Source organism: Myxocyprinus asiaticus, chromosome 11 (assembly GCF_019703515.2).
Source record: "Myxocyprinus asiaticus isolate MX2 ecotype Aquarium Trade chromosome 11, UBuf_Myxa_2, whole genome shotgun sequence".
In the NCBI taxonomy this organism is placed as follows: domain Eukaryota; kingdom Metazoa; phylum Chordata; class Actinopteri; order Cypriniformes; family Catostomidae; genus Myxocyprinus; species Myxocyprinus asiaticus.
In genome coordinates this window covers 23,125,526-23,193,548 of record NC_059354.1, presented here as the reverse complement: position 1 = coordinate 23,193,548, position 68,023 = coordinate 23,125,526, and the positions used below count along the sequence as shown (strand labels likewise).

At 41.1% G+C, this 68,023-nt stretch overlaps 5 protein-coding genes and 1 pseudogene across 5 annotated transcripts; 4 read left to right on the top strand and 2 right to left on the bottom strand.

The window, feature by feature from the left end:
* Positions 1–19,800: 19,800 nt before the first annotated feature.
* Positions 19,801–28,135, bottom strand: crygs3 (crystallin, gamma S3). The gene is given in 3 exon segments (XM_051710784.1): positions 19,801–20,073; positions 27,735–27,977; positions 28,088–28,135. Coding segments are annotated over 3 exon segments (564 nt in total).
* Positions 28,136–30,027: 1,892 nt separating this feature from the next.
* Positions 30,028–42,006, bottom strand: LOC127447994 (gamma-crystallin S-1-like; annotated as a pseudogene).
* A 3,487-nt stretch (positions 42,007–45,493) lies between these two features.
* Positions 45,494–46,529, top strand: LOC127448331 (gamma-crystallin M3-like). Its single transcript, XM_051710779.1, has 3 exons — positions 45,494–45,566; positions 45,868–46,107; positions 46,209–46,529. The coding sequence occupies exons 1-3, from the start codon at positions 45,558–45,560 to the stop codon at positions 46,482–46,484; spliced, it is 525 nt and encodes a 174-aa protein (XP_051566739.1). The 5' UTR covers positions 45,494–45,557; the 3' UTR covers positions 46,485–46,529.
* A 2,135-nt stretch (positions 46,530–48,664) lies between these two features.
* On the top strand, positions 48,665–49,710 carry LOC127448326 (gamma-crystallin M3-like). Its single transcript, XM_051710773.1, has 3 exons — positions 48,665–48,685; positions 48,963–49,205; positions 49,325–49,710. Exons 1-3 carry the CDS (start codon positions 48,677–48,679, stop codon positions 49,598–49,600), a joined length of 528 nt encoding a protein of 175 aa, XP_051566733.1. The 5' UTR covers positions 48,665–48,676; the 3' UTR covers positions 49,601–49,710.
* A 1,668-nt stretch (positions 49,711–51,378) lies between these two features.
* Positions 51,379–52,424, top strand: LOC127448330 (gamma-crystallin M3-like). Its single transcript, XM_051710778.1, has 3 exons — positions 51,379–51,451; positions 51,752–51,991; positions 52,104–52,424. The coding sequence occupies exons 1-3, from the start codon at positions 51,443–51,445 to the stop codon at positions 52,377–52,379; spliced, it is 525 nt and encodes a 174-aa protein (XP_051566738.1). The 5' UTR covers positions 51,379–51,442; the 3' UTR covers positions 52,380–52,424.
* A 10,988-nt stretch (positions 52,425–63,412) lies between these two features.
* On the top strand, positions 63,413–65,318 carry LOC127448339 (gamma-crystallin M2-like). The gene is made up of 3 exons (XM_051710786.1): positions 63,413–63,493; positions 63,647–63,889; positions 65,014–65,318. Exons 1-3 carry the CDS (start codon positions 63,485–63,487, stop codon positions 65,281–65,283), a joined length of 522 nt encoding a protein of 173 aa, XP_051566746.1. The 5' UTR covers positions 63,413–63,484; the 3' UTR covers positions 65,284–65,318.
* Positions 65,319–68,023: the final 2,705 nt, after the last annotated feature.

Genomic DNA, 68,023 nt, shown 5'->3' with positions numbered 1-68,023 from the left:
AATTGCATGCTTTAAATTTGTATAAGTCATATGCCAGAATTTCCAAATGTCCTGAAACAACACACTAGCTACGTATGTTACTAGCTACATCATTACATTCAGCCTGCACTATACTCTGTCACCTGCACCCTTTTCGAATTTTTTGTCCCTCAGTTAAAACATAAATCTTTAATTTAAGAGAAATTCTTCTGAATGCTGGAGTAATTAAGTTTGCTTTATTAGCTTTCACTGTGATGCAGCACATGAGGAATAGAGGAAACCTTTGCTGGCATCCTACCCTCCACTTTCATCCGGATATCTCAGCAAATTTTAATTAAATGCTGCATTTGTACCAGCTATCCTGGTTGGCTGAGATATTATACGAGAATAAATTGATGCCATCATCCCCTGCCAGCTGACAAGCTGAAGGCCTTTTATCTATCAAGGCACGTGGAGGAGGAGTCAGGAAGCGTGTCATTGTTTACATTTTTTTTTTATTATTATTATTTGGAAATGATTTTTTATTTTATTTTATATTGTTTTGAAATTGTTCTTGCTCTGCGCAAGTTTCTATTGTAAACAATGATACGCTTCCTGCCTCCTGCTCCCTAGAGCAGCTTTGGGACTCTCTGATCACTGTCTGGTTCATCTTCTTCCAACCTACAGGCAGAAATTAAAATCAACCAAGCCAGTATTAAGGACTGTAAAGAGATGGACCAATGAAGCAGAGCGGGAACTACAAGCCTGCTTCGATTGCACAGATTGGAGTGTTTTTGAGGCTGCAGCCACAGACCTGGACGAGCTCACAGATACTGTTACATCATATATCAGTTTCTGTGAGGATATGTGCATTCCTACTAGGACTTATTTAAAGTTCAACAATGACAAACCGTGGTTTACAGCAGAGCTCAGACAGCTTCGTCAGGCCAAAGAGGATGCTTACATGGCTGGGGATAAAGTCTTGTACAATCAGGCCAGGAACATACTGAACAAGGAAATCAGAGTGGCTAAAAGAAGATACTCTGAGAAGCTGAAAAACAAGTTTTCAGCTAACGACCCTGCATCGGTGTGGAGTGGCATGAAACAACTCACAAATTACAGGACTCCTACCCTCACCTGTACAATCAGCACTGGTGCCCCCCAGGGATGTGTGCTCTCCCCACTACTCTTCTCCCTCTACACCAATGACTGCATCGCCAAGGACCCCTCTGTCAAGCTCCTGAAGTTTGCAGATGACACCACTGTCATCGGCCTCATCTGAGATGACGATGAGTCTGCATACAGAAGGGAGGTTGAACAGCTGGCTGTCTGGTGCAGTCAAAACAACCTTGAGCTGAACACGCTCAAAACGATGGAGATCATTGTGGACTTTAGGAGGTACACCCCAACACTGACCCCCCTCACCATTCTAAACAGCATTGTGGCAGCAGTGGAGTCATTCAGGTTCCTGGGCACTACCATCTCACAGGACCTGAAGTGGGAGACCCACATTGACTCCATTGTGAAAAAGGCCCAGCAGAGGTTGTACTTCCTTCACCATCTGATGAAATTCAACCTGCCACAGGCACTGCTGGTACAGGTTTACTCAGCAGTCATTGAGTCTGTCCTCTGTACTTCAATAACTGTCTGGTTTGGTTCAGCTACGAAATCAGACATCAGAAAACTACAAAGGACAGTTCGGACTGCTGAAAGGATTATTGGTTGCCCCCTGCCCTCCCCTTCAAGAACTATACACTTCCAGAGTGAGGAAGAAGGCTGGAAAAATCACTCTGGACTCCACTCACCCTGCCCATTACCTTTTTGAACTGTTGCCTTCTGGCTGACGCTTCAGAGCTCTGAGCAACAGAACCGTCAGGCGACAATTTTTTCCCTCAGGCTATCCATCTCATGAACAGTTAAATTGCCCCATTGAGCAATAACTATGTGCAATACACAGTTTAGTCTTTCTTATATTTATCCAACACATCCAACCTCTTCTGCCATTTCATTCCTCTGGAAAAAAAAAAACAACAAAAAAAAAAACATTTGTACTGTACATAACAGATTTGTATTTGCACTGTACATAACAGATTGTATTCGATTTGCACTACCCATGTGTATGTGTATATGTATGTATGTGTGTGTCTGTACGTAGGTGTATAATTAGTTTTATTTTGTATTTTGTATTATTATCTTTGTCTTGCTGCTGTTGTATTATTTTTGTATTGTTGTACACTGGAAGCTCCTGTCACCAAGACAAATTCCTTGTATGTTTAAGCATACTTGGCAATAAAGCTGATTCTGATTCTGCTCTGAATTTGCAGCCTTTTATTTAGGGGAAAAAGAGACATGCTTGGTTATGTAAAAGCATGACAAGAAACTAGCAATGATGCAATTATTTGCAGGTGCAATTTAACTTATGAAAAGCTGCACAAGGGCAGCTGGTTGAAAATAATTAATTCAGGCATAATCTGTGTAAATCTCAAAATCACAAAAATGGTAAATAAAAACAAGGCTTGTTTGACAAAGCACTAGTTTTTTGGTGTACAAAAAACAAACAAACAAAAAAACATGATAAGTGTTAAAAAGAGGACATACTATAAGCATGACGCATTTCAGTATACTGTAAAGGCAAAAAAAATAAAAATAAAAAAAAAGACACTCAAAGGCACAGTGCGAAATACAGAATGTCAGCGCTATACAGTCATCATTCTAACTTTGTTGTAATATGACCATTTCTGCTTACGATTTCACACAAGATGTGGTTAAACTAAACTGTTTCACACTTCTTCAGTTTTGAAAGTATATGAAGCTACCAACATTTTGCCCACATTGATGGCAATGGAAATGTCATAATTTGAGGTAATTTTACACCACTGAACCTCATTTACCACAATTACTACTTTTTCTTGACATTTCTCTATTTCTATCAGAAAAGACTCAGGATGATGGGAATTAAAGGAATAGTTCACCCAAAAAAATGAAAATTTGCTGATTATTTACTCACTCTCAGGCCATCCAGTTTCTTTCTTCATCAAAAAATAATTTAAGACTTTTTGGATATAATTTCAGGCCTCCTCCTCTAAACAATGCAAGCGAATGTACTCCATTTTTTGACGGTCCAAAATGCATATTTAGGGTGCATCAAAATAATCCACATGACTCCAATCGACAAATAAAGTTCTTCTGAACGCAAACGATTGATTATTTTTAGAAACAAAACAATACTTATATACTTTTTAATTCAAATGTTAGCTTCCATTCATCTCTGTGATGCGCGCTCATGAGAGGGATGATGTAAGCTCGTTGGTAAGGTCACGCATCACGTGGAGGAGGAGTCAGGAAGCGCGTCATTGTTTACATTGTTTTTTTTTATTTTATTATTATTTGGAAATGATTTTTTATTTTATTTTATATTGTTTTGAAACTGTTTTGGACTGTTTTGGTTTATGAACAGCGCTTGGTCTGTGCTCTGCGCAAGTTTCTATTGTAAACAATGACGCGCTTCCTGCCTCCTCCTCCACGTGACGTGTGACCTTACCAACAAGCTTACGTCATCCCTCTCATGAGCGCGCATCACAGAGATGAATGGAAGTGAACATTTGTAGTTAAAAAATATATAAGTATTGTTTTATTTCTCAAAATAATCAATCGTTTGCGTTCAGAAGAACTTTATTTGTCGACTGGAGTTGTGTGGATTTTTTTGATGCACCCTAAATATGCATTTTGGACCGTCAGAAAATGGAGTACATTCACTTGCATTGTTTAGAGGAGGAGGCCTGAAATGAAATGCTAAAAGTCTTAAATTCTGTTTTGATGAAGAAAGAAATTCAGATACATCTTGGATGGCCTGAGGGTGAGTAAATGATCAGCAAATTTTCATTTTTGGGTGAACTATTCCTTTATTACGAGTGTAGAGATACTTATATAATTTGCTGTAAGCCCCGTCCTATGTTTCAGAACTCAGATACTTGCTCGAACTGTCAGACCCTGCCGGAGGCGATGACAGCAGGGGAGCGGAGCTTACCCCCACCTAGGACGGGACCTAAACTGCTGAAGATGGAGTGGAGGGGGGTGAAAACAATGGAAGTATGCGAACAATGAGAGATAACTGTGCAGGCTTATAATACAGAGGCTGTATTGTGATTGAATGAGATGCCTAATAGAATTAATCCCGAGATCTTCCTGAAAGAACTACGCTTATGCGTCCATTTCTCTCAATAACATTCTCTTTAAAATTAGCACACCTAACTATGGCCCAGTGCTGGCAATTATGTGTTTTTTTTTTTTTTTTTTTTTTTTTTTTACAAAGGCTTGGTCAGGATTCCTCTCTCATTATCTTCAGTTAGAAAAAGATCACTTTCCTGTGTTATTTTCCTTGCACAAAGACACTTCTACAACAATGTTTTGCAAATATAGATTGTGTAAGTCAATCATTCTAAATATCTATAAACCAAATAAATGTTTAATAATATAAAATTTGACCTCCAGTGCATCTGCTGTGAAGTGTATGGTGCATTTTTTTAATTACAGCGGGCATTAATAATAATAATAATAATAATAATAATAATAATAATAATTAAGTGCAACACAAATACCAAAAATGTACAAAAGCAAAAGAAAAATCAACAAGGAAGAAGAATAAAATAAAGTACAACAGCAGATAAGAAAAAAAGAAAAAAAAAGCAATTTATGCAACCGAATCAAGACCCAGTAAATTAAACTGAAGTGGATTCAATTAATATAAGCTATTTTAAAAAGATGAGTTTTTAATAATTTTTTTAAGCTGTTCAATGTGGGAGTTCTTAATAGCAGTAGGCAGCGCATTCCATAGTCTAGGGGCAGTGCATGAGAAAGCTCTCTCCCCGTAGTTTTTAATCTGTAGGAAGGCTGCTGGATACTAAGAGAGACAGCAGAACAGAGAGAGTGAGAAGGTGTATAAAGAGTAATAAGATCACATAGGTAAAAAGGAGCTGTCCCATGTACTGCTCTGTATGTTAAAATAAGAGTTTTAAAATCAATACGTGCATGGACAGGAAGCCAATGTAATTGAGAGAGCATGGAAGTAATGTGCTGACGTGGTGATGTATTAGTGAGAACACGAGCAGCTGAATTCTGAATATATTGCAATCTTTTCATGGATTTTGCAGGTAAACCTGAAAATAAGTGTGTTGCAATAATCAATTCTGGAACTAATAAAGGCATGTATAAGCCTTTCTGCATCAGGCAACTTGAGAAAGGGCCTGATTCTGGCAATAATTTTAAAGTGATAAAATGTGGTTTTAGTAACACTCTTGATATGTGCATCTAATGTTAACTGTGCATCAAAGATAACGCCAATGTTGCATGCTTGATTGGTGGTAAGTACCAGGCTATTATCAAATGTCAATTTAAAATGATTACACTTCTGAGTAGCTTCTGGTGTACCAATGATTAGAACCTTGGTCTTAGAACAATTTAGTTTAAGTTAAACTTAAGTTAAAGTTAAGTTGCATCCATGTTTTTATTTCATGCAAACAGTCAGTAAGAACTGTTGCGGTGGATATAATATCAGGCTTGGTGCTGATGTAGGTTTGAGGGTCAGCAGAATAGCAGTGATACCCCAAGCCATATTTCTTGATTATCTGACCAAGGGGCAGCATGTAAATGCTGAGCAATATGGGACCCAAGATTGACCCTTGAGAAACACTGTAACAAGGCAGGACACCGGGAACTGGATTCTTCAAACACAGGTATATGGAACTTTTAATTGACCACTTCTCTGGTTTACAGCTTCACAATAACACATCAGCTTCACGCTAACTCATCAGCTTTACACTAACACATCAGCTTCACAGTAAGGCTCTCGACCCAGTCTCTCTCTCTTGATCTGGCGCTGACATGGTCCTTTTATGCTGCTCTCCCCAATCTCACTACAATTAGAGACAGCTGTTAGTCATAATTTGGCTCAGGTATATGCACCCTTACTGCTTTTTCTCTCCTGACGGACGCTTGACCACGCCCCAGCTGCTACATATCCCCACCGCCCGACTCAGGCCGGGGAGACATCCAGACTGCCTACCACTCCCCCCCATTTCTGGACAGGAAATTGGCGACAGCCATCTGCGCTCCCGGTCTGTGGACCACCTTGAATTTAAAGGGCTGGAGTGCCAGATACCATCGGGTGATCCGCGTGTTGGTATCCTTCATGCGGTGGAGCCATTGGAGTGGGGCGTGATCTGAGCAGAGAGTGAAGGCCTGCCCCAGCAGGTAGTAACGGAGAGTGAGGACCACCCACTTGATGGCCAGACATTCCTTTTCCACGGTGCAGTACTTTGTTTCCCTCAAGGAGAGCTTGCGGCTGATGTACAGCACCGGGCGCTCCTCCCCCTCAACCACCTGCGAGAGTATGGCCCCCAGCCCCCTGTCTGAAGCGTATGTCTGTAATACAAAAGGGAGAGAGAAATTAGGTGAATGTAAAAGCAGCCCCCCGCAAAGTGTGGCTTTAACCTGCGTAAACGCCTGTTGGCACTGCTCTGCCCACTGGACCGGGTCTGGAGCTCCCTTTTTGTGAGATCAGTCAGCGGGTTTGTGACGTCCGAATAGTTAGGCACAAATCTCCTATAATAGCAAGCCAGCCCCAGGAACTGTTTCACCCCCTTATTGGTCTTGGGTCTCGGGCAGGTCACAATCACCGCCGTCTTGTCAATTTGGGGATGCACCTGCCCGCGGCCCAAGTGGAACCCCAGATACCGTACCTCCACCCACCAAATTGCACACTTCTTAGGTTTTGCTGTGAGCCCCGCCCGTCGCAGTGACCTCAGAACCGCCCTCAGATGCTGCATATGCCGCTGCCAATCATTGCTATAAATGATGATATCATCCAAATAGGCAGTGGTGTAAGCCGAATGCGGTCTGAGGATTTGGTCCATGAGGCGCTGAAACGTAGCCGGAGCCCCAAACAAACCGAATGGAAGTGTCACAAATTGGTGTAATCCGAACAGTGCGGAGAAAGCAGTTTTTTCACGGGAAACTGGTGTCAAGGAGATCTGCCAATAACCCTTTGTCAAATCCAGTGTTGAGTAAAAACGAGCAGTGCCCAACCGATCGAGCAACTCATCAATACGAGGCATTGGGTAGGCATCAAATTTAGACACCGTGTTGACTTATAATCCACACAGAACCATACAGACCCATCGCTCTTAGGCACCAGAACAACCGGGCTGGACCAGTCACAGTGGGATTCCTCTATTACTCCCATATCAAGCACTGCATCCAATTCTTCCCGAACAATTTTTTTTTATGTTCGGGCAATCGGTAGGGTCTCGATGTGGTGTTGGATTAGGTTCATGCAAACCGGTAGAGGGGAAAACACATCCGCGAATTCTTGTTGTAGTTTGACAAACTCTGCGAGTTGGCACGGTGAGAGGTGGTCTCCGCAAGTGACCGTGATGACGTGATTGTGTTTTGTGTTTACTTCCAGTCTGAGCTCCGCCCTCTCTGGAACTACCATAGCCAACGCCCCCCCTCCACAATTTCAGGAGTTTGAGGTGATAAATTTGACATGTGCCCCCTCTATCGGTTTGCTTTACCTCATAATCGAGTTCCCCCACTCGTCGTGTGACCTCAAAGAGTCCTTGCCACTTGGCGAGTTATTTGGAGCTCGATGAAGGGAGTAATACGAGTACCTTATCTCCCGGTGCAAATTCCCTTAGCCGAGTTCCCCTGTTGTACAGTCGAATCTTGAGCTTGGAGCAAATTCTCCTGTGTGGAGTTTTGCTCTAAGATCAAGAATGTACTGAATTTCATTCTTACTGTTCGAAGGTCCCTCCTCCCAAGCTTCGCGTATGACATCAAGCACGCCGCGCGGGCGCTACCCATATACACTATATGGCCAAAAATATGTGGACACCCTCTTCTAATTAAAGACTTTGGTTACTCCGTTAATACCAGTGAAGATAAATCATAATTCTACTCTAAACAATGGTATTCTAGGGCATTCGGTGCTTCCAACTTTATGACAACAGTTTGGGGAGAGCCCTTTTCTTTTCCAGCATGAAAATACCCTTGTGCACACAGCAAAGTCCATAAAGAAATGGTTTACTGTGTCTGATGTAGAAGAAATTGATTGGCCTGCACAAAGCCCTGACCTGAACCCCACTGAACACCTTTGGGGTGAATTGTAACGCCAACTGAAAGCCAGGCCCCATCGCCCAACATCAGTGCCGGACCACAGTGATGCACTTGTGTCTGAATGGGAGCAAATCCCTGCAGCCATGTCACTACATACAGTATAGTGGAAAGCCTTCCCAGAAGAGTGGAAGTTGTTATTGCACCAAAGGGGGAAACTGATGCTTATGGTTTTGAAATTGAAGGTTCATCAAGCACAAATGGTTTCCATAAACTTTTGGCCACATAGTGTAGCAGTTCGAATGGGGAAAACCCAGTGGAGGCTTGCGGGACCTCTCGTACTGCGAATAACAGGGGATCGAGCCAATTGTCCCAATTTCTAGCATCCTCGTGCATGAACTTACAAATCATGTTTTTAAGGGTTTTATTAAATCGTTCCACCAGGACATCTGTTTGTGGATGGTAAACGCTGGTGCAGATCGATTTAATGCCCAATAATTCGTAAAGCTTGCGTAGTGTTCGTGACATAAAGTTGTGCACTGATCGGTGAGGATTTCTTTCGGAATCCCCACCTGGGAGATTATTTTGAAGAGTGCCTCCGCAACACTTCATGCTGAGATGTTGTGCAGAGGCACTGCTTCCGGATATCGCGTTGCATAGTCCACAATATAAAGCGATGTCCACGTGCTGACCGCTCTAATGGCCCGACGAGGTCCATTCCAATTATCTCGAAGGGGACCACGATCAGCGGAAGAGGGTGCAATGGCGCTTTTGGGGTGGCCGGTGGATTCACCAGCTGGCATTCATGGCATGCCGCACACCACCTGTGGACATTGCCGCCAATGCCCGGCCAATAAAAACGGGCTATTAGGCGGTTCAGTGATTTTCTTTCCCCTAGATGACCCGCCATGGGATTATAATGAGCTGCCTGGAACACCATTTCCCAACGGTTCCGTGGTATTAAGAGCTGGGTTGTGTCTTCCTTTGTTTGAGCATTGTTTGAGCATCCTGCGTCACTCTATACAACCACTCGTTTATAATTGCGAAATAAGGATATGAAAGTGTGACATTCGGCCGGAGTTGTTGACCATCGATCACTCTCACTTGGTCAAAGGTGTGCATGAGGGTTTTTTCTCGTGACTGCTCCAAAGGGAAATCCCCTGAGGATGGGCTGCAGCCTCTCCCCCCTCATGTCATCCTGACATGGAGCTGATGAAGATGGCCCCGGCCCCGTCACACATTTCACATCTCATCGCTTTTGTGCAGGACCCATCCGCGCATATTTCCTTTAATAGATTTCTGAATTCAGGCCAATTAGTCCCCAAAACCAGCGGATGGATGAGGTGGGAACTAACCGCAGCCTCCACTCTATGCTTTGTTCCCCTAAATTTAATAACAAGGGTCACCACAGGGTAGTTGTGAATATCCCCATGTACATATTTCACCCTCACCCTTTTAGTTGCGTCCAAAGCCTCGTGTTGAACCAAGTATTGGTGGATAGTGGTCTGGTTACAACCTGTGTCACCAAGGCTTTGTGTGTACTCCCCTTGATTCTTACCGGTATCCTGTACCCTCCAGCCCGATCGGGGGCAGCCTGTGGTGCATCGGGGATCTGGACTACAGTTCTCAGCTCCATCACAGGACACTGATCCCGGAAGTGTTCCGGATCCCCGCATGCCAGCAGGCCTGCCCAGGCGCTGCACTCGCACTTGTGGGGGCGGGTACATCCACCTGAGTGGGAGAGTGAGTAGACTCTGAAGTGGCCAGGAAAGGGATAAACTGGCACAAGCGAGGAGCCGGCTTCGGCGACAGATTTCCATGCCTTTGGGGTGCAGGAACAGGGCCTAGAGAGAGGACAGAGTGAGGGGGAGAGAGGAGTGGAAAGAGATGGGAGAAAACACAGGGGGAGGGGAGAGAGAGATAGAGCACTCCTCCTTGCTTGGGCACACCGCCATATGGTCCTCCACCAGCTGGACTGCTTCGTCCAGCGATGGCGGGTGATGGCACTGGACCCACTCCGCCGTCCATTCTGGAAGCTGGCGGATCAGCTGCTCCAGCACCACTTGGTCAACCACTTCCTTGACGTTGTGGTCCCCTGCCCGCAGCCATTTCCGGCAGGTATCACAGAGCCGCTGAGAAAAGGCAAATGGGTGACCGGCCCCTTCCATCACCATAGAGCGGAACAGTTGATGGTATTGCTCTGGGCTCTGGCCAACCCACTGCAGGATGGTCTTCTTCAGGTCACCGTAGACCAGGAGATTAGCCGCCGGCAGTTGTTGTGCTGCAAGCTGGGCTTCCCCGGACAGCAGAGGGATGAGCCCACTGAGCATGCAGCCAGCCCCATATTTCAGCGGTACGCTTGCACATGTTCAGGAAGGCTTCAGGGTCGTCTTCCACCCCCATCTTCAACAGCATGGGCGGGGGCAGGTGGCTGCTGTTGTCCGGGGTCGCTGCCGGGGCTTTCTCCTGGGTGAGGAGGCTCCGAATGACCTGCCGGTCCTCTGTCTGAACTCTAAGGACCTCATGGAAGTGGCGTTCTTGATCCTGGCGGAGTTCAAGCAGAGCCTGTTGGTGGGTGTGATGTAGGTTGGCGAGGGACTTGATGATGTCGGACAGCGGGAAGGACTCCACTGTGTGTGCAGTCTTCAAATCAGATCCCAGGTTTCAGCACCAGTGTAACAAGGAAGGACACCAGGAACTGGATTCGTCAAACACAGGTAGGGAACTTTTAATTGACCACTTCTCTGGTTTACAGCTTCATAATAACACATCAGATTCACACTAACTCATCAGCTTTACACTAACACATCAGCTTCACAAGACTCTCAACCCAGTCTCTCTCTCTCGATCTGGCGCTGGCATGGTCCTTTTATGCCGCTCTCCCCAGTCTCACTACAATTAGAGACAGGTGTTAGTCATAATTTGGCTCAGGTGTATGCACCCTTTACCCTCTCTCTCTCCCAATGGACGCTCGACCACGGCCCATCACACCGTGACAAACTTTTGCTCTTTCCGATTTGTTGTTTAGATCTGTAAGATTGATCCAGATCAATCCAGCGCAGTACCCGAAAATCCAACCCACATCTGCAGCCTTTCAAGTAGAATGGTATGACAAACCATTCAAGTGCAGCACTGAGGTCTAACAAAACTAAAACACTACAGGCGCCGGAATCGGCTGTGATAAGGAAGTCATTCATGAATCTTACCAGAGCAGTCTCAGTTCTATGCCCAGATCTAAACCCTGATTTAAAAGTTTCAAGTGATTTATTAAGTTACAGGTGACTGTGAATTTGTGCCACAACGACACGTTCAAGAACCTTAGCTAAAAATGGGAGATTTGAGACAGGTCTACAATTTGAATGGTTGGACATGTCACACTTTTAAGGCTTTTTAAGGACCGGTGTGACAGCCGCAGTCTTAAGAGCCAATGGGACAGTCCCAGTATCAAGTGAAGTATTTACAATTTTCATAATGAGAGGGCAGACAGATGCCAGGCATCCCTTAAGAACAGGGCTAGGAAAAAGGTCAAGAATACAAGTAGTTTAATTGATCTTTATCACTAATTCATAGACAAAACCACACTATGTAACACAATTTTTGTTCCTGGGTAGTAAGTTTTATTTCCTAATTGCTTATGCCTCAAAAGTATAGAAAATGGCTATTATTCCCCACAAACATTGCTTTTGTGACCAGGACAGGGATATTTTGAAATGTACCTATTTCCAATGAGAAAACGGGCAAATTTGAAAACAACATATGAATCCAAAATCCTTCTGATGTGGTCTGATGAAGACCTTTGCCTCAGACAGCTTAGGGAAGAAGTCTTGAAGGTACTTGAAGGCTGCCGACTCCTTATCTAGAGCTCTAACAAATTGTTTCATAAGGCCAATTTAATGTGCAGGTGGCATCAGCACCTTCCGGGGGTCCACTAGTGGCTCCCACTTGACGTTGTTCCTCCCCACAGAGAACTCAGTCCGCTGTGACCAGTCCCACCTGTGGTAGTGCGCCTTGGTGTCCCTGCTGTCCCAAGATAGCAGGGCAACTTGGTAAAACTGTCTTGGAGACCCATCAGGAATGCCACCATTTTGAAGTCTCCTATGACCTCCCAGCCATACTCATCATACTTCAAGGCGTCCAGCAAAATCTTGATGCTGTTGTAATCCTCTTTGAGGTGCACCGAGTGAGCCAGGGGAAGAGACGGGTACTTGTTACCATTATGGACTAGCATGGCTTTGAATATTACTTTAGTATAAATACATGTTAATTTGGATTCATATGTTTTGTTTTTTGTTTTTTTTCCTGACTTTATGTGAATGAAATGACACAAATTCGCCCGTTTTCTCATTGGAAATAGGTACATTTCAAAATATGACTGTCCTGGTCACTAAAGCAAAGTTTGTGGGGAATAATAGCCATTTTCTATACTTTTATATTAGGCATTAGCAATTAGGAAGTAACACTTACTACCCAGGCACAAACAAAAATAAAAATAAAAAAAATATTGTTACACAGTGTCATTATTAACAGTAGTAAAATTAGAAAACACAGTGTGTTTTAAAGGAAGCTCAGAAACAGAGCGGGATCAATGTGTTTGGCATTCCTAAAAATGATGACATGTTCTTTAGAAGATCTTAAAGAAGGAACAGCAATATTTAAAGTAAGAAGCTTATGCTCACTGATGATCATTTCAGTGCTCCAACAGAGCCAACACCAACAGAGCAAACCAAATCCAGTATATGACCAAATGTATGGGTTGGGAAATCAATATATTGAGTGAAGTTAGAACAATCCAGTACATCAGAAAGTTTACTGTGTCATTACAATTTGGGTTGTCCACATCAATGTTAATATTGCCCGTTAAAATCATAGCTGGGCAGATGGAACAAACAAGTGTTAACAGTTCTATGAGTTCAGAGAAGAACACAGGATTTGGTTTCAGAAGATGATAAATTAAAAGAACAAGATCAGGGGATGCAACATTAATTTTAAAAGCAAGACATTCAAATGGTGAAACACTGAGCACTGTTATTTCTGTAACAGACACAGCAGATCTGTAAATAACAGCAAGGCCAACTCCTTTCCCAGTACAACGTGGCTTTACAATGTATATGTAACCCGGTGAAGCACTCATATTTAAATTGAAAAAGTAATTTGACTGATGCCAGGTTTCACACAGGCAGAGAAAATCAAGGTTTTTATCCACAATAGCATCATTGAGTAATGCTGATTTCTTGTTGAACGTTCATAAAAGAACTCACACTTGGGGATCCGTCAGTACAGGCGAAAGTCACGTGCGAAAGGGTTTAGTCACAATTATTGTACCATTCACTTTCATTACATCTTTTTTCCATACAACGAAAGTGAATGGTGACTGAGACAGTCAGTCCCCATAACATCCACAGAAGAAAGAAAATAATATTGGTTTAGAACAACATCAGGGTGAGTAAATGTTGACAGAATTTTCATTTTGGGAGACCTATCCCTCTATACGATTCCTAAATCTATATCGCTTCAGTTGTATGCAACAGTGCCTTCATTCAGCTCGGAGGAAGGTTCTGTCTGTTATGATGAAAAATATCTGATGGATTATATATAGGATGGAAACTTTAAAGACATGGGTCATGTTAAGGTCAGCCTCATGCCGTTAGATACCAATCTGGCTCAAGCTGTTATGACAACCTTGGAAGAAACACTGTGAAAGGATCACTGCCTGTATATATTGTGTTTAGTATCACGAGACATCCTTCTGTCAAACATTACTGAATGGCCATGAATGAATGTCTTAATGCTGCACGTGTAAAGAGCACAATACTGCACTACGTAACAGCATCAGAATCTACACAGTGGCGCAACAGCAAAAAGAGTGAGATGGAAAAAAGGTATGATCCTTCATCCTTTCCTGCTCCTGGATCATTATAATTATTATTATTATTATTATTATTTAAAAACTGTGGATGTATTAAAGAGAAAGGACTATTTATTTAGATTCGGCATCATGTTCCAATCCTCAATCAATGTGATGCAGTGAGCAGCTTACTGCTCTGTGCCGAGGAATGATGAAATAAGAGCTAAAAATAGCAACCTCCCAGGATCCCCCTATGCCCAGCACTGTAAACACCTCATTCCCGAGACAGTCCTGGCAAAAGAACCGCATCTGAAACCTTTAAAAAACAAGTGTGGTTTTATATGCACACTGCAGGCAATGCTAAGTAAAAACAAAACCCACAATACAGTTTAAGAAAATACATAAACATTTGGCCAGATGAGTGGACAGCACAGAGATGTAAAGCCATTATAAGGATGTGTTATCCATGGGTAGCCTACTGAGTAAGCATATTTGTTATTTACATTCTAAAATTATGAATCCCATGCCAAGATTACAAAGGCATGCAGAAAACAGAGAGAAATCTCATTTTTCAAAATCCATAATAATATGAAAATTAATATCAAGGCCCAATACGAAGCACCTTACCAATAATCAATTCCAAAATGACACAAACACAATGTGAAATCCTGTCATGAAACAATGCCCGTAACATTATGATCTTTCAGTTTCATAAATTAAATCGCCATACAGTCCATCAGCGACAACCATTTATCCATAGGTATTGTTTATCTTCAGTAACTAATAAAGGCAACAGTCAACCTACCCAAAGCAGAATTCAGTGTGCCCTCATCTCTCCGCCACTCACTGGAGTCACTCTGGCTGTGTCTCAAAATCTAGTGACCTGCCTGACTAGACAGCATGTTGCAATTTTAGGCACCATAGGCGCGTACAGTAGGCCTATTTTGGGGCATCATATGGTATCATTCCGAGTCAGCTTAGCTCAAAAACATACTCAACAGCTGACAAGGAAAGTGTTTATAATGCCAAAAATGCTGCTTGCGACAATAATGCACCAAATGCTGTCTAGGCTCACTTCGTTTTGGGACTAATCCGCTGCAAGAGAGGATGTATTTTTTTTTTCTTGCTCATTTGGAGAACATACAGTATAAAAGCTTGTTGTTAAAATGTAAAAACTCTAGTTTTGATCCCACTTGAAACTGCTTACCTGTGGCAGGAGTTGCTCAGCTTTTCATTAAAACTAACCTCATTAATCTTATGGTGTTAAAATGATTAAACTCCATGAATAACACCTGTTAGTTGATTGGTTAATTGTACTTTAATGCACAGCAATTTATCTAATATATAAATATCACAGTGGTTACTTAGTCATAATACCTTGATGCAGCATGACAGAGACGAATCATCGGAAAAATCAGCGTTTCATTGTTTTTTTGTTTTGTTTTTCTCCGTACGAACGGCTACAACCGTGTGTTGTTTGGCAATCATTATTATCATTATGTTATTACATTTTAATTTAACAACTGAATTTTTGAAATTGTATTTCAATATATTAGTCAGTCTTTTTATCAATTTATTTACAATTCAAGGATAGCCTATATATAAATAGATTTGATAAGTGATTGTTGGGTGTCAGATCTCGTGACAGACATGTTGCTGCCAGGGTGGAGGAGACAAGAATATTGTTTACCATGGTAATATTTTCTCATGCCGATGTCATCACGGAGCCACTCTGGTGAATCCTTTACTCCAAGGTTATTGTTTATTAAGAGCTATAACGCAGCCCCAGTTTACAAATGTACATTTACAAATCTAAATAGGATTTGAAAAACAAACTAAAGTCTAAAATAGATCTGAAGTGGCCTGTTTTCTAGGCCAATAGGCTACACACACTCGCCTGTTTTCAATGTTGCCGTTGGTTATGCTGTTAATTTGTTGTACTGCAGTATTATGTGAAAACTGTTTGCAAGGACCATAACCTAATAATAATAACAACAATAACAATACATTAAAGGGAACAGTAATGTATTATTGGCAATATTTGGCCTCATTTTCTGAGTACAATGCTGCCCCTCTATGGTGACAATAAAAATAACAATTTAACTTATTTCATGGAAGTCTAATTTTCAAAGTAGAAACTGATCATAACATATTTATCTGTTATATCTGAAATAACAGTTTTTAATCTTTATTCCCAGTCCCTGCTGATCACTCCACAGTAGGAGGGGGAGAGTGTGAAAAGGAGGGGTGTTATTATTTATTTAAGGATTCAAAGGCCTCCTGTATTTCTAACAGATTTATTGCAGCACTAGGTGGGTCATCTTCCTCAGGCCAAGGCCCATAATTAAGGTCCCAGCATGTCGTTTTGAGCCAGGTATACCAGTCTGTCTGTCATCACCAGAAAGGAGTGAGATTGCCAACCTCCCCATGTAATAACTAATTCTAATTCGAAATTGAATCTTGATACCCATAATGACGCTTAACAGATATAATTATTGAAGATAAAATATTGAATTTTTATAGTTTGGATAATATTTTGGAGATTTGGAGTGTATAGTGTAGTGCTAGTGTACAAAGGACTGAATCTACATTACAAACCTATTCCCTTTAAATCTTATCTTGAGCATCTCAATGGGATGCAGGCAAAGCTAAAGAGAGTTGTGTTTAATAATTAATGAACCCATACTGAAGAGAAAGAGGAAAGGTGTTAAGATACAAGCGATTAGTCTACAGAACTTTAATGAGCCTGTGGCTATTCTGGGAGCATTACATTTATCTTTAGAGGTTTACAGAACATCCTTCTTCAGGTTGTGTTACCACCTTAATTTGATAGAATCTACATTTAATAGGCATGCAATTTCTCTTCAAACCTTATTATCATTTCTGAATCTAAGCATCTTTGTATTACCAATGTACAGCATTGTTGTATTTTACAGAGCCCAAGGCATCATTGTAAAAACCTTTAACCTACTGTAGATTATAAATCTGGCATTTGAATAGACAAATATTGCAGTGATTTTTGCCCCCTCTTTCCCCTCTAACTCTGTTGTCATTGCTCTACAAGGCAATTGTCTTGTCTGGAAAGTTTATTTTTACATTCCTTTGATAGGATTAAACTATTAAAGGAATGATTCACCCAAAAATGAAAATTCTCTATCATTTACCCTCATGCCATCCCAGATGTGTATGACTTTCTTTCTTCTGTAAAACACGAACAAACATTTTAGAAGAATATTTCAGCTCTGTAGGTCATTTCAATGCAAGTGAATGGTGGCCAAACTTTGAAGTTCCAAAAAGCAGATTTGACTCCAGTAGTTCAATCAGTGTCTCCTGAAGTGATCCAGTTGGTTTTGGGTAAGAATAGACCAAAATTTTACTCCTTTTTCACTGTACACTGTAAACAACAGGTTAATAAATAAATAAATAAATAAATAAATAAATAAATAAACAATATCAACTTGATACACTAATCTTCTGGAATCTGCTTTACCATAGTGATAACAGAAGTGCATATGATGACACAAATTTCACCAGGAAGGCCATTTCAGGAGTATTGTCCAATATACATGTAGAAACAGTGTACAGTGTCACTCACACAAACACAAAACACCATCAGGGTAACACATGTGACTCTAAATTAATGCAATAAACATTAACTAAACCACATCAGATATAACACAGAACACCCCAATGTACAAATTATATTAAAAATAAGAAGAAACATAACTCTTCCCATCAAATGTAATGAAATATGATGGGTCACGCAGGGAATTCTGGGAAAGCTTGATTATTTTTCACCACAATTTTAACAATAATTTACCATAAAAAGTTCATGTATTCTCTTGTTAAACATAACAAAACAATTGTTTTACCATTAATTAAACGGTAAAATCAAACTTTTACATCTAAAAAACAGATTTTTTTTAATTTATTATTTTTTATAATATTTTACTGCATAATTACATTTATTATCTTGTTAAAAAATATATAATGTTTTTACTGTATATGTCTCTTTCTTTTACCATTAAAAAATACATTCATTTTCTACAGTGTACAACTTGCCATTGCAGTCTCTCGGCACGATCATGATTTCAAGCTCGATTACACTTCCTAGTGCTTGGTGCATGCACAGAGCACTTGATTGCGCTATAGGATGTGTAATCGAGCTTGAAATCATGATCACCAAGGAGACTGCTGTAAAGATTTATGGTGAAAAAGGAGTAACATTTTGGTCTGTTCTCACCCAAAATTGACTGGATCACTTCAGATGACATTGATTAACCCACTGGAGTTGTATGGATTACTTTTATGATGCCTTTATCTACTTTTTGGAGCTACAAAGATCTGGCCACCATTCACTTGCATTGTATGGACCTACAGAACTAAGATATTCTTCTAAAAATCTTTGTTTTGTTTTGCAGAAGAAATAAAGTCATACATACAGTATCTTAGATGGAACAATGATGAGTAATTGATGAGAGAATTTTCATTTTTGGGTAAACTATCCCTTTACTGCATGTATTTTACCATGGACCACACTTCTAAATATTACTTATCCATATATTTAAATAATGATGCTTGCTTAAAATACAAGATGATTTCAGAACATTTTCTACGTTACTACAGTTTTTGCAATCATAATAAATACATATACATTATCCAATTATCTTAAATATTTCACAAGCAATCTGGAGAGAATGCCTATTTATGATTACAGGACAGTTGTCTTGACACACACAAACACACACATGCACACACGCAGGCACACACAAAAGAAACACAAGAGTTATAAACATGAATGCCAGAAGAGGGTGCTATCAGGCTTTGCCAAAACGCCACTTGCCCAACTACCAGTAAATGAACTTTATGAACTATCCTTTCAATCAGTGCTGGATTGCAATGGAGGAATCTGGATCAGCAGAGATGTGCTGCCCCGTGGGCCCATGGGTGAAAAAAATGCTTGCCGGGGGCCTTTGTGCAGAAAAGACTATGTTGTTTCAGCATACCCTTGCCACTCTCTGGCCTGCATCAACAATGTGGTATATGCTGGACTCTCACAGGCAAAGCTCCTGAATCATCAGCATGGCCTCAACTATTGTATGGGGAGATTTTCCAGGGTCTATTGACTAGCACCTGCCCACTCAACATGCCGGCAGCTCATGCTCTCTACCTATACAAGCACACAAACACCCATTCTTTTTAACACAGACATGGTTAAACAAACACATATGTATGCATTCATGTGAACAGTATGTATACAACAGAATTCCTCACCTTTCCAATGCTGGTACTGTATATTAAAAATCATGAGAAGGCAGTTTATTTAGGCCATTTATTATGACATAATTCTTAATCTGTCGTGCACACTATTAATACACTAATACACAAATTTTGTATCCCATGTATTTTAATGATTTTTTAAAAATGTATTATTAACTACATGTTTGCCCAGTGACAGTACTCGTAATATGAAATTTAGTTTTTTTTAAAACTTTGATAATACCAGAGTTTGCAAGACACTTTTCAGAAACACAATAAACCAACAGAGGGGAGTATTGGTTGATGTCAATAGCAGATGTTGAAGCTTTGAGTTGAAAATGAATAGATGGGCTGCCACAGTTTTTCTGATTAACATTTAACACAATTATAGGCTACTGTTTGTGTTAGTTATATTACAATTTGTATATATAATATATAATCATCATCATCATTAAAATAAAAAAAAAGTCTTTAATTTACCAGAAGTTTTTTGTATAATTGCTGTGCTGAGAGATGATCTGTTCTTGGTTTTAAATGGAACAAAACAGAACAGGAGAGCTTTAAGTTAGTTCATTGTATTTCATTTATTATTAAATAGTTAAGGAACAATCAACTACACAATGAAAGACCTAAAACTCCTGAACACGGTGGATGGAGCCAACAATTGGATGCATGGCATTCCAGTCAGTGAGGCGGTGGTACTCGCCTCTCTCCAACAAATACTGACGTCCCCTGTAGTTAGGATGCTCGAAGAAGACCCAGGCTCCATCCAGAGCATTGCAGGAATGGACCTCACGATGACAGAAGCGGTCAGACAGGGAGAGCCAGTCCTCATTGCACTGCATAATCTGACCCTGAAAGTCAGGACGCTCATATAGACGAATACGAAAAATGCCAGTATTCTACAAAATAGAGAGCCAATGGAATACATCTGAATGTTCAAGCAAGACACGTTGTGGATTATAGACATTCAAAATACATTACATTGTTTTTAAAAATATACATTTAATTTAAGCCAATCCAGAAAGAGCAGATCAATCAGTGCCAACCAAATCTTCATAATCCTGATGCTAAACTATGTGGCTCTAAGGTAGAGATAAGAATAACAATTATCAATTTTTGTGGCAAAGAAAAGTTTTCTATTGTAAATGTTCAGTATTATTTCCTTCTCTTTTTAATGGCATGACTTAAAATGCTATTAATTTCTCTTACTCTGCTGTGTACCCATGTTTTTTTGTTGTTGTTGTTATTAACCATTTTTAATGATTCCATTCATAAGACAAACAAACAAACACAAAATAAAATATGGAATCAATTATATACATTAAACCCCTCCCCCAAACTTCCTGTTCAATACAAAAGCAACCAATGGAAGTGACCAATGAGCCAAATATCTGAGACCGAATGCATAATAATAAAACAAAATTTTGGGTAGGCCTAGCCCACCTTTGTCAGTCGGCCTATGTAACTTATTGAAATGTAATCTGGGATGCTAACCATTCCAAATGAAGGACTTTGCTATGCTATCAAATTGCTTGAAATAAGAGAGGGGAACATCTACAGGGAGAGATTGTAGCAGGTAACTGAATTTTGGAATACAATTCATTTTAATAACATTAACCTTCCCAATCATAGATAAATGTAATGAAGCCCACCTGCCCACATCGCTCGAAAACCTTTTTATTAAGGGGTCAAAATTAACAGGATGGCACCCGGCTGAAAAGTCATTACTGGGTAGTACGCTGTCAGAGCCAAAGCTTCGGATTTAGACCAGTTGACTCTGTATCCTGAGAAATTAGAAAAGGAATTAATAATTCTGTGGCGGTAAGGCATAGATCTAGTGGGGTCAGAGACGAATAATAAAATCTCATCTGCATAAAGCAAAAACTTATACGCCATAGCTCCCACCACCACCCCTGGAAAATCATCTTCCTTTCTTATTGCAGCTGCTAATGGTTCCAGGTCAAGACAGAACAATAATGGGGAAAGAGGGCAACCCTGCCGGGTGCCCCTATCCAGAGTAAAATAATCAGAAATTAATCCATTTGTTTGTACCGCCAATGCCGTCTGGCCCCGGAGCCTTGCCTGTAGCAAGGCCTTAATTACCTCGCCAAGCTCCTCAAAGGTCATCTCAGAATCAAGAGCATTTTTTTGCTCAGCCATCAGTTTAGGGAGTTCTAATGGTTCCACAAAATTTCTAATATCTTCATCAGTAGACGAAGATGTGGAGCTATAGAGATCAAGATAGAATTCTTTAAAAGCATTATTAATATCAATGGCTGAGGTAAAAATTTCACCACCAGCAGATTTCACGGAGGAAATAGTAGAAAAAGACTCTCTCTGCTTTATATATCTAGCCAGAAGCTTCACTGCTTGTACCCTGACTCAAAGTATGACTGTCTTGCCCTGAATAGCCAAAACTCCACCTTCTGCAACAAAATAGTATTATATCTGTATTTCAATTGGGTCAATTCTCTGAGGCCATCAGATGACATTTGGCGCTTCAGCTCTGCCTCTGCGCTTTAATATTCTGTTCCAACTCCATGAGTTCTCGTGCTTTGGATTATTTGATGAATCAGGCATACTGTATGATCCGACCCCTAAGAACCACCTTAAGTGCCTCTAAAGCCACGCCCACAGAGGATACTGAGGACCAGTTGGTCTCCATATAAAACATTGATTTCAGCCTTTAAAATTTGTTGGAATTCAGGATTTTGCAAAAGGGATCCATTAAAGCACAAACTATATGATTTTCTTTTCTCCATATCAAATCAAATCAAATCAAATCAAATCACTTTATTGTCACACAGCCATATACACAAGTGCAATGGTGTGTGAAATTCTTGGGTGCAGTTCCGATCAACATAGCAGTCGTGACAGTGATGAGACATATACCAATTTACAATAACATCAAATTAACACAACGCAATTTAAACATCTGTTATACATAATTAAACTCAACTTAAAACATCAAATTAACACAACACAATTTAAGCATCTGTTATACACATAATTACACTCAACTTAAAACATCAAATTAACACAACACAATTTAAACATCTGTTATACATAATTACACTCAACTTAAAACATCAAATTAACACAACACAATTTAAACATCTGTTATACACAAAATTACACTCAACAATATACAAATAATAACATACACTGTACAGTATACAATATGCTGTTTTTGTTTTTTTGTTTTTTACTATATAGATACTATATAGATACACATTATTCAATAAAAATTAAAAATTAAAATATATATAAAAAAAGATATATATATATATATATATATATATATATATATATATATATATATATATATATATATATATATATAGAATGTACAGTATTGTACTGTATTGACATTCAGGCTGTCGGTTGATAGTCAGTTGTTAAGAGAGACATAATATAATAACAGTAATATAATTTATGACAGTCCAGTGTGAGATAAAAGAGTAATAAAGTGCAGGGCTGATGTATTTTGATCGTGGGAGATCAAGAGTTCAGAAGTCTGATTGCTTGGGGGAAGAAGCTATCATGGAGTCGGCTGGTGCGGGTCCTGATGCTGCGATACCGCCTACCTGATGGTAGCAGTGAGAACAGCCCATGGCTCGGGTGGCTGGAGTCTCTGATGATCCTCCGAGCTTTTTTCACACACCGCCTTGTATATATTTCCTGGAGGGAGGGAAGCTCATCTCCGATGATGTGTTTGGCAGTTCGCACCACCCTTTGCAGTGCTTTGCGGTTGTGGGCAGTGCTATTGCCGTACCAGGCGGATATACAGCCAGTCAGGATGCTCTCCACAGTGCAGGTGTGGAACCGTGTGAGGATGTGGCGGTTCATTCCAAACTTCCTCAGCCATCTCAGGAAGAAGAGGCGCTGATGAGCCTTCTTCACAACGACTTCAGTGTGGACGGACCATGTGAGTTCCTCAGTGATGTGGACACCCAGGAACTTGAAGCTGCTGACTCTCTCCACTGGTGCTCCATTGATGGTGATTGGACTGTGTTCTCTGTCTTTTCTTCTGAAGTCCACCACAAGTTCCTTTGTCTTACTGACGTTGAGGGAGAGGTTGTGCTCCTGACACCAGTGTGTCAGAGTGTGCACCTCCTCTCTGTAGCCTGTTTCATCATTGTCAGTGATCAGACCTACCACCGTCGTGTCATCAGCAAACTTAATGATGGCATTGGAGTTATATGTTGCCACACAGTCATGTGTGTACAGGGAATACAGTAGTGGGCTGAGAACACAGCCCTGCGGGGCTCCAGTGTTGAGGGTCAGTGATGAGGAGATGTTGCTGCCTATTCTAACCACCTGGCGTCTGCTTGACAGGAAGTCCAGGATCCAGCTGCACAGCGAGCTGTTTAAGCCCAGAGCCCGGAGTTTCTCATCTAGCTTGGAGGGCACTATGGTGTTGAATGCTGAGCTGTAGTCTACAAACAACATTCTCACATAAGTGTTCTTTTTTTCCAGGTGGGAGAGAGCAGTGTGTATTGTAGATGCAATGGCATCATCAGTGGAGCGGTTGTTGCGGTATGCAAACTGCAGCGGGTCAAGATGGAGTGGTAATACAGAGCAGATGTAATCTCTGATTAGTCTCTCAAAACATTTGCTGATGATGGGGGTCAGAGCAACAGGACGCCAGTCATTTAAACAAGTTATTTTTGATTGTTTTGGAACAGGCACAATGGTGGATGTTTTAAAGCATGTGGGGACTACAGACAAAGAGAGGGAAAGGTTGAAAATGTCCGTAAAAACACCAGCCAGCTGGTTCGCGCACGCTCTGATGACGTGGCCCGGAATGCCGTCTGGACCCGCGGCTTTGCGGATATTCACCCGTCGGAAGGATCGGGTTACATCCGCTACAGAGACGGAGAGTGAACTAACCTCTGTAGCTTCGGCCGTGAGAGCTCTCTCCGCGAGGGCGGTGTTATTTCCCTCGAAATGAGCATAAAAAGTATTTAGCTCATCCGGTAGAGAGGCAGCGGTGTTCATGGCGGAGTTTTTATTCCCTTTAAAGTCCGTGATGATGTTAATTCCCTGCCACATGCTTCTAGAGTTGGTGGTGTTAAACTGTCCTTCAATCTTGCTCCTGTACTGGCGTTTTGCTGTTTTGATAGTTTTTCGGAGGGCATAACTGGCTTGTTTATGCTCCTCCGCGTTCCCGGAATTAAAAGCGGAGGTCCGCACATTAAGTGCCGCGCGAACATCGCTATTGATCCACGGCTTCTGATTCGGATAGATTCGCACAGTTCTGGTCGGAATCACTTCCTCTACGCACGTTCTGATGAAACACATTACGCTATCAGCGTAAAGCTCGATGTCGTCATCAGAGGCGGACCGGAACATCTCCCAGTCCGTGTGATCAAAACAGTCTTGTAGCGTAGAGTCTGATTGGTCCGACCAGCACTGGATCGTTCTGAGGGTGGGTGCTTCCTGTTTCAATTTCTGCCTGTAAGCGGGCAGAAGCAGAATGGAAGAGTGGTCCGATTTGCCAAATGGTGGGCGGGGGACGGATTTGTAGCCATCCCTGAACGGAGAGTAGCAATGGTCCAAAACCCGGTCCCCTCGTGTGTTGAAACTAATGTGCTGGTGATATTTTGGTGCGACTGATTTTAAACTGGCTTTATTAAAGTCCCCGGTCACAATGAACGTGGCCTCAGGGTGCGCGGTTTCCTGCTCACTTATACTCCCATACAGTTCCTTGAGTGCCCGGTCTGTGTCGGCTTGTGGGGGGATGTACACAGCAGTGATAATGACCGCTGTGAATTCCCTCGGTAGCCAGAATGGTCGACACAGAAGCATAAGAAATTCCAGATCAGGAGAACAGAAAGACTTGATGGAATGTACGTTACTCTGATCACACCAGGATTTGTTGATCATAAAACATACACCACCTCCTCTAGTTTTACCTGAGAGGTCTTTCGCTCTGTCCGCTCGGAGCATGGAGAACCCCGCGGGTTCAATGGCTGAGTCTGGAATCTCCGCAGACATCCAAGTTTCCGTAAGGCAGATAATGCAGCAGTCCCTCGTCTCTCGTTGGAAAGAGATCGCGCTTTCAGCTCGCAGAGCTTGTTATCCAGAGACTGAACATTTGCCAGTAGAATAGTGGGTAGCGGGGGTCGATTTGCACGGCGTCTTACTCTGATGAGAACGCCGGCTCTGTTTCCCCTTTTCCTCCTGCGTTTCCGCGGCCGTGCTGCCCAGACAAAGGGCTCCGCTTGCGTGTTTGTAAACAGCGGGTCGGCATTGAGGAATGTGAAGTCCGGTTTTCGGTGTGAGATCGCTGAACCAATGTCCAAAAGTGTTTGTCTGTCGTAGACAATAAGGCAGACAACATCCAAGACAAAAAACATAAGAATTGTAAACAAAACAAACAAACCATTGCTATGTTGTGTCGGAGATCGCAACGCAGCAGCCATACTCGGCGCCATCTTGAGTCCGTTTGATGGCATATGTGGCAACACCTCTAAACTCACCAGGGCGTGATCTGAGAATAAGATGTTTCCAACTGAGGAATTCAACAGGTGAAATGACGGACTTAGATATAAAAAAAATCTATTCTATGATAAATCTTATGGACTGCAGTTGAGCTGAAACTGCACACACTCCTTCCATTTTTAAGCAGGCAATCAGTGCTAATTCGGACAGACATGAAACAATAACTAAACTGATTGGGGTGTTCATGTGGGATTTCCATGTATGATTAAAATACTCAAGCAGCATTATCACAACATCCCTTCTCGTATGCATTCTAATAGAAAGGTTATTCCTTTTATAGTTATGTACAGCTTCCGAATATTGAATATGTTGAGATGAGTTTGAAGAGCACTTTATGTTGATGTATGTAGCGTATTAGTGCAGGTATTAACTTAAAATGTTCATTTTGTAATTATAGATTTTTTTTTTAAGTTAATTAACCATGGTTTTACTATAGTAATACTGTAGTAACCATGACTGCTGTCACCATGGTTTTCTGAGCAGAAATCATGGTTTTGATGCAATTAACCATGGTTTTATAACAGTAATACTATAGTTTCTATATAGTAACCATGATTTGACTATATATTGTAACCATGACAGTAACCATGTTTATATTGTGGTTACTATGATTTTACTACAAATGCCATGGTTAAGCTATGGTTACTGTTGTAAATCAATGATTGTTATTAAAGGGCAAACCTTTTGAAGTGTTTACCAAACAGATTATTCTTTGGATTTGGCAGTAATATAATTATTTTTTTGAACAAAGCAAATACTGAACCGTACCAAAACCATGACCCTTAAACTGTGATACAAACCGAACCGTGAGAAATTCGAACCATTACACCCCTAGTGGGCATGTAAATGTTTTACGGCCATCCTTATCATCTATTCTCAATTTGGCCAGGAATATCAGAGCAAATGCGACCTTCCATTGATGTAAGAGTTTCTTGCATTCCTTGAATCAATCACGTTTCTCTCTTGTTGAATTCGTAAAATCTGGGAACAAGAAAATGCTGTGGTTCTTCCAAGAGAGCCTTCCTTTACTCCTTGTCTCGTGTAACACAAGATCTTTATCGGATGATCTCAGAAATTTGGCCAGAATTGATTGGGGCCTGTCTCCCTCCACGGATCTCCATACCGGAACCCTGTGAGCTCGCTCAATTTCCAGCTTATGGCCTGTTATGTCGAGCAGACTCAGAAAGAGCCCATCCAGAAATTTCACCATGTCTCGACCTTCTTCGTCTTCAGGAATTCCAACAATTTGGACGTTATTTTGCCAGTTACTTTTCCCAGACGTGCTCCAAATCTACTTTGGTTGCTAGCGGATTAGCAACTAATTCCCTCTCTGATGACTCCAGATAATCGATCCGTTTCTCGACATCCCCCACTCTTGTAACCATATCAGTGAATTTCGTCTCCATGGCAGTGATCGATTGACGTATTACAGCAAAACCTCCAAGTCAGCAACGACCTCAGCCAGCATTGCCGACACTTTCAGCAATTTGTGCTGAATGTCCTTCACTTCTCCAGCCAAATTGACTCCCTGGTCCGCGGCCTCAGTCAGGTGTATGATGCTTGAGCACGTAAGTGTTTTTAAATGTCTCCAGAGGATTTTGAATTCTTTGACATATTGTCTTCCTAGAACAGTTAAGGATCAGGGTGTATCGAATCTCACCGGTTTATGACATGAAAAGTATTAAAACTGGCAAAGTGCGCAGAGCTCGCCGTTCACACGTCCGAACCTCACATGGCGTCACGTGACCTTCCTGTGTACCCATGTTTAACCAATTTGAAACAGCATCATTATTTGCAATCTATTTCATATTTATTATTATTATTTTTTTAATCTAAATGAGCAGATTATGCAAAAACCTGCTCCAAAAACAAAACAATATGTGAAACTGTATGATGCAATACAGATTCTGGTAGATTTTGAGTCCAAGAAAACTCTTCCTCTACTACTCTTTAGTGTGGCACAAACTGTATGCCTGGTGTGTAGGTGACAGTTGGGAAATGAGGAAGACAGACAAACAGCCCACTTATGGTTCTCCAAACAGGAATGACTTACATTTCGCACCAAATGACAGGACCTGATAGAGTCACTTTAGCCCATCCAGCGTTGGTAATCAGGATACTCTCCTCTGGTTAGGATATCCTGGCAGCCCATGAAGTTTGGGTGCTCATACAAAACCCAGGCCCCACTTTCAACTTGGATGGAGTTACAGTGGCTAAAGTGGGACGACAGCTCTGGGCAGTCCATGCTGCACTCATAGGAATGTCCCTGAATGTTTCTGTACTCATAAAAGACAATCTGTGCATGTGGGTGGGGTAGGGGTGGGATTGGAGGGGGGAGACAGTGGAAGATACAGAAACATACTGTAGACTGACCCAAGGAGAACACTGTAATGCAAAATACAGCACAATCTTTCTTTCTTTTCCCATTCTGTTCAGGTTTGGGGCTAATTTCATTCCTGCTTCCGATGTATGAAGTGTTTTGAAAGGGCAATGAGCGAGATTTATATGTTCACTTGCTCTGCCAGACAAATCATGCAATACTGCGATTGTTTCTAGATTGTTCTTGCAGATTTATGCAGTAGCCATTGTATGGAACTCTGACCTTTTGGTCCTGCAATGGCTGATTCTGTAAAATATTTATTGGGCCAATATAATTGTTTTCCAGTCGATGGTACTGGCATAGTTAATGCAGCATTGGCTTCAAGCCACACGCTCATATTCTATGAGGTGTAACACCTGCTTTTGAATGAACTGATGCGCTTCTGTTTGTATGCCCCACTCTAATCAATTGGACAGCAGATTCGTTATGATTCTGCACTAGAAAGTATTTGTGCTGTAAGTTGCAATGCATTTCAAAAGTGAATTGTTTTATTTTTAAACCATGATAATATAATGCATGTGTATTATGCCATAGAGTAATGAAATTGTGATATGAAGCTGTGGTGAGGCTCTTTTATTCTGCTTAACAAAGATAAGCCCTAAAGTAGTCAAGCTGTCATGAAGTCTGTCTCTGCTATGAAGAAGATGTCATGGTCAAAATGTCAACAGAGCTTTGCTGCTGTCAACAGAAGAAAAAAAAATATGATAGATGTTTTTTTCTGCTGTGAAGGACGCCAATATTAATAAATTAGCAATTGTATTTTCAAGAATCACATACATTTGATTACATTGTTTTTATTTTTAATTAACACCAAACAAGTTTTCACAGAGCATTTAAAAAGTCTTTATAATCTGGACCACCTGTATTAGTTTTGTGACAGTTCTGAAAATTCAGTGTCTTAAAAACTCACCATTGTTCATTTTTTCAAATATTGTAAAATGTATATATGGTGCTCATAAGTTTGCAACTTTGCCTACTCCTTACAGAATCTCTAAGAAGTTTGAGAGATCCTAAAAAATGGCCTTTGTTTTTATTTAGTACTGCTCTAAAGAAGCTGCTTAACAGATATTTAAATATATTCCACAAGACAAAATAATAAATGAAATAACCCAAATGATCCTGTCCAAATAAATACACACTCTCCAATGATCTCAACATCATTAGAACTCAGAGAACTCAGAAGTGCAGAATATGCAAGGTTATGAAAGAACTTACAGTACCAGGAGCCTTTTTGTCAAGAACAGTGGTACTTCCCAGCTGTACTTCCCAGAACAAACCAAGGACTCATGCACAACTATCACAAAAGCCTAAAGACAGTACTTGATGCTGGAGATGGCAATACACAATATAAAAAAATAAATCATTTTTGTTACTTCAATTTTTATTTTGTCTTGTGGAATATATGTAATTATCTGTTAGAAAGCAAAAGCAAGTTTTATGGTCCCTTTAATAAAATAAATAAATACATAAAACCCTTTGTAAAAAAAGTTTGTAGGCCTATATCAAAAACATTTTATAAATAAAATATAGTAATAAAATAAAATAGTAAATATAAAAATGCTTAAAAGTATATAATAAAAATATAAAATAATAGCCTTTTTTGTAAAGCACTTTTCGCAATATACTGTATATTGTTTCAAAGCATTTTGCTTACTAGTTTAATGTTTTGGTGTTTGATATACATCTGAGTGAACAACACTTTAACTCATCTAGGCTGTGGGAAAAACGTGTATGGAGATCTACACTTATTATTTTTGGAAAACCCCTGACTGGTAAACCATATATATTAAAGATTACTACAAACTACAAATGACAAGCTTATTTATAAGAATGTTTTTAATAATTTTCAGATCATATACTGTATGCTTTGGGAGCATTACACAAATAATAGCCTCTTCAAATAATTTTAGTTTTCAACACTTCAGTAGTAGTTTTGACAGCTGTAGTTGTCTTTTTAGACTTGGATTCAACAGTCTGCGGTGATCTGGTGAATAGAGCCCACAGTAGGATGCATGGCCAATCAGTATGGTGACTGTACACTCCCTTCTCAAGGAGGTACTGACAGCCACGGTAGTTTGCGTGCTCAAACAACATGCAGGGACCTTCATGGATCTTGCAGGAATGGATCTCTCTGCAGAGGAAATGTTCCTGAATGGACGGGGTGTTGTCTGTGACCTCCCATGTTTGGCCATCAAAGTTGGGCCTCTCATAGAGTTTTAGCTGTCCTGTAACCTGAGAATAAGTGGAAACCTCTGTTGTTATGGTCTCATTTCCAATCAATGCTCTGATGAATCATGTTTCAATGCACACACCTAGCCACAGTTTACTTGAGAGTAATTTAAATTGATCATGTGTGGTGCCATGAAACGTACATGTCTGATTAGACAACATGATTTGACACAATCATTGAAGCCAATCCAATGATGATAATCTGGATATTCCCCCGGGGCCAGGACATGCTGATAGCCCATGTAGTTTGGTTGCTCATACAGGACCCAAAAGCCACCCTTCACCCTTGCAGAGATACAACGGCTAAAAAAAGAATGAAGGTCACTTTTGTCTCCCTTACACTCATAGGATCTTCCCTGGAAGTCCCTGTCTTTGTAGAACACAGTCTGTCAGAAAAAACACAATACTGACAGTTTACATTGTGATAAAACATAATACCAGACTGCAGGACACAGACGTTCAGGGACAAAGAGGCACTTACACTCTCATTCGTTATTGTCAGATGTGAAATGTTGGATAGAAATCCATGCCTTAGTCTCTTTATACAGGTTCAGAACAAAGGAACAGGTTGTAAAATAAATCAAATATTTTAATCAGCAATTCAAAATAATTTATCTAAGCTCAATGTATTGTTTTAAAGCACTTAATCATTCTTTAAACAATAAAAACATTCAGTTAATGAATGATATAGCCAACACTGACAAGTCACTATTAAACAAAGTGTTAGCCTTCACCTAGCCTGGCAAATTATTTAGGCTATTATACTACAAAAACTTCTGTGTGTATTACATTAAAATGTTTGCCAACAGAATTCTCACATTTTGGCCCCAACAGAATCACTTAAGTGAGTTGGCAACCATGTGCCTTGTTAAAGAGGATTGAAAGGTTATACAGTATTTAATGAAAGTAAATGTAATTTGTTGTGATCATCTTAAAGTTTTGAACACTGAACAGACTTATAGAAAAAAAAATCACAAATGAGATATCTTTTGTGTCAGTTGTTTGTCCTACACAGCAATGAGATTAAATTGAGTGCAAATGGAGACTTTTCCTTGTTTCCTGCTTCCCAGACATTTGTCCTGAGAAAAAGACCCCAGTAATTTTACACAAGTCTCCTCTGGTTTCAGAAAAGATATATAAAATGCCTCAAACTGTCCTCATATTTGCCAAGATCACAGTCTAAAATGAATCATCAGACTTTTAAACATGAACTCAAAAACTTCTTATCAAAGTCTCCAAAGACCAAATTATCTGAGCTATGCTATCAACATTCATTTTATTGCTGTATACACTAACATCATGGTTACTGGTGTAACTTCCGTTCCCTGATGGAGGGAACGAGATGTTGGTGTCGATGTAGTGACACTAGGGGTCACTCTTGGGAGCCCGAGACACCTCTGGTCTTTGATAAAAGGCCAATGAAAATTGGCGAGTGGTATTTGCATGCCACTCCCCCGGACATACGGGTATAAAAGGAGCTGGTATGCAACCACTCATTCAGATTTTATGCTGAGGAGCCGATATAAGGTCCGGCCATTTCAGCGGGTAGTTCAGCATTGTGGCAGGAGGGACACAACGTCTCGTTCCCTCCATCAGGGAACGGAGGTTACACCAGTAACCATGATGTTCCCTATCTGTCACTCACTCGACGTTGGTGTCGATGTAGTGACACTAGGGGTCCCTATTCAAAACGCCACAAGGCTGAACTGTGTTACGTGAACTGGCGGTGTGTGGTGGGCAGACTTGCTGTGTGCCTCATAGCCAGCACACCAGGTCGACACGTAACCTCCCCCGACACAGTTATGAGTGTCGAACGACCTTTTCTGGGGACAAGTCGACTACCCAAAGATAGAGACAGGCTTAACCCAGTCATGGCCTCTTTTCCCCTTCTCTTTTTCCACTCCCTAAAAAAGAAGGGGATTATCCGACTGGGCCGCCATGTCTAGTCGGGGGGTGTCCCTCCCAAGGGGAAGACACCGCGGAGACCACACCTCGCCCAAAGAGAGGGGGGGATATTTAAGTGGAAAAATACGTCACATGGTCTTTCCAACCATGTGGAGAGCCTTCAAGGTAGATCCTGCCCAATGGGGGAGGAGTTACTACAAATATGGAGACTGGGGCAGAGGGGCTCTGCCCAAAGAAGACGCAGTTTGCCAGCAGGGAAACGAACTAGCAGAAGATATACATCGCATGGGGTTAGCCTTACAGGGAATCGCCACATGCGGAGCACCTACCCCAGAACCGGGCTCTTAGTTAGCGCGAGTACTGGGCTGGCAGCGAGTCTCTCCGAAAACTCGACTGCCACAGGGCTCGGAGGAAGTCAACCAGGGAACAAAGTTTGTGAACACTACTGGGAATTAATGGTGCACATCTTCAGCTCCAAGGGAGGTGGAAGGCACTATGTGCAAGCAATACACCCAGCCAGCTATCCCGGGCTTATCTGCTTGTGTTGCATGCCACTACCTGGGACGAAACCGGTTCCACCCGGAGGTTGTAGAACCTTGCACAGGTGTTGGGTGTTGCCCAGCCCACTGCTCTGCGAATGTCTGTTAGAGAGGCACCCCTGTCCAGGGCCAAGGGAGCCGTCACACCCCTGGTAGAATGGGCTGGTAGCCCTACCGGGGGCGGCATGTCCTAGGCGACATATGCCATAGTTATGGCATCAATGAGCCAGTGGGCAATCCTCTGCTGGGAGACAGTGCTTCCTTTCCATTGTGCACCAAAGCAGACAAAGAGCTGCTCAGAGATTCTAAAGCTCTGCGTGTAATCCAAATAGATGCGTAAAGCGCGCACCGGACACAGCGACGACAGGGCTGGGTCTGCCTCCTCCTGGGGCAGCGCTTGCAGGTTCACCACCTAGTCCCTAAAGGGGTGGTGGGAACCTTGGGCACATAGCCCGGTCAGGGCCTCAGGATCACGTGAGAGTAACCTGGACCGAACTCCAGGCACGTTTCGCTGACAGAGAATGCTTGTAGTTCACCTACCCTCTTGATGGAAGTGAGTTCAGTCAGGAGGGCAGTCTTCAAGGAGAGTGCCTTAAGTTTGGATGACTGCAAAGGCTTAAAGGGGGCTCTCTGTAGACCCTGAAGAACTACAGAGGTCTGATGAGGGAAGGATGCGCGGTCTGGAGGGATTCAGCCTCCTGGTGCCTCTTAGGAACCTGATGATCAGGTCGTGCTTCCCTAAGGACTCACCGTCGACTACGTCATGGTGTGCTGCTATGGCAGCAACGTACACCTTCAAGGTGGAAGGGGACAGCCTCCCTTCCAACCTCTCTTGCAGGAAGGAAAGCACTGATCCAACTGTGCATCTCTGGGGGTCTTCCCGACGGGAAGAACACCACTTAGCGAACAGACGCCACTTAAAGGCATACAGGCGCCTCGTAGAGGGGGCCCTAGCCTGAGTGATCGTGTCTACCACTGCAGGTGGGAGACAGCTTAGGTCTTCCACGTCCCGTTCAGGGGCCAGACATGGAGATTCCAGAGGTCTGGGCGCGGGTGCCAGATGGTGCCCCTTCCCTGAAAAAGAAGGTCCTTCCTCAGGGGAATTCACCAGGGGGGAGCTGTCGCGAGGAGCGTGAGGTCCGAGCACCACATCTGGGCGGGCCAGTAGGGTGCTACCAGGACGACCTGCTCCTCGTCCTCCCTGACCTTGCACAGGGTCTGTGCAAGCAGGCTCACTGGGGGAAACGCATTTTTGCGAATGCCAGGGGGCTGTGTGCCAGCACGTCTATGCCGAGGGGGGGCCTCGGTCAGGGCGTACCAGAGCGGGCAGTGGGGAAGATTCTTGGGAAGCGAACAGGTGCACCTGTGCCTGTCGAATCGACTCCAAATCAGCTGGACTACCTAAAGGTGGTGTCTCCACTCTCCCCTGAGGGTAACCTGTTGTGACAGCGCATCCACTGTAGTGTTGAGATTGCCCGGGATGTGAGTGGCTTGCAGCGACTTGAAGTGCTGCTGACTCCAGAGGAGACGACGGGCGAGTTGTGACATACAACGAGAGCGCAAGCCACCTTGGCAGTTGACATATGCTAGCATTGTCGTGTTATCTGTCTGAACTAACACGTGCTTCCCCTGGATCAACGGCCGAAACCTCCGCAGGGCGAGCAGAATTGCCAACAACTTGAGGCAGTTGATGTGCCAATGCAGTCGTGGACCCGTCCAGAGGCCGGCGGCTGCGTGCCCATTGCAAACAGTGCCCCAGCCTGTTTTGGAGGCGTCTGTCGTGACCATGACGTGCCTGGGGACCAGTTCTAGAGGATCACCTGCCCGTAGGAATGAGAGGTCGGTCCAAGGGCTGAAAAAATGGTGACAGACCGACGTAATGGCCACGCGGTGTGTCCCGCGGCGCCTGGCCATCTTGGGACTTGAGTCTGGAGCCAGAGCTGAAGTGGCCTCATATGCAACCCGAGCGGGGTGGACACCGCCGAGGATGCCATATGCCCCAGGAGCCTCTGAAAAAGTTTCAGTGGAACCGCTGTTCTCTGTTTGAACGCCTTCAAACAGGCCAGCACTGACTGGGCGCGCTCATTTGTAAGGCGCGCCTTCAAGGAGACTGAGTCCAACTCCAAACCGAGAAAAGAGATGCTCTGAACCGGGAGGAGCTTGCTCTTTTCCCAGTTGACCCGAAGCCCTAGTCGGCTGAGGTGTGAGAGCACCAGGTCCCTGTGTGCGCACAACACGTCTCGAGAGTGAGCTAGGATTAGCCAGTCGTCGAGATAGTTAAGAACACGAATGCCCACCTCCCTTAACGGGGCAAGGGCAGCCTCTGTGACCTTCGTAAAGATGCGAGGAGACAGGGACAGGCCGAAATGGAGGACTTTGTACTGATACGCCTGACCCTCGAACGCGAACCGCAGGAAGGGTCTGTGTCGAGGAAGGATCGAGGCGTGGAGGTACATACCCTTCAGGTCTACTGCCGCGAACCAATCTTGATGCCGGACGCTCGCCAGAATGCGTTTTTGCGTCAGCATCTTGAACGGGAGTCTGTGTAAAGCCTAATTCAGAACTCACAGGTCCAAGATTGGCCTCAACCCACCGCCTTTTTTTGGTATGATGAAGTAGGGGCTGAAAAAACCCTTCTTCATCTCAGCTGGAGGGACAGGTTCTATCGCGCCCTTCCGTAGGAGGGGAGCGATCTCCGCGCAAGATAGCAGCGTTTTCGTCTATCACCAAGGTGAAATGGACACCGCTGAATCTGGACGGATGCCCGGTGAAGTGAATTGCATAGCTGAGTCAGACGGTCCGGACCAGCCTTCGTGACGGATTGGAAAGCACAAGCCATGTGTCCAAGTTCCGCGCAAGGGGGACCAAAGGGACAACGTCATCAGACGTACCGGCAGGTGGGGCCTTGCGGCGGGGTGGAGCTCGAGGTGCCACACCATGTCATGGCCATGCTGAGTCTGAGGACATCAAAGCACTTACCTGGCTCCTTGTGACCACCCCGGAACAGCCTGGGACGGGGGAGCAAGAGGCTTGTCCTCGTGACCCGTGGAGATGTCACATTGGGGGCGGATTTGTGCCACAGCTGGGCGCTCAGGGGCGGGAGACCGCCGCTGGAGTGCCAGACCTGCCAAATAGAATGGTGGACGGTGGTTGTGATGATGGCCATACACACCGGATACGTGACCCAGGGAACAAGGAAACTGCTCTTGCTGAGCTCTTGAGTACTGCAGCCACTTGGGCATGCAGCGCAATTAAATGCAAAAGGTAACAAAAAGATGGAGATCTGCTTACCAGCTCCAGAGCAGCAGGTTTCGTTGTCCCTGGGTCGCCTGTCTCAAGGGCGCTTTGAAGCCTTTCACGGGTTCTGGGCGCCGTGAGATGGGTGGCATCTGCTTCCTGTGGTGGGCGCCACGCCAGGGCCGAAGGGGCGGGCTGCGGCAGAGCCGGTGCAGTCACCGCAGGGGTATGCCTTTGGCGATGAGTAGACGGAGTGCGGGATCTTGAGCCGCACCGGGGCAGGATATGCCGGCTAGCATCCATCTACTGCTCTACATTGAAAACTGCTTGGCAAAGTCCTCGACGGTGTCGCTGAATAGGCCCACCTGGGAAATGGAGGCAGCAATGGGAAATGAGTCCTGTCGGCCTCACCCATCTCGACCAGGTTGAGCCAAAGGTGGCGCTCCTGGAACACTAGTGTGGCCATCGTCCGCCTGAGAGACCGCACCGTGACCTCCATCGCTCAGAGAGCGAGGTCGGTTGCTGAGCGCAGTTCCTGCATCAATCCCGGGGCGGAACTACCCTCGTGCAGTTCCTTTAGTACCTTGGCGGACTTGCAGGAGAGCCATGGTGTGCAGAGCAGAGGCGGCTTGTCCAGCGGCACCGTAGGCCTTGGTCGTCAGAGATGACATAAACCTACATGCCTTGGATGGGGGCTTTGGGCACCCGCACCAGGTGGCGGCGCTCTGCGGGCATAGGTGCACCGCGAGCACCTTTATCCACCGGGGGATTGCCGAATAGCCCTTGGCCGCCCCACCATCGAGGGTAGTGAGGGCGGGGAAGCTGAAAAGATTGGGACCGGGCAGTAAAAAGTGCATCCCGCGACCTTGTCAGCTCTTCATGCACTTCCGGGAAGAAAGGAACGGGGGCAGGGCGTGGCTTTGAGCGGTGCCGCGAGCCCAGGAACTAATCACCGAGCCGCGAGGGTTCATGGAAGAGCATTGAGTTCCACTGTAGCCGACGCTCGCGGCTGCCCGGGAAAGCATGTCGTCATCTCCACGTCAGCCTGTGACTGGGCAATCGACCCCGAAGGGAGGAGCCCAGCTGAGGCTTCCGACTGGACGAGCCCGCTCTCCAATGCTGCGCTCGAGAGCTCATCACTTTCGCGGGCTCCGAATAAGAGGTCGAACTCGCCGTGAGACGAGCCGGCGGACTCACCCGGAAGCCCGATCGGGGCAGACGAGCCTGCTGGGGAATGGAAGGTCCGCGGGGGGATACCAGGCAAAGGCGGTCCCATTGGGGTCCCCAAATCACCCCCAGTGCTAGCTGCGCTGGCCTCATACCCGTGGGTAAAAGGACCGAGGCGGGAGCCTCTGGGGTGGGGTTTCTTACGAAGGCGAGCCGCGACCGCAACGTTGCCATGGACATATTCTCGCAATGAGAACATGACCATCCACGAACGCTGTCTCCGCGTGAGCAGTGCCCAGACATGAAAGACAGTGATCGTGACCATCAGAAGTTGAGAGATAATGAGCGCAACCAGGAATAACACACAATCGGAAAAGCATCTTTAAAGAGACGCGTCTTTAAAAAGACATTCCGTGTGTGCGCTCTTTTAGAGAAATATATACTCTTTTAGAGGGGAAAAATGCTCTTTCAGAAAATATACTCTCTAGTTTTTCTGCCGAAGCGCCCAGGGGCGTTCTCTGCAGTGCACCAGTGCAGAGGAGGGAGAAGCCGCTGAAATGCGCCGTCAGATCCAGCAGAGGTGAATGAACAGTAGTATTCAGCTCAGTGAGCATGACCGTTCGGCTCTGAAGAGAAAATCTGAATGAGTGGTTGTATACCAGCTCCTTTTATACCCGTATGTCCGGGGGAGTGGCATGCAAATACCACTCGCCAATTTTCATTGGCCTTTTATCAAAGACCAGAGGTGTCTCGGGCTCCCTAGAGTGACCCCTAGTGTCACTACATCGACACCAACGTCGAGCGAGTGACAGATAGGGAACTGTAGCTATAACAAACAAAAGTCAAATATTTCAATATGAACTCAGGCATTTCTGATTGAAGTCTTCAAAGACCAAATAATCTGAGACATGCTATCCGCATTCATTTTATAGCTGCATACTTCTGTATGTCTGTATGGTGTATGTACGGTATGACAGCTGTATGTGAACAGTTGTCTCATATATCTTTATTTCTCCAAAGGAATTTTATGAGAAACATCTGGAACAAGGTTAATGGCTTAAAGAATCATAACTGAGAACTCAACAAAGTATAGTATGTTGCGACTGAGCAACCACTGAGCAAAAAAAATTTACCTATTGGATATTTGCAATACTGTGCAATATTTTATCAATGAAAAATAGCAATACAGTACATTAATAGAATGCCTTTGATGTGCCTTTGATTTATACCTCAGCCTGCATTCGAACATGCCATGAATAAACCTTATAGGCTACACTTATCTTTGAGAACGTCCTGGTTACTTTCGTAACCTCCGTTCCCTTATGGAGGGAATGAGACATTGAGTCAATGTAGTGACACTAGGGGTCACTCTTGGGAGCCCCAAACACCTCTGCTTTTTGAAAAAATGCCAATGGGAATTGGCGAGTGGAATTTGCATGCCACTCCCCCGGACATACGGGGATAAAAGGAGCTGGTATGCAACCACTCATTCAGATTTTGTACTGAGGAGCCGAGACAAGGTCCCGGACATTTCAGTGGGTAGTTCAGGGTTGTGGCAAGAGGGACACAACGTCTCGTTCCCTCCTTCAGGGAACGGAGGTTACGATGTAGTGATACTAGGGGTCCCTATACAAAATGCCACAACTAGCTGAACTGTGTTACGTGGACTGCTGGTGCGTGATGGGCAGACCGCTGTGTGCCTCGTGGCCAGCACACCAGGCCATCACGTAACCTCCCACAACACTCTTATAAGCGTCGAACGGTCCTTCGGGAACAAGTCGACTGCCCAAAAAATAGGGACAGGCTAGCGCAGCCGTGGCCTCTTTTCCTCTTTTTTCTCCCCAAAAAGAGTGGAATTTTTAACCAACTGGGGGCCATTAATGCCTACCCAAGGGGGGAGGAGTTTCTACAAACATGGTGACCGGGGGCAGAGGGGCCTCTGCCCAAGGAAGACGCAGTTTACCGACAGGGAAACGATTTAGCTGAAGATATCACATGGGGTCACTTATGGGGTACCACCACATGTGGAGCACCTACTTCAGTACAGGGCCTAATTAGCACCCATACAGGGCCGGCAGTGAATTTCTCCGCAAACTCGTCTGCCACAGGGCTAAGGAGGAAAGTCATCCAGGGATCAGAACTTGTGAACATGACTGGGAGTCAAAAGTGCACGTCTTCACCTCATGGGAGGGGAAAGGTGCTATGCGCAAACGGTATAACTGACCAGCTGTCCCAGAACTTACTTATTCGGACCTGACAACACAAGGGATGAAACCGGCTCTACCCGGAGATTAATAATTTAAACGATCTTCTCTTTATAATAAAAGTCAGGTATACAGGATAAATTTAAGCAAATACGCTGGTTTCTTGATCGTAGTACAACATATGACATACAAAACATACAATAGTGCAACATAACAGTGCAGTGCAACAGTAAACTGTCTAGTATAGTTCGGTAGTATGAAGCTGTATGTGTGTATCAGTATGCTATGTTAGCTGATAAATAGTTTTAGTTTAGTCTCAAAGTTTGTAGTAAAACAATCATAATGGTGCAATTTTAATTATGCTACCTCATCTGTCAGCATGATGTTGGTGGATCACATTCAGTCTCTTTGTACGTTATGTCATTGTTTTGGCAGGTGCTCACTCGCTCGCATCCCTATGGAGTGTGTGCATGAGTGCGAGCAACAGGTAGCTGGCTGCAGTTTACTTAACGGCCACAGGTGTCATTAATCACAAGGGTTTCTGAATCTTACATACTGCACCTTTAAGAATACCATTTATCAATCAAAAACTTAACGCGTGGTGCACCAATCACAAGGGAGTGGCACACATGTGCTTAATAATGGAGAATTGAGCTTAATATTAGCAACCGCAGAGGTCATTCCCAAGTCTCATCCCATGTACACAACCACGGAGGTCGTTTCCGAGTCTCTTCCCATGTACACGACCACAGAGGTCATTCCCAAGTCTCGTCCCATGTACACAACTACGGAGGTCGTTCCCAAGTCTCTTCCCATGTACACGACCACGGAGGTTGTTTCCGAGTCTCCTCCCATGCCCACGACCACAGAGTTCATTCCCAAGTCCCATCCCATGTACACAACCACAGAGGTCATTTCCAAGTCTCATCCCATGTACACGACCACGGAAGTCGTTTCCGAGTCTCTTCCCATGTACACGACCACAGAGGTCATTCCCAAGTCTCATCCCATATACACGACCACGGAGGTCGTTTCTGAGTCTCTTCTCATGTACACGACCATAGAGGTCATTCCCGAGTCTCTTCCCATGTACACGACCACGGAGGTCCTTCCCGAGTCTCATCCCATGTTCACGACCATGGAGGTCGTTTCTGAGTCTCTGCCCATGCCCACGACCACAGAGGTTGTTCCCGAGTCTCATCCCACGTTCATGACCACGGAGGTCGTTTCCGAGTCTCTGCCCATGCCCACAACCACGGAGGTCGTTCCCGAGTCTCTGCCCATGTTCACGACCACAGAGGTCGTTCCCAAGTCTCTTCCCATGTACACGACCATGGAGGTCGTTCCCGAGTCTCATACCATGTTCACGACCACGGAGGTTGTTTCTGAGTCTCTGCCCATGCCCACAACCACAGAGGTTGTTCCCGAGTCTCTTCCAATGTTCGTAACCATGGAGGTCGTTTCCAAGTCTCTGTCCATGCCTACAACTATGGAGGTCGTTCCCGAGTCTCATCCCATGTTCACGACCACGGAGGTCGTTCCTGAGTCTCTGCCCATGTTCACGACCACGGAGGTCGTTCCTGAGTTTCTGCCCATGTTCATGACCACAGAGGTCGTTCCCAAGTCTCTTCCCATGTACACGACCATGGAGGTCGTTTCCAAGTCTCTGTCCATGCCCACAACTATGGAGGTCGTTCCGAGTCTCATCCCATGTTCACGACCACGGAGGTAGTTTCCGAGTCTCTGCCCATGCCCACGACCACAGCGGTCGTTCCCGAGTCTCTTCTCATGTTCGCGACCATGGAGGTCATTTCCCATTCATCCAGGACTCTTTGTCTCGAGCCTGTTAGTTTTGTAGTCCTTTGTAGTTTCTTTTCATAATTGGTTTTCCCCTGATTGTTTCCCCAGGTGTTCCTTGTTTTCCCTTGTGTATTTAAGCCCTTGTTTTCCCCTGGTTCTTTGTCAGTCTTCATCTATATTATGCTGTGCTTTGTTCCCTGTGTTTTGTTTCGTTATGTTCTGAGTTACCTGGTTTACCTTTGTTTTATTAAAAAGCTGCATTTAGATCCTCATTCCTCTCCTGTCTCGTCGCACCCTTGAAAGGCTGGTTTGGACCATCAGACTGAATTTTTTATATATCTAGAATAGGAAAATAAATATATTTTAATAATAATAATAATAATAATAATAATAATAATAATATATATATATATATATATATATATATATATATATATATATATATATATATATATATATATATACTTATCACATTGAAAAGATAATCAATAATATGAAGCTAACACTCATCACCTTACAGTTTGATCACAGCTACCTTAAATCTCTACTATAGCTGCCTTTAAAGGACCATATCTGTTTTAATACAAGTTGACAAATTTCACCAATATCTAATAACAAAAGTGCTGAATGTAACAGTGGTAAGGAGGTTAAACTTATATTTAAGTATGGTCCTTTAAATAATAATTTATTTGAGGTATTTGCCTATTTTAATGTAAAAAAATAAAATAAAATAATAATGGATAGGTGCAATGAACACAACATACCGTGGACACCTGACATACTGGGTACTGGTGATTCAAGCTCTCTTTCCTCCCTTTCAGTGTCTGAGCTCTCCCTCTCTAAGCCCTCTATCTTCCACCTCATCGCTCACTTTATGCTAGATTTCTTCTGTTTTTCACTTCTTTCTAGCTCTTTGTCCATTTCTATATTTCTTTCTTCCATCTCATCCTCTGCCTTCCACTCTCTCAACTGCTTTTGTACCTTTCTCTCTCATATCTGCACCTTCCACTTGTGCATTCTCTGTCACTGCTTTTCCTGTTCTTTTTGGTTTAAAAAAACTCTGGATGTCAGCCTTTCTCTTTATAGTAGTGTTGTGCAAGATGCAACGAGTTTGTACTTAAGACTACCTATCGCCACTTGTTTTATTTCCTAAATGAATACAAATTACACATTACAGCATTACTGAGGGATTTCAAATGCATTTATACAATATTTTTATATGGATTGCTGCTCTAACTACTTAAGATAGCATTTATTCATTTAGTTCTTGCTAACGTTAGCCCACAGTTTGCACAAGCCTGCTGTTTAGTTGTTATCAAGCTAGAAGGAAACTACCCTAGACAATGCCAGTAATACATTATGAGTAAATTGTTTATCATATTATTTAGCCTACTTTACCATTTATCTGTAAAATATGACAGTAAACTAGTATCTGATTTTGTTGATGTGATCTTCGACTTCTGAATACACAACACCGTGTCTCCGTCATGTGATGTCACTTGCCAAAACTTCGGACAACCCTTAAAAGCGCAAGCTGATGGACTGAACCAATTTTGAGCTGCAGGGGTGCATGATACCCCACTTTCAAAAATAGTTTAGAGTTAAGGCTTTGACATGAAAAATCGCATAGATAACATCAGCATAATATACATACATTTATATTTATACAAATGCTGGGGTGGCAGATGGGGTGGCAATGCTTTCTCTGAGGGTGGCAGTTGCCACCCCATGCCACCCCGGTAGATCCGCCTCTGCCAAGCAGTATACTTGGGTTAAAATATCAGATTCTATAGTCACTGGAGTGAGATTAGATAGAATATATATATTAGCAAATCAGACAATAACAGAGTTATGAATACTTGTATATTTCTAAATGGGTTATCAGACCATCATATGGTGACTTTAGATTTTAACATTACAGTAGTACCAAGACCAAAGTTTTATTGGCATTTTAATGTAAAGTTATTACAGGACAAGTCCTTTTCTTTTTTTCTTTTCATTTTTCTTTGGGGGGGGGGGGGGGGGGATCTGGAGGCTGAGAAAGAATAACTTGACTTAATCTGACTCAACAGTCGGACGTGGGAAAAACACAAATTAGAGTTTTTCTGAGATTAATGAAGTAGAGAAAATGATTGATGTCAATGATCATGTTTTAATGAGTGGTTAAAAAAAGAAACTGGAGTTGAGGTCTTTGTTGGAGGAAAGCAGAAACAGTGCATCGGTCAGAGCCAGAATTTCTTCTATTAAAGAAATGGATGCTCCTACCACTTATTCTTATTTGGACTTGAACATAAAGTAACGCAAAAGAAACATATGCTCCACCTCAGGAGATAAAATGGGACAATTACTTAAGATCCTGTTGAAATGAGAAGGATGGGCATGGACTTCTATGCAGAGTTATTTGGAAAAGTTGGCTGTGATGCTGGAAGTATGGACCAGCTTTTAAGAGAACTTCCTAAATTGAAACCTAAAGACAAAGAGTCACTGGATATGATTATTTCATTTGATGAACTGTCAAAGTTTGTTCAACAGCTTTCAACAGGGTGGGCACATGGAGTTGATGGTTTACCTGCTTAGATTTATAAGACTTTATGAGTGTTTTAGGTGAAGAGTTTTATAATCTAATTTGTGAATGTTTTAAAAAGGGCATTTTACCAAACAGCTGTCCGCGGGCTGTGTTATCACTTCTGCCCAAAAGTGGAAAGTACTGGCAAAAATAAAATGGGGTGCACATTGCACTGTCCTTTTGCAGCTATACAGACTGTTGGTCCGCTCTCGACTGGATTATGGGTGTATACTTTACAGTTCAGCCAGAAAAATCGTACCTACAAATGCTGGATACTGTACATAATCAAGGATTGAGACTTGCTTTGGGAGCCTGCAGGACTTCTTCTATACAAAGTTTATACACGGCAGCAAATGAATCACCTCTTCAAATTAGACGCCTGAAATTAGCTCTTCATTACACTGTTAAGATAAAGACAAATCAACACAACCCAGCTTACATGCCAATTTACCATCCACAGGATTTGCATTTATGAGAGCAGACCCAGCTATATCAGACCGTTTAGTATGCGCATCAGAACATATATAGAAAATTTGGACATAAATCTTGATATTCTAAGCCAGACTACCTTCTGCCCAGTTCCCCCTTGGAGTTTAAATAAATTATGCATCAACCTGGAACTGACTTGCAATGAGATGGCTGAAACCCTCCCACATATATATCAACATATCAACAGCATGTCTTTGACGTAAGAAACCTTCACCCCTGCCATAAACCTATATACACAGATGGGTCGAAAATAGACAATCAGGTTTCCGCAGCAGCAATGATTGGTCACCTACACTATGGCATTCGCATTCGCATCCCAGACCAAAGTTCCATTTTTACAGCAGAGGCCCGTGCTCTACTTCTGGCTCTGGAATATATTAAAAATGCAAAAGAGCGGAAATTTATTGTACTCACTGACTCAAAATCCTGTCTTCAAGCACTGGAATATTTGAAGATGGAACATCCTATTATTGTTGATATATTAATGAAAGCAAATCAGCTGCAGAGAAACAATTACAACATAATCTTTTGTATAGTGGACTTACAGTGGAGACTGATGTGCAGGGCTCTAGCTATAAACAGACAGTATTTGGGAGAGAATGTCCATTTTGGTGGGCTGAAGAAACAGTTAATCATTTATTTATTTATTGTTTTAGGCTAGGATAACTTTTATGAAGATGTTATGAAAGGTTTGGAGAATTTTTTTTCTTAACAATGTTTCATAAGTGGTCCAAAATTATACATGTCAAGAGAGGAGAAAAATATGTCTTTTAAATTTCTTGTTGGGTTCAGCTAAAATAGCTATCTGGAAGACTAGAACATTTTTTGTTACGTATGGGTTCAGTGGATGTAAAGAATGTTATAAGGGAATGATAACCGCTCAAATTAAAATTGGGCATACCTATTATAAATTAGTTAATGATATTGCAATGTTTTCTGAAATCTTGTCTATGAAGAAAGATTTGTGTCAGATTGGGGAGGATGATAAGTTGAATTTTAAACTTGTACAATTTTAATTTTATTTTATCGACATGGGTGTCTTTGCAGGATTGTTTTAGTTGATTGATTATTTATTGCCTATTTAGGAATTATTACTGAGATAAGATATTGATTTAAAAGATAAATGGTTCAATAAAGATCTTGTTAAACCCCCCCCCCCCCCCCCCTCTCTCTTTCTCTCTCTCTCTCTCTCTCATTTTAGGCTGTGATTGCACAATTTAAATTAACAGAAATCACAGACCTGCTTATTCATCAGGTTCCAGGGTATTTGAATGACAAAAAACATTATCAGCCTATAAAGTATAAAAGCCGGCAGTCAGACAGATAGTAGCTGGACAGAATCCCACAAAGACTAGCAAACATGGGCAAGGTATGTATTGGGTGGGCTTAATCCAACAGAGTAGAGCTGCCAAAACAGTAACAACCTCTAAAGAATTATACAATTTTAAGTGTGGAAATCTTGATAATAGTTTGTGATTCATGCATATCTCTCAACAAATATTATTTAACATACGCATATTTAATATTTCATGCATACATGAGTTAAGTTATAATAATCTGGTATTTAATGCAAGCAAAAATACTTACAAAGCCAGTCGCAGAGGGTAGATGTGTAAACATCGCTTAATCAACTTGGATTAAAAAATTTCTTTTTTTTTTTTTTTTGCTAGATCATTTTTTACGAGGACAGGAACTTCCAGGGTCGCTCCTATGAGTGCAGCAGTGACTGCTCTGACATGTCTACCTACCTCAGCCGCTGCAACTCCTGCAGAGTGGAGAGCGGCTGCTTTGTGGTCTATGATCGTCCTAACTTCATGGGAAACCAGTTCTTCATGAGGAGGGGCGAGTATGCTGATTACATGCGCATGGGAATGAGTGATGGCATCAGGTCTTGCCGCATAGTTCCTCAGGTAAGGAAAAAAATATAATTATTGAAATAATAACAGTCAGTCATGAAGCTTTTAATATCGTACTGAAGGTATTGATTACTTTTTCTTTGTTAATTTTACAGTACAGAGGACCCTATAGAATGAGGATCTATGAGAGGGAGAACTTTGGAGGTCAGATGTATGAGCTGACAGATGACTGCGATTCTTTCATTGACCGTTTCCACATGTCCGACTGCCAGTCCTGCCATGTGATGGAAGGTCACTGGCTCATGTATGAGCAACCCCATTTCAGAGGCAGGATGATGTACTTTAGGCCCGGAGAGTACAGAAGCTTCAGGGATATGGGATACAGCAACGTCAGATTCACCTCTGTTAGAAGAATCATGGACTTGTGTTAAATTCACAGTCTGAAACATAAATAATAAAATGAGCATTAAAAAATTTATGTTGTTTTGGCCTGATTTCATTCAACAAAGAGTCAGTGTACCACCAATAAGCAAATCAATTATAATTATCAAAAATCAATTATAAATATTATAAACATTCCTGGATGTCAAAATTGAAAATATATATGCAGATAAGCATTTGATGTTGTGTGGTTCTTTGGCTCCACGTTGTGCATTAAAATAGTTTAACGCACACCTAGCCATGGATTATCCCTTATACATTTTTAAATCATTGTCTATTTGTGAATAGACTCAAATAAGGGATAGTCCCTGGCTAGGTGTGCATTAAACAATTTTAATGCACAGCGTTGAGACAAAGAACCACCCAACATGAAGTGCTTATATGCCAGCGTTGAAAAGTTACAGTAAAGATGTCCTTGATTTTTGCAGAACAAATTTCAGTTGGAAGAATAAAAATTAACTTTATCTATGGGTCATTAGATCTAGAGTTCTGCCCATTTGAAATCAGACACAGAAATAAAGTTGAGGAATAAGTTGACTTTTATTTGAATTAATTAAATAAAAAGCTGTACGAATAATTGGAAAAATGGACATATGTTTTTTGCAGACCACGCACTCTAAAAATTCACTCTGTGAATTTGAATGCACAATCTAGATATATTAATAGCCACAGAATGTAGAATGGTTGGCACTCCTAAAATATGTAATATTTAATTCCTATTCTTTGTCATTTTCACATTAATGAGGAAAAAACAGCATTACGGATGTGACACCTCTCTGTTACGGACATGAGCTGTAAAAGTGACACTTACTGATCACAAAGAGGGAAAACCATCCAAAACACTTTAAAACCTGCAGACTTTGACCTCTGAGACATCGGCATGGTATCCGTTAAGGCTGCGATTTAAGACTGAAATTGCCACATGGCCTTGTACAATTACTAAACACATTTGAAAGGTCACAGTTTCCTTCGCTCTCCTTCTGTGCAAAACATAGCTGAATGTCAAACCATACTTTCCTTACAAGCCCTATGGCTATGTATGAGGAAAGTGCAGGTTCTTTTCTAATTTTCTCCAGGTCAGACTCATTGATACAGGGCTGTTATTATTCAGTTTTTCCTGTAAGGCTTCAATATTGATTAAAAGATGGCATTGCATGAGTTATGATGTTGTTTTTTGTGATATGATGGTTAATCCCGGCTCTGATACTCATCAGACTTGCTAATCTATATTTGCGTCCAGAGTTTGAACACAGGCGTAGAACTCTCGCCATGTCTCATTACGGAGAAGAGCCAAGGGACTTCCAAGGGAAGACAGTCCACTCTGCAGCCATCTTGGAAACGTTCCTGGGCAGCAGTTTTCCATGGATACAAGCAGCATAAAAGTACATCTCCCATCTACTTAAATGGAGAAAGACCATGTTGGCAAGCCAGATGCAGACATAGATTAGTCATTTGTTTTGCTTCTCCAGCTAGAGCCGCTATTTTAGGAATTCATATCTACATCTACATTTACAACATTATTTACATGTACCACCCTGTGATACGCACTTGTGAGTGCTCATCTTTTCATATACAACACAAAATTGAGCAATCTAAAAAACTGGATCCATTTATGTGGCTACTTTAATGAAAGTCATTTTGTCAACTGTAAAAAGACTCAATACAAAGATTTGGTAGACTAATAGAGAAAATCAGATATGGTTCCCAGATGCTCTTTGTATGTCATACTTTTTTGTTGTAATTTTAGCTGTGTATAGAACATTAAGATTAAAGCTGTGTTTTTAGTTTCATTTCCTTGTCTGCAATGATCTGAAAGTATCTGAACAAACACCAATGTATCTGTCTGTTGAGACAATCTGGAAACAAAATTCTTTGTGGCACAAGTAACACTTGAGTGTCCAGAATAAATGACTGACATAGCCAGTCATACAGTGAATAAGGCTTAAGCTTACTCAAGATACCAGTGGATTCACTGTCCACCTCCACCTGCCCTAGTGCCGAGAAAAGCATCAGCTGTCATAAACCCTGGTGCGAATTCTGGTAACCACTTGTAGACTTGTAAAAAAGGATTGCTGAGTAAGGCATTCTAACAATGGCCTATAGATTTTTAGCAATCAAGTCGAGTATAAAAGCCACACAGTATGGCTGTTAAACACTGACATTATAGAAAAAGAGCAAAATCATGGCAAAGGTAGTAGCTTTCTATGCTAAAGAAGACAGATCTTATTGTCTGTTTTTAGTGGTATTATTACTAAAATCAGATTAGATTCTGAATAAACTCTATATTGATTTTCTATCATCCCTAAATGGAGGAATAAAAGCACATTTTACTTTCAAAAGGATTAACAGTTATAATGTTTTGATTATCTGGATCGGTCCATTGTCATTCAATGTAAACGAAGCAAAGTAATGAACAAAGAGATACAGATTCTATTGTCAGAATGACGTTTTGTTGCTACGCCTTTCAGATAATATTCTATGAGGACAGAAACTTCCATGGTCGTAACTATGAAGTCAGCGGCGACTGCCCTGACGTGACCTTGTACCTGAGTCGCTGCTGCTCCTGTAGGGTAGAAGGCGGCTGCTTCATGGTCTATGAGCATTCCAACTTCATGGGTCACCAAATGCTGGTGAGAAGAGGAGAGTATCCTGATAACCAGCAGATCATGGGTATGAGTGACTGCATCAGATCTTGCAGAATGATCCCTATGGTAATAGTAAATTTTTTAATTTTTTTTCATGCAAATTGATAGAACATATCAAACCAGTATAATAAGACTATACGTTTTAATACATTTTTTTTTTCTTTTTTTTCTTTTTTTTCTTACAGCATAAAGGAACATTTAGAATGAGAATCTTTGAAAAGGAGAATTTTGTTGGACAAAAGTACGAGCTGATGGATGACTGTGAATCTATCAAGGAACGTTTTCACATATCCGACTGCCAGTCCTGCAGTATCACACATGGCCACTGGCTTATGTATGAACTGCCCAATTTTGAAGGCAGAATGATGTACATCAGGCCAGGGGAGTACAGCAGCTTTAGGGAAATGGGCCTTGGCCCAATTTCAGTTGGTTCTATCAGACGCATCATGGAGTCCTGTTAAAGGAATTTACACTTGCTTCATTGTTGAAAGAAATAATTCTCATTTGATTTCCATGAAGTTCTCAACAAAGCATGTTGTGAGAAATTAAAACTTGGATAAGCATCTACATATTTCTTGATTACTCATTCTGTGTTGCTATTTAATCTCACACACACACACATACACACACACACACACACACACACACACACACACACACACACACACACACACACACACACACGTTGGTGCAGCTATCCTTATGAGGACTCTCCATAGACATAATGATTTATATACTGTACGAACTATAGATTCTATCCCCTAACCCTCACATAAAACTTTCTGCATTTTACATTTTCAATAAAACATTGTTTAGTATGTTTTTTAAGTGATTTGAATTATGGAGACACTAGAAATGTTCTCATAAACCACATTTATAGCATAATACCCTTGTAATTACCAGTTTGTAACCTAAAAAAAAAGTCCTTGTAAACCACTTAAACCTGCCCCCACACACACACAAAGTCTGCTACACCACCAAATTATTATTTACAAGCATCTAATTAATAACAGTTATGTCTAATTTAAATATTCATTTAATGCTTGATGCCATGGCTCGACATTATTGCTTTTTTATTGCATACCAAGACTGTGGAACACAAACATTGATCAGAATGAATTTCAGGCAAAGAACATTGTCTGAGTACATACTGTAGTTCTCTGCTGGACGTTTGAGGGTACTTTTGACATCTATATAGTGACAGATCTTGCACAAGCATCAGTATTTGATGCCTTGGGAGTGATAACCCATTAGGAATTAAAGCGTTAGTTCACCCCAAAATAAAAATTCTCTCACCATTTACTCACCCTCATGCCATCCCAGATGTATGACATTCTTTCTTCAGCAGAACACAAATTAAGATTTTTAAAGGTGGTCAGAGGTGTTTGGAACAGGCTTTAAGGGATGCTGGAGGTCTCTGCACAAATCTCTTATTGAGAAGCGTACAGTGGACTTACAGTGGAGACTGATGTATGGGGCTATGGCTACAAACAGACAAGTGGTGCACATGAATCCAGCAGTTGGGAGAGTGTGTCACATTATTGGGGCTGAAGAAACAGTTGATCATTTATTTATTTATTTAATGTTTTAGGCTATTAGAACTTTTACATTTTCTAACAAGATGTTTTGAAAGGTATGGAGAAAAATTCTTATCAATGTTAAATAAGTGGTCTGAATTATAGATTTCAAGAGAGGAGAAAAATATGTCTTTTAAATTTCTTGTTGGGTTCAGACAAAATGGCTATCTGGAAGACTAGAACAAATAAAATGTTAGGTATGAGTTCAGTGGTTTTAAATAAGGTGATGAAGGGAATGATAACCGCTCAAATTAAAATTGAGCATACCTAATATAAATTGGTTAATGATATTGCAATGTTTTCTGATATCTGGTCTGTGAAGGAAGTTTTGTGTCAGATTGTGAAGGATGGTAAGTTGACGTTAAACTTGTACAATTTTAATTTAATCGACATGGGTGTCTTTGCAGGATTGTTTTAGTTGATTGATTATTTATTGCCTATTTAGGAATTATTACTGAGATAAGATATTGATTTAAAAGATAAATGGTTCAATAAAGATCTTGTTAAACCCCCCCCCCCCTCTCTCTCTTTCTCTCTCTCTCTCTCTCTCTCTCTCTCTCATTTTAGGCTGTGATTGCACAATTTAAATTAACAGAAATCACAGACCTGCTTATTCATCAGGTTCCAGGGTATTTGAATGACAAAAAACATTATCAGCCTATAAAGTATAAAAGCCGGCAGTCAGACAGATAGTAGCTGGACAGAATCCCACAAAGACTAGCAAACATGGGCAAGGTATGTATTGGGTGGGCTTAATCCAACAGAGTAGAGCTGCCAAAACAGTAACAACCTCTAAAGAATTATACAATTTTAAGTGTGGAAATCTTGATAATAGTTTGTGATTCATGCATATCTCTCAACAAATATTATTTAACACATGCATATTTAATATTTCATGCATACATGAGTTAAGTTATAATAATCTGGTATTTAATGCAAGCAAAAATACTTACAAAGCCAGTCGTAGAGGGTAGATGTGTAAGCATCACTTAATCAACTTGGATTAAAAAATATCTTCCTCTTTTTTTTTGCTAGATCATTTTTTACGAGGACAGGAACTTCCAGGGTCGCTCCTATGAGTGCAGCAGTGACTGCTCTGACATGTCTACCTACCTCAGCCGCTGCAACTCCTGCAGAGTGGAGAGCGGCTGCTTTGTGGTCTATGATCGTCCTAACTTCATGGGAAACCAGTTCTTCATGAGGAGGGGCGAGTACGCCGATTACACGCGCATGGGAATGAGTGATGGCATCAGGTCTTGCCGCATGGTTCCTCAAGTAAGAAAAAAACTTAACAATAATAACAGTCAGTCATTAAGCTAAATGAGTCAGTTCATTTTTTAATATCGTACTGAAGGTATTGATTACTTTTTCTTTGTTAATTTTACAGTACAGAGGACCCTATAGAATGAGGATCTATGAGAGGGAGAACTTTGGAGGTCAGATGTACGAGCTGACAGATGACTGCGATTCTTTCATTGACCGTTTCTGCATGTCCGACTGCCAGTCATGCCATGTGATGGAAGGTCACTGGCTCATGTATGAGCAACCCCATTTCAGAGGCAGGATGATGTACTTTAGGCCCGGAGAGTACAGAAGCTTCAGGGATATGGGATACAGCAACGTCAGATTCACCTCTGTTAGAAGAATCATGGACTTGTGTTAAATTCACAGTCTGAAACATAAATAATAAAATGAGCATTAAAAAATGTATGTTGTTTTGGCCTGATTTCATTCAACAAAGAGTCAGTGTACCACCAATAAGCAAATCAATTATAATTATCAAAAATCAATTATAAATATTATAAACATTCCTGGATGTCAAAATTGAAAATATATATGCAGATAAGCAGATATGCAGATAAAGTTGAGGAATAAGTTGACTTTTATTTGAATTAATTAAATAAAAAGCTGTACGAATAATTGGAAAAATGGACATATGTTTTTTGCAGACCACACACTCTAAAAATTCACTCTGTGAATTTGAATGCACAATCTAGATATATTAATAGCCACAGAATGTAGAATGTAATTCCTATTCTTTGTCATTTTCACATTAATGTGGAAAAAACAGCATTACGGATGTGACACCTCTCTGTTACGGACATGAGCTGTAAAAGTGACACTTACTGATCACAAAGAGGGAAAACCATCCAAAACACTTTAAAACCTGCAGACTTTGACCTCTGAGACATCGGCATGGTATCCGTTAAGGCTGCGATTTAAGACTGAAATTGCCACATGGCCTTGTGCAATTACTAAACACATTTGAAAGGTCACAGTTTCCTTCGCTCTCCTTCTGTGCAAAACATTAAATTCAGTCTGGAACAAATAATAAAATGAGCATTAACAAATAAAATTCTTGCAATCATTTGTTGTTTTGGCCTAATTTCAATCAGTGTACCACCAATAAGCAAATCAAATGTAATTATCAAAAATCAATCATAAATATTATAAACATACCTAGATGTCCAAATAAAAAAATAAATAAAAAAAAAAATGTATATATATATATATATATATACACACACACACACATACACACACACACACACACACACACACACACACACATAAGCACTTGATATCGTGCGGTTCTTTGCCTCCACATTGTGCATTAAAATAGTTTAACGCACACCTAGCCGTGGATTATCCCTTATACATTTTTAAATCATTGTCTATTTGTGAATAGACTCAAATAAGGGATAGTCTCTGGCTAGGTGTGCATTAAACAATTTTAATGCACGACACTGAGACAAAGAACCACCCAACATGAAGTGCTTATATGCCAGCGTTGAAAAGTTACAGTATAGATGTCCTTGATATTTGCAGAGCAAATTTCAATTGGAATAATAAAAATAACGGTTAACTTTATCTATGGGTCATTAGATCTAGAGTTCTGCCCATTTTAAATCAGACAAGAGAGAAAGTTGTGTAATAAGATGACATTTATTTGAATGAATTAAAAAAAAGCTGCATGAATAATTGAAAACAAAATGGACATACGTTTTTGGAGACCACACGTGCTGTAAAAACTGTGAATTTGAATGCACAATCCAGATCTATTAATAGCCACAGAATGTAGAATGATTGGCACTCCTAAAATATGTAATATTTAATTCCTATTCTTTGTCATTTTCACATTAATGAGGAAAAAACAGCATTACGGATGTGACACCTCTCTGTTATAGATTTGAGTTGTAAAAGTGACACTGTTCATGAAGAGGGAAAACCATCCAAAACACTTTAAAACCTGCAGACTTTGACCTCTGAGACATCGGCATGGTATCCGTTAAGGCTGCGATTTAAGACTGAAATTGCCATATGGCTTTGCGCAATTACTAACGCCTTTGAAAGGTCACAGTTTCACAGATTAGTCATTTGTTTCGCTTCTCCGCTGAGAGCCGCTATTTCTGTAATTCATACCTACAGTACATCTACATTTACAACATTACTGTAGCGAGGACGCCAGGGCAGTTGTGTTAAGATCCATGTGCAGTTTAATAAACGTATGAACAGTACAACAAAGTAGCAAATAAAAGGATAAATGACAAAACAGGCAAGGGTCCAGTACACAGAAGACAGTCCAAGAAATGCAAACCAAGTAAATCCGAGAGACAGAGTGGTAATCCAATAAACAGGCAAAAGGTCCAAAAACTCACAAGCAGGCAGGGAAATACGATAAACAGACAGGAGTAAAAAAAACACAGGTATAACAGGAATGTGTAACGTTGGTGTCAGGAGTGGAAGAGAGGAGACGCAGGAGTAGATTCCTTTTAATCTTTTAATTATAAACGTTGGAGTAGGACAATCGCAGGAGTAGGACAATCGCTGGAGTGGATACAGAAGACAGGTTCAACAATAATAAACGCTGGAGTGGAACAAACGCTGGAGTGGAACAAACGCTGGAACAAACACTAAATCTTTAACAATCAAACTAAGCACAACATAACACCTCATATCGAAACACTTCAAGGACTGACAATGACTTAACAAAACTAGAGGGTATTTATACACTGAAAAATGAGGGAATAGAAGGCAGGTGCAGATGATGATGAACTGATAGGAGTGATTAGGGCAGTGAATCTGATTCACTACTGCCCTGACATGACCTTGTACCTGAGTCGCTGCTGCTCCTGTAGGGTTGAAAACAGCTGCTTCATGGTCTGTGAGCGCTCCAACTTCATGGGTCACCAAATGCTGGTGAGAAGAGGAGAGTATCCTGATAACCAGCAGATCATGGGTATGAGTGACTGCATCAGATCTTGCAGAATGATCCCTATGGTAATTGTAAATTATTTTTATTTTTTTTCATTTTTTTTTTTTTTCATGTAAATTGATGGAACATATCGAACCAGTATAATAAGACTATGTCTTAATACTTTTTTTTTTACCTTACAGCATAAAGGGACATTTAGAATGAGAAACTTTGAAAATAATAATTTTGTTAGACAAAATTACGGGCTGATGGATGACTGTGAATCTATCCAGGAACGTTTTCACATATCCGACTGCCAGTCCTGCAGTGTCACACGTGGCCACTGTCTTATGTATGAACTGCCGAATTTTGAAGGCCAAATTATAGGCCAGGGAAGTTCAGCAGCTTTAGGGAAATGGGTCTTGGCCCAATTTCAGTTGGTTCTATCAGACGCATCATGGAGACCTTTTAAAGGAATTTACACTTGCTTCATTGTTGAAATAAATAATTATCATTTGATTTCCATGTAGTTCTCAACAAAGCATTTTGTGAGAAATTAAAACTTGAATAAACATTTACATATTTCTCGATTACTTAATCTGTGTTGATATTTAATCACAAAAAAAAAAAAAAAAAAAAAAATTGTTTGTTACACCACCAAATGATTATTTACAGCATCTAATTAATAGCAGTTATGTCTAATTTGAATATTCATTTAACGCTTGATGCCATGGCTCGACATTATTGCTTTTTTCATTGCCAAGACTGTGGAACACAAACACTGATCAGAGTGAATTTCAGGCAAAGAACATTATCTGAGTACATACTGTAGTTCTCTGCCGGATGTTAGAGGGTGCTTTTGGCATCTATATGGTGACAGCTCTTGCACAAGTGCCAGTATTTGATGCCTTGGGAGTGAGAACCCATTGGGAATTAAAGAATTAGTTCACCCAAAAATTCTCTCATCATTTACACACCCTCATGCCATCCCAGATGTATGACTTTCTTTCCTCAGCAGAACACAAATTAAGATTTTTAAAATAAAATCTCAGGTCTAAAGGTCCATACAATGCAAGTGGATGGTGATCAGCACTTTAAATCTCTAAAAAGCACAGACAGTCACAGTAAAAGTAATCCATACGACTTCAGTGGTTAAAATAATTTCTTCTTAAGTGATACGATTGCTTTTGGTGAGAGATCAATATTTAAGTCCTTTTCACTAGAATTGTTTACATCCGGTCGCTCTTCAATGCGCGTCCATGAGGGTGAACAGTTCGTGCTGCCTCTCGCATGATGTAAGCGCATTGGCATGTTCACGCGAGAACTGACACTATACAACCGGAAGTGCACCTCCATTTGTTTACAAGAGAACGCTGTTCACAAGCTTCATTGGTTTTGCTTTTATTTGAACATGCCAGTGCACTTACGTTACGTGAGAGGTTGCGTGTACTCGGTCCTCTCATGAACGTGCATTGGAGAGCGACCAGAAGTAAACAATTCTAGTGAAAAGAACTTGAATATTGATCTTTTTCGCACCAAAAGCAATTGTTTTGCTTTAGAAGACATCAATTTAACCGCTGCAGTCGTATGGGTGACATTTATGCTGACTATCTGTTCTTTTTGGAGCTTCAAAAGTCAGATCACCATCCACTTGCATTTTAAGAACCTACTAAGATATTTTTCTGTTTTTCTTCAAATGTGTTCTGCTGAAGAAAGAAAGTCATACACACCTGGGATATTATGAAGGTGAATTAATGATGAGAGAATTTTCATTTTTGGGTAAACTATCCCTTTAAAAGACACTTAATCTTTAATTTAAATATTACAGTTCAATCGATATTCTTTAGTTCAGGGGTCTGCAATCTATGGCAGGAGGAGGAACGTTTGCACTCAATAATCATGCACTACACGGATGGGTTTAACCGTTGAGCACCTTCTCTGTGTTTACATCAGCATCTCCCACTGAACGTGTTTACATGTTCGCCTTCCAGAGAACGTTGACGGGGGAGAATATGGTGGAGGATGCCGTGACTGGGCCCCCGTGGGCTCACCCCTACCCACTGCCGCGGGCCCTGGGGCTTATGCCCCGGTAAGCCTGTGTGTTAATACGGCCCTGGATTTAATAAGGAAAACATCACTATAAATCCTTGAGATTTCGAATACAGGTACACCCTCCTTAAACGATGGTCACACTCAAAATTTAAAAGAGAAAACATAAATCTGAATCTATTAAAAATATAAATTAACCTGGAAATAAAGTTTTAGGATTTTGCAGGTGAGATACACCGAAAAGGGCTAAATAGTTGATCGGCTTGTAATGTGCGAATGGCTTGCATGCACAGCGTGAGTCTCGTCACACTTTAATAGTGTTTAGTCTCCCATTCAGCTAATGAAAACTTGCTGTGTGATCATGAGGAAGGATTACATCAAGATGTAGATTGGAATGCAGGTGCGAAAAACTTTATATAAGTAAAATAGCCAGTGAAACTGGCATAGCCATTGACCAGGAAAATAAAAAATGGCACTCCATGTCAAAAAGGTTGCCGACCCCTACTTTAGTTTAAACATTTGCCACCAAAAATCTACTCAGTTTACTCAGTTAATACATGACTTCCATTACACATATCTAACTACTGTTGGTATTATAGTCATGCTATATAGGCAGAGGGGAACTGGCTCCCCCAGCTGAGCCTGGTTTCTCCCAAGATTTTTTTCTTTCTTCCCTCCATTAACTAAGATCTTATGGAGTTTTGGGTTCCTTGCAGCAGTCAGCTTTGGCTTGCTTACTGGGGGCTTAAAGACAAATTATTTTTAAGGTGTGTTTTTAATAACATTTTTTAATGAAACTGCTCAACATGGACCTCAAGTCATTTAAGGCATTACAGACATTACTGCATATTTTATGTAAAGCTGTTTTGAAACGATGTGTGTTGTGAAAAGCGATATACAAATAAAAATGACTTGACAATGCTAGACATATTGCTCGTCAAGTTAAGAGCTGTATTGCAGCTTTATAAGTTTGGTGTTAAAAAAAAAATAAATAAAATAACTGAAAAGATGATCATGGATGTTAGCAAGTGCGTAGCAATCATTTCAAAAGTGAGGGGAACAGAACGATTAGCGCAAGAAGAACATACACTGGTGGCCAAAAGTTTGGAATAATGTACGGATTTTGCTCTTATGGAATGAAATTGGTACTTTAATTCACCAAAGTGGCATTCAGCTGATCACAATGTATAGTCAGGACATTTAATAACGTGAAAAATTACTATTACAATTTGAAAAAAAATTTCAGAACTTCTTAAACTACTTCAAACATTTCTCATCAAAAAATCCTACATTAATGACAGCTTTGCAGATCCTTGGCATTCTAGCTATCAGTTTGTCCATATATTCAGGTGACATTTCACCCCAAGCTTCCTGTAGCACTTGCCATAGATGTGACTGTTTTGTTGGGCACTTCTCATGCACCTCACAGCCTAGCAGATCCCACAAAAGCTCAGTGGGGTTAAGATCCATAACACTCTTTTCCAATTATCTGTTGTCCAATGTCTGTTTCTTTGCCCACTCTAACTTTTTCTTTTTGTTTTTCTGTTTCAAAAGTGGCTTTTTCTTTGCAATTCTTCCCATAAGGCCTGCATCCCTGAGTCTTCTCTTTACTGTTGTACATGAAACTGGTGTTGAGCAGGTAGAATTCAAAGAAACTGTCAGCTGAGGACATGTGAGGTGTGTATTTCTCAAACTAGAGACTCTGATGTACTTATCCTCTTGTTTAGTTGTACATCTGGCCTTCCACATCTCTATCTGTCCTTGTTAGATCCATTGTCCTTTGTGTACACCGTTGTATGAAATTTTCAGTTTTTTGGCAATTTCAAACAGCTTTCTCTAGAAGCTCATCAGTCAATCATTGTTTTGAGGAATGAAGGTTATAAATCATTCCTCAAAACAATGATTGACTGACAAGTTTCTAGAGAAAGCTGTTTCTTTTTTGCCATTTTTGACCTAATATTGACCTTAAGACATGCCAGTCTATTGCATACTGTGGCAACTCAAAAACAAAACACAAAGACAATGTTGTCAAGTCAACCTTTATTTTTGGAGCACATTTAAAAACAACAGAAGTGACCCAAAGTGCTTTTGTAACGTTGGTTCAAAGAGTGGAAGAGAGGAGACACAGGAGGAACTTTTCAATCTTTTAACTGAGGATGCTGGAGTGGAACAAATATCATACAAAGGATCAGTCAAGGAAACACGCTGAAGTGGAACAAATATCATACATGGAATCAGTCAAAGAAACACGCTGGAGTGGAACAAATGCTAGAGTGGAACAAATGCTTGAGTGGAACAAATGCTGGAGTGGAACACAAATGCTGGAGTGGAACACAAATGCTGGAGAGGAACACAAATGCTGGAGAGGAACACAAATATCATGCTAAACTTCACAACGTAACAATACAAGAACTGACAAAGGAATGGACAAAACAGGAGGGTACTTATACATGAAGGTGCTGATGAGGGAATGAAGAACAGGTGAGGAGGATTGGAAACAGATGGCAGTGATGAGGCAGTGCATTATGGGAAATGTAGTTGGAGAAACTGAAGACATAGGACAAAAAAAAACATTTAAAAAAAAGAGTCAATGGAACAGAATGGAGAATAACTGTGACAGCTTTACGGATCAAACAAATAAATAAATAAAGACATGATATAAAATAAAGTGATATAAAAACTGATTGATTTAAAGTTAAATATAAATCATAACAAAATAAATAAAAACCTTTCAATACAGCATCATGTATTTATCCATTTCAATCTATTCAATGATCTATTCAAAAGCTACAGAAAAAAAAATATGTTTTTTAAAGATTTAAAAATAGCTAGGGATGAAGCTGACCTCACATGGAAAGGGAGACAATTCCATAGATTAGGACCCATCACAGAAAAGGCACAGTCACCCTTGGTCACTGATATATTGGGGTGTGAGACCAGATAGTGCCTTGCAGACATAAATCAGAATTTTAAAATCGACCCTGAATTTCACAGGAAGCCAGTGTAGAGGTGCTAAAACCGGGGAAATGTGATCTTTCTTGACCCTGTTAAAAGCCTAGCTGCCGCGTTTTGAACTAGCTGCAGGCGGAAAAGCGCAGTTTGGGGGAGACCGATGTACAATGAGTTACAATAACACTATGTAACACAATTATTGTTCCTGGGTAGTAAGTGTAATTTCCTAATTCCTAATGCCTCAAAAGTATAGAAAATGGCTGTCATTCCCCACAAACTTTGCTTTTGTGACCAGGATAATGATATTTTGAAATTTTGAGTTTGTGTCTTTTCGTTCACATAAAGTCAGAAAAAAACAACATATGAATCCAAATGAACATGTATTTATACTAAAGTAATACAAAAATGACTACAAAAGATTTAGAAGTGAGTAGTTTTTCGAGATTTACAATTATACGTTTTTATACGTATTTCACGAATCAGCCCCCAAATGTAGTCTCCCATAATGTTCTCGTTATACTTGGTAGCGGCGTTCAAAGTCCAGTATATCCTGATGGAAGCGCTTGCCTTACTCCGACGAGTACGCTCCCACGTTCTCCTTGAATTTAACAAGATGAGCATCAAGGATATGGTTTTTGAGGGACATCCTACAGCCCATTGTGCTGTAGTTCTTCACCAGAGTCTCAACCAGCTCCACATAATTTTCGGCCTTGTGATTGCCCAGCAAGCCCCGAACCACTGCTACAAAGCTGTTCCAAGCTGCTTTCTCCTTACTAGTGAGCTTCTTGTGGAATTCATTGCACTCCAGGATCTTCTTTATCTGTGGTCCGACGAAGACACCGGCTTTGACCTTTGCCTCAGACAGCTTAGAGAAGAAGTCTTGAAGGTACTTGAAGGCTGCCGACTCCTTACCTAGAGCTCTGACAGATTGTTTCATAAGGCCCAATTTGATGTGCAGTGGTGGCATCAGCACCTTCCTGGGGTCCAACAGTGGCTCCCACTTGATGTTGTTCCTCCCCACAGAGAACTTGGTCCGCTGTGGCCAGTCCTGCCTGTGGTAGTGCGCCTTGGTGTCCCTGCTGTCCCAAAGACAAAGATAGCAGGGAAACTTGGTAAAACCGCCTTGGAGACCCATCAGGAATGCCACCATTTTGAAGTCTCCTATGACCTCCCAGCCATACTCATCATACTTCAACGCATCCAGCAAGGTCTTGATGCTGTTGTAATCCTCTCTGAGGTGCACTGAGTGAGCCATGGGAAGAGACAAGTACTTGTTACCATTATGGAGCAGCAGGGCTTTGAGGCTTCTGGATGAGCTGTCAATGAAGAGGTGCCACTCATTCTGGTTGCAGGCGAATCCAATTGCCTCGAACAGATTGGTCACATTGTGGCAGAAGCAGAGCCCATCTTGACGGGTGAAGAAGCTGGAAAAAGGTTGGTGACGCTTCCTCTGATCTGCGACTTGCACACTTTCATCCAACAAGTTCCACTGCTTGAGCCTAGATGTCAAAAGCTCGGCATTGGACTTGGTGAGACCAAGATCTCTAATCAAATCATTGAGGTCTTTTTGGTTGGGGTAGTATGGGTTTCTCTCCTCAGTTCCACCTCTGAAATTGTCATCTGGATCTACAACGTCTTCCTCGCTCTCTGACTTGCTGCTCTCTTCTAATGACGGCTGCTCTCTCTCCGGAGGAGTGGGTATGGGGAGCTCATAGCAGTGTGGCACTGGGGCGATGGATGAAGGAAGGTCCGGATATGTGATAGCAGGTGCATTCTTACCAGTCAGATGTTTGGAAGTGTCCACCATGCAGAAGTAGCAGTTGCTTGAGTGGTCAGTGGGTTCCCGCCAAATTCTTGGGATAGCGAACTTCATGGCTCTCTTTTCCCCTCTGTACCATCCTACGAATATACATTTATTTCACCCATGACTAATGTGTTAGAGATTCTCGCAACATTTTTCATATATGATATATTTTTTACATTGAAAATGGTAAAACATTTTAAAATTAAAAACTTACAATTTAAAAAAATTAACAAATTTTATAACAAAATTCTGAGCAACAGTTGTCCATCTTACCTTCCAGAGTTTTTTTGCAGTGCTCGCAGGTGAAATGTGGTGCCCAGGGTTTGTCTTGATCCCCGACAGGCATGCCGAAATATGCCTTGTAGGCCTCACACATCTTAGCAGATGCTTCCACAGAGTACTTTTTCACTCGTCTTGATAAATTGGTGGCAGACATAGCAAAATGCATCTGCTGGATGCTTGCAGCCTCTTGATGCCATCTCAGAAAAATGCAGATATGTATCCACTTAGGCAGCTGGAACGAAACTGAACTGGTGGGCTTAAGGCCATTGTATTCATACTACTATTATTTTACTGGAAGTTCTAGAAAGTTCTAGAAGTTACTCCAAGTTTACTCAGCACTGAATCTATCTGGAATGTTCTGGAAAATAGGTAAATTTCAAAATATCACTGTCCTGGTCACAAAAGCAATGTTTGTGGGAATAATAGCCATTTTCTATACTTTTGAGGCATAAGCAATTAGGAAATAAAACGTACTACCCAGGGGCCAAAAAAATAAATAAAAATCTAACCTTGATGTTATAAGTGAGTGGATTACAATTTCCAAGTCTTTAAGGGAAAGAAAATGTTTTATTTTAGCGATAGATCTCAGGTGGAAAAAGCTACCATTGACAACAGCACCGATCTGCTTATTGAAAAATAACGAGGATTGTTAAAATGTTAAGCTTCATTTAACGAACCAAATAGCTTTCAACTGTGTTTGATATAATGGCAAGTGATTTTCTAGTACCAAATTAGCAATTTAGCATGATTACTCAAGGATAAGGTGTTGGAGTGATGGCTGCTGGGAATGTCTAGATTTGATCAAAAATTACTTTTTTCAAATAGTAATGTCCTGACTATACTTTGTGATCAGTTGAATGCCACTTTGGTGAATTAAAGTACCAATTTCCTTCCGAAACAGCAAAATCTGTACATTATTCCAAACTTTTATATATCTTTAAGGCTCTCAATCGATTATAATTTTTATTGAATTAATTACAAGATTGACCAGTGAATTTTAACTTTTGCATTTATACATTTGCTTTATGAAAGACACAGCGCAAACACATTTGCCTTGTGAAAAAGTGTGGGGGACAAACTTTGGTTTTATTGAAAGTGAGGGGGACATGTCCCTCACATCCCCCGCATATTCTACTCCCATGGATATTAGTACTTATCTTTGCTAAATATAACTTTATATTTTAGGATTATGCGATTATGTTGTCTTAAAAAGATAAAATATCTGACAATTATCCTGACAAATATTCTCTCTTTGTACAGTGTAAAAAGGAAACTGAATGGTACATTCACATTTGTACCACTCATGCTGACAAATATCCCTATTGATCTCACTTTGCATGGGGGGTCTCCATGTAGTTTTGCTGGGTCAGGAGCTTACACACAATGCAGGGCACATATTCTTTGGTATAAAAGTGAGCGCTTCAAACAGTGTCAGTGTACCTGTGGCAACAATTCAGTTCTGAGGACCACTTGCACGATTGTGACCATGGGCAAAGTAAGTTACAGTATAGTTACATCGACTCATCCTAAATGTGTAGATAATATAAGATAGATTATGTAGCAAACAAGTACCTGGTAACTACATGTCAAGTGACATGAGGCACAAATGGAACTAATTTCCTTTATTCCTTCCTTTAATAAAATTCAGGTCATCTTCTACGAGGACAGGAACTTCCAGGGGCGCTCTTATGAGTGCATGAGCGACTGTGCTGACATGTCCTCCTATCTGAGCCGCTGTCACTCTTGCAGAGTGGAGAGTGGATGCTTCATGATGTATGACCGCCCCAACTACATGGGAAACCAGTATTTCTTTAGGAGGGGTGACTATGCTGATTACATGTCTATGTTTGGAATGAGTGACTGCATCAGGTCCTGCCGTATGATCCCCATGGTGAGTTCCATTAACATTTTATGTGTTTGATGTGTATTTTATGTATGTGCAAACATTATCAGAACATTAACAGTTTAGAGCTAATATAAAATTGGAAATCATTTATATGTCATGAACAGGGTTGGAGAGTAACGGAATACTGTGCATGTAACGGGATTACGTATTTAAAATACAAAATATAAGTAAATGTATTCCACTACAGTTACAATTTAAATCATTGGTAATTATAATACAGTTACATTCAAAAAGTATTTTGATTACTGAAGAGATTACTTTGCATTTTATTGTCATTTGTTTCATTTAATATTTAGTCCTTTCAGATGGAAAAATGTATACATATAAATGATGCGATCCAAAGTGCATTTGAACAGCGGTGAAACACTTTCTTATGAAGTGTTACATTCATACGAGCAGACAGAGAAGTAAGTTTGAAGTAAGTTTGGTGCACAAGAAATTGTCAGCTTTACGCTAAGCTAAAATGCTATTTCTAGCCATTTTACATGCACGTTACCAGGCAAGATCATATTTTTTTATCAAGAAAATTCATGTTGGATCATAATTTCTTTTTTTCTAGTAAGACCTTTGATATTAGGGCAAAAATCGTATTCTTGATAATAATTTTTGTATTGTTTTCCTGTAAAAATATCTAAAAATCCTTAAAACAAGATCAATTTGATTTATCTTGTTTTAGAAACAACACTGCATAAGATATTTAGGTTTTTCAGAGAATATATTTTTAACGTGTATTTTGTCTTACTGAGTCTTTATAGTCAAAACAAGTGAAAAAATCTACCAGTGCTGAAAAAGTAATCCAAAGTATTTAGAATACGTTACTGACCTTGAGTAATCTAACGGAATACATTACAAATTAAATTTTACAGCATGTATTCTGTAATCTGTAGTGGAATACATTTCAGAAGTAACCCTCCCAACCCTGGTCATGAAATGTTCCTTACCTTTCATTTTCATCCCTAACAGTGTAACCTATAGAGGATCTTATAGAATGAGGATTTATATGACAGAGAGAGACATAAAGAGGGAGAGATAGATTTATGCTTACATTTGATCTGGTTCTGCCTGATAAATAAAACATTTAATTAAACATAATTTATTCTCCAATACAGCACAAGGGATCCTACAGAATGAGGATCTACGAGAGGGAGAACTTCATGGGCCAGATGTACGAACTGATGGATGACTGTGACAACATCATGGACCGCTACCACATGTCTCACTGCCAGTCTTGCAACGTGATGGACGGTCACTGGCTCATGTATGAGCAGCCCAGCTACAGAGGCAGGATGCACTACTTCAGGCCTGGAGAGTACAGAAGCTTCAGCAATATGGGAATGAGATTCATGAGTATGAGGCGCATTATGGATTCCTGTTATTAGTGTACTAACTTTTCAATAAAATCTGTCTTAATTAATTTTTGACTCTGTGCATATAAACCATTTACTCAGCAAATATTGAAACGAGTCATCTTTCTAGAACACACCAAAATGTAAATTAATAAAATCAATTTGAAAATGTTTATTTGAAAAGGTCATTAGGCTTGTGAGACAAGTGTGAATGCTCACATTCTTTCTATTTATACATTTTATAATTGTTGTTGTTGTTATTGTTGTTGTTGTTTTGGAAAGTCAGCTCTTCTATGCACAGTTAAGACCAGATATATATTTATTTATAACTTCAAATAATAAAATAATAAAAAAAAAGCATAACATTTAGTTGAGGGCTTAAACCTTTGAACCTATGAGCATTGTATGGATGATATGTAGATAACACTAATAAGTTTAAACAATTCGTGCATTTTTAAATTGTAAAATGGAGCTCAAAAATTAAGGACAGTATAGTTGAACTAAAATTATTAATCATTAAAAATTAATACCATTACTATTTAGACTTTGTTAAGGTCTGACACATATGTTATTGTGAAAATTTAGCTATATCTCCATTATTGCAGGACAGGGGACAGAAAATACTGATTACTGGTTGCTAATCTATAAACCCACATACATTATAGCCTATAGACTGAATTATAATGTAATTATTTAACAGAATCATGTATTGTCAAAAAATCTAATAAATAAATGTAACTTTATTATTATTATTATTATTTTTACAAAACACAGGTAAAATAAATTAAAATACTTCAACTCTTCAGCTCAAAAGAACAGTGCTATAAAAAGCCCCAGAGAGTGGTTCATGAGGACTTTTTTTTAGGTTACAAACTGGTAATTACAAGGGTATTATACTATAAATGTGGTTTATGAGGACATTTCTAGTGTTCCCATAATTCAAATCGCTTAAAAAAACATACTAAATGAAGTTATTTTGAAAATGTAAAAATGCAGAAAGGTTTTTGTGAAGGTTAGGTTATGGGGTAGGGTTAGGAGACAGAATCTATAGTTCATAGAGTACAAAAATCATTATGTCTATGGAGAGTCCTCATAATGATAGCTGCACCAACATGTGTGTTTGTGTGTGTATACATTATTGTAAATGTGCTTTCTTTAATAAAATATTAAAAAAAATTAAGAATCTATTGTCTCATAGAATTAACTCAAATTATTTTGTCTACATAAATATTTAGAACATGAAATCTTCATGGGCCATTTGAATCCCTACTGTATTAAATTTTTTGGTAACACTATATAATAACGGTTCATCATTACATTTACATTTACATTTATTCATTTGGTAGATGCTTTTATCCAAAGCGACTTACAAAAGAGGAATACATTATAAGCGAATCATCTTAAGGAGACAGTGGTATGAAAAGTGCTGTATTACAAAGTTTCACTAGCATCAGAATAGTAGTATTCAAGACAGATTAAATTTTTTTTTTTTTTTTTAGCGACTGGTTAAGTACTCAGGGAAAAGATGTGTTTTTAGCCGTTTTTTTAAGACATAAAGTGAGTCAGCTTCACGGATGGAGTTGGGAAGGTCATTCCACCAACGTGGTACGATGAAACCGAAAGTCTCGGAAAGTGTTTTGGTGCCTCTTTGTGTTGGTACAACAAGGCACCATTCCTTAGCCGACCGCAGGCTTCTGGTGGGAATGTAGCTCTGCAGAAATGATTTTAGATATGCTGGAGCAGACCCAGTGACTCTTCTGTATGCCAGTATCAGAGTCTTGAATTTGATACGTGCATCAACCGGCAGCCAGTGCTGCTGCATTCTAGATCATTTGCAGGGGTCTAATTGTGCATGCAGGGAGGCCTGCAATGAGAGCACTACAGTAGTCCAGTCTTGTTATGACAAGTGACTGAACAAGAAGTTGTGTGGCATATTCAGAGAGAAAGTGTCTTATCTTCCTGATATTGCAGTGTAAATCTACATGATCGTGCTGTCTTTGAGATATGGTCTGTGAAATTTAGTTGGTTATCGATGGTTACCCCTAGATTTTTGACCGTTTTCGATGGCATTACTGTAGTTGAACCTAACTGCACGGTGATGTTGTGTTCAACAGCAGGGTTGGCTGGAAAGACAAAGAGTTCAGTCTTGGTTGGGTTAAGTTGCAGGTGGTGTTCCTTCATCCAGGCCGAGATGTCTGCCAAACAGGCAGAGATTCGAGCAGTCACCGTGGTGTCGTTGGGCTGGAAAGACAAGTAGAGCTGTGTGTCATCGGCGTAGCAGTGTTAAGAGAAACCATGTGCCTGAATGATGGGTCCCAGTGATTTTGTGTATATAGAGAAGAGAAGTGGCCCAAGCACTGAGCACTGAGGTACCCCAGTATTAGCTGATGTGACTTGGACACCTCACCTCTCCAGGCTACCTTGAAGGACCTACCTGCGAGATAGGAATTAAACCAGTCAAGTACAGTTCATGTGATGCCCAGAGTAGAGAGGGTGGAGAGTAGGATCTGATGGTTGACTGTGTCAAAGGCTGCAGAAAGGTCCAGTAGAAACAGGACGGATGATCTGGATCCAGCTTTCGCCTGTCTCAGCGACTCAGTGACAGACAGCAGGGCAGTCTCGGTGGAGCGTCCACTTTTGAAGCCTGTCTGATTGTTCTCCAGCAGCTTGTTCTGTGAGAGATAGGCAGAGATCTGATTGAAAACTGCCCTTTCAAGTGTTTTCGCCATGAATGGGATGAGAGAGACTGGTCTGTAGTGCTCTACTTGTGTAG

Coding starts and splice junctions, on each gene's coding strand:
- LOC127448331 (XM_051710779.1), top strand. Junction 46,108..46,208: donor CTTGCCGCATAGTTCCTCAG/GTAAGGAAAAAA, acceptor TTAATTTTACAG/TACAGAGGACCCTATAGAAT.
- LOC127448326 (XM_051710773.1), top strand. Junction 49,206..49,324: donor CTTGCAGAATGATCCCTATG/GTAATAGTAAAT, acceptor TTTTTCTTACAG/CATAAAGGAACATTTAGAAT.
- LOC127448330 (XM_051710778.1), top strand. Junction 51,992..52,103: donor CTTGCCGCATGGTTCCTCAA/GTAAGAAAAAAA, acceptor TTAATTTTACAG/TACAGAGGACCCTATAGAAT.
- LOC127448339 (XM_051710786.1), top strand. Junction 63,890..65,013: donor CCTGCCGTATGATCCCCATG/GTGAGTTCCATT, acceptor TCTCCAATACAG/CACAAGGGATCCTACAGAAT.